At 45.8% G+C, this 71,413-nt stretch overlaps 2 protein-coding genes across 3 annotated transcripts; both read right to left on the reverse strand.

The window, feature by feature from the left end:
- Nucleotides 1–12,357: 12,357 nt before the first annotated feature.
- Nucleotides 12,358–31,487, reverse strand: RAE1 (ribonucleic acid export 1). Its single transcript, XM_068524402.1, has 12 exons — nt 31,314–31,487; nt 28,085–28,181; nt 27,406–27,510; nt 26,305–26,397; nt 22,270–22,356; nt 21,207–21,293; nt 20,690–20,761; nt 19,530–19,637; nt 17,098–17,204; nt 16,938–17,013; nt 16,157–16,351; nt 12,358–12,820 (listed from the first exon to the last, which is right to left on the reverse strand). The coding sequence occupies exons 2-12, from the start codon at nt 28,172–28,174 to the stop codon at nt 12,734–12,736; spliced, it is 1,107 nt and encodes a 368-aa protein (XP_068380503.1). The 5' UTR covers nt 28,175–28,181; nt 31,314–31,487; the 3' UTR covers nt 12,358–12,733.
- A 5,959-nt stretch (nt 31,488–37,446) lies between these two features.
- Nucleotides 37,447–49,999, reverse strand: SPO11 (SPO11 initiator of meiotic double strand breaks). 2 transcript variants are annotated; one of them, XM_068524567.1, is made up of 13 exons: nt 49,869–49,999; nt 47,983–48,096; nt 46,596–46,684; nt 46,108–46,174; nt 45,767–45,875; nt 45,339–45,422; nt 44,594–44,630; nt 44,195–44,304; nt 41,800–41,899; nt 41,346–41,383; nt 40,336–40,412; nt 38,051–38,162; nt 37,447–37,566 (listed from the first exon to the last, which is right to left on the reverse strand). In XM_068524567.1, exons 1-13 carry the CDS (start codon nt 49,997–49,999, stop codon nt 37,447–37,449), a joined length of 1,188 nt encoding a protein of 395 aa, XP_068380668.1. The 2 variants fall into 2 exon arrangements, with proteins under 2 accessions (XP_068380668.1, XP_068380669.1); XM_068524568.1 differs by lacking the exon at nt 47,983–48,096.
- Nucleotides 50,000–71,413: the final 21,414 nt, after the last annotated feature.

The raw sequence follows: 71,413 nt of genomic DNA on the forward strand, positions 1-71,413 counted from the left end.
CCCGGAAGAGGGCAGGGGGCGTCAGTGTCTTAAAAGGCGGATGCGCCCGCTATGGTTCTTTCACGTGTTCATTCTCCGGCCCTTAGGTTTCTGCGTCACCAATCTCTCCGCCCGTCGGGTGGCCCCACGTGCCCACGTGTCACCAACTTCTGCCTGAGAATCAGCTATTCACCCAACACATCCTTATTAATGATCCATTAGGTGCCAGGTTCTAGACCCGGAAGACTGCAAGTAGGAAACTAATGACGTACCCCCACCCCCAGTACACACACACACACACACACACACACACACACACACACACACACACACACGAGCTTACATTCTAGGAGGAATAGAGAGAAAATGAATGAATGAATATTAAATTTACATTTAAATTTTTCCAGGCGGGTCCTGAGATGGGAGCAAATTTTTCCAGGCGGGTCCTGAGATGGGAGCAAAGAAAAGTGACAGGTGTTCTTTAGAATCAGGTAAGGCCTCTGGGAATTGGTGAGAGCAAGCGGTGAGAGCCAGAGCCATTGGCGCACAGGGAACAGCACAGGGAACAGAATGCAAAAGCTTAGAGGCAGGAGATCCAGCCACCATCACTAACGGAATAACCTTTGAGTGCCGGGCACTTTTAGTGGCTAATCCTCCCACACCACTAATAATAATAAAGGTCAGTTGTTTTAGTGCCTGTTTTGAGCCCAGCCCTGAACTGGGTGACTTATATATATTAGGTGATTTAACCTCAAAACACCTTTTTTTCTCAAGTAGGTACTATTAGCCCAGTTTTAAGAGGGAGGGAACTGAAGCTCAGAGTGACTTCCCCAAGGCCACCCAGAGCAGTAAATGACCAATCCATGATCCCATTTTGTCCTCCCACAGCCTTTAGAGAAGGCCTTGTCTCCCTGCTTTGAGGGCTGGGCAGGTGAGACCTCAAGAGAGGTCGAGTGAAGTGAGAACCAAGTAGAAATCTGTTTGGCTTCCAGCCTTCTGCTCAAAGAAACAATGGTAGCTGGTACCAGCCCCTTATTGTTATTTCTGCTCTGAACATGGTTGGGATGTTCGGAGCTGTGGCAGCTGACTTACGACCATGAGGCAAAGTGCAAGAGACTCACAGACACCAGTCCTGATACCACTAAACCCAGGGGACATTTGGCAAATGTCTGGAGACATTTTTGGTGGTCACAACTTGAGGGAGGAACGCTACTGGCATCTAGAATGTGGGGGCCAGGGAAGCTGCTAAATATTCTATACTGCACAGGACAGCACCCATAACAAAGAATTATCCAGCCCCAAATGTCAGCAGTGCTGAAACTGAGAAAACTTGGGCTAAACCAAGGCCAACAACCAGGCTCCTTGTTGGGTAAGAAAAATAGATCCCAACATGTTTAAGCCACTGTAGTTGGGTTTTCCATGATGACAACCGGAAGCGTTCCCAAATGAAGCAGATGCAGTTTGATAATTTCTACTGAAGGGGCCAGCATGCCTGGACAGGGGTCATTTGTCCCTGCTTCCTTTGGTGTCCGTCACATGGTGGGTTGGGAGGTCAGCCCAGAGGTTGATCTTGGTCCCAATGCTTTGGGTCTTTGGGCCGATGCTCCTCTCTCTAAAGTTCCAAGCCCTTCATTACAAGGGGACAGAGCAGGACACGGGCGGGACATTGGTCAGTCCCCGGGTGGGTGGGCTCACTGCATGCACCTTGCACTCGGGCCCAGCCAGGAAGGGGACAGGGGGAGCATCGGTGTCTCAAGAAGAGGACAGCCAGGTTTGAATCATTGACTCATTCATCCTCTGTCCCCTTAGGTCTCTGCATCACCAACAGAAGGGAAGGTGGGTTGGGAAGCCAAATGGAAAGACACAGGAGTGACGATTTAGGCCAGGCTGCTCGGGGTGAGGGTCTGTCCGCTGCTGCCCAGCACACATGCTGCCTCTCCTCCCCTGAGGACACTTTCCCAGGCTCATAGCTCTGAATGTGGCAGGTGGATAAAGCCCCGTCCCCCTGCCCACTGCCTACCCTCGCCTGACACAGCTCACTCAGGAGATGGCTGAGTATGAAGTCCCACCTTACAGGCTTTGTCACTGTCTCCACGAGGGGAGCCTGGACTCAGGACCCTGCTCTGAGACTGTGCCTGGATGTGGGCATTTGCTATGGGTTGGATTGTGTCCCCCAAGAATATATTCAAGTCTCTGGTACCCGTGAATGTGACCTTATTTGGAAATAGGATTTTTGTACACACAAGGAGGAGGCCATGTGAAAACAGAGACAGAGGTTGGAGGGATGCGCCTTCAAGCCGAGGACCACCGTGATTGCTGGCAACCCCGGAAGCCAGCACCGAAAGGCATACAGGGGACAGTCTTCCCTCTTAGTGCCTTCACGGGGAGCACGGCCCTGCCGACACCTTGACTTTGGCCTTCTGGCCTCCAGAGCTGTGAGCGAGTAAATTTCTGCTGTCTGAAGTCTTCCAGTTCATGGTCAGATGCTGCAGCAGCCCCAGAAGACTAGCACGGCCGGAGGGGAGAGGAAGCCAGAGCCCTGAGCGGGTGGAATCACGGCTGTCAGACTCATGGTTTGGAACGGCCTTCAGAGCCACGTGAGGGTCCTGGGACTCCCTAGGGTCATTCCAGGACCGGGAAGCACCCCCTGTACCTCTCTGGGCTTCAGCTGCTCAGCTGGGAAAAGTGGGGGTCCAACTAAGGATCCTTTCACTTGAAACATCCCCAGTTTATGTCCGGTCCCATCCTTCCCTCCCAACCCCCGCTGGGAATGGAACCCGCGCCCACCTTCCCTGCTCCCCCTCCTGGCCGTCTCCTGAGTCTGGGCCCTTTCACTCAGCGAGTAGCCAGGCTGAGACCCCACCGTCCATCCCCACCTGCATCTCAGAGGCAGCATCTGGCTGCAGCCCCAGGAACGACACAGATCCTCTGTTCCCAGCCTGTCCTGGAAGGCAGCCGGCCTGGTGTTTGGATCTGCTGTCGCTGATCTGGATGCTCCCAGGGCCTGGGACTCGGACTCCATCCAGGCCTCTCCTCCAGCATCCCTCAAAAGCTCGTGTCCCTGCCCGACCCTGCTTTATACATCTGTTTGTTTCTGTGTGGACCGCCTCCCCACGAGAGGCCAGCTCCAGGAGGACGGGCTGCTGGCTGCTTTGTTCACTGCCGTGTACCCAGGGCCTCGCAAATGGAAAGCACTCAGTAAAGATGTGCTGAGTGAAGGAACAAATGCGTGAATGAACGCATTCCAGAAGACTGAGACTGGGAATGTGGAGGGATCCCCAAAGCCTGTTTATCTTAACGGAGATGCAGGCTACGCAGTGTTCCTGTGGAGTCAAGCCTGGGCAGCCCCCTCTGCATCCCAGACCTGGGCTGCAGCTGGGGCCTTGCAGGCCACCTGCACCCACCTCCACCCAAAACGGCGGAGGCCCGAAGAGCCTTGAAATAAAACACTGACACAGCGAACCAAAAGAGGAAGCGCGAGAGACTTTTGCGCACCAGCCGGGCATGGGTTGGGCTCTGCTGTTTCAGCTTCCGAGAGTAACCTGACCCCTGGGCTCCTCTCTGATCATCCCCGTCAGGTAGTGAAGTCCCTCCCCCTTCTTTTCGGGCAGAGGGCAGGCCACACTTGTGTCCTGCACGCATCACGTGCTTGCTAGCCAACGCCTCTCTGGGCCTCAGTTTTCTCAGCTGTAAAATGGGCATAATGACAATGACTTCCTCCTAGGGCTTTGGTGAGGCTGAAGTGAGATCATACACAGAGTGCTGAGCTCATCCTCATACTGAATGGGAGCTTGGTAAATGTGAACTCCTGCAGTTTTGGTTTTTTCACCAGGCACGCATCAGTTTCCAGGGAAACTGGCAGCCCTCCCACGTGTGCTGCTTTGGTGGCTCCCCAGTGCCCTGGGGCAGAGTCCCAGATCCCTTTGTTCAAGATGCCTTCCCTGCTCTCCATACCAGAGCCAAAGGGCCCAGCCTCCTCGAGTCATGTCCCTTCCCAGGGGCCCACAGCTCTGTGTAGGCCACGGAGTCCTGGGCAGTCTGCTGAGACTGAAGGACCCTCCTCAGACGGATGGTCTTAGACACTTAATAAAATGCCTAGGAAAACAATCATACTAAAACACAGCTATTAAAATAGTTAAAAGCAAGCATATGCTCCTTTACTAATGCATTAAGCAATAAATCCAGCAGGGGCGCTAGTGAGTCTGTAGTTTTGAAGGCCTGATGAGCAAGATGGCTGTGTCAGTATATCAGAGAAACGGTGCGGTACAGCCTCCGTGGTTGGGTCACAGCTGCTGCTGACGGTGGGGCCCCGTCCAAGTTCGTGGCTCCTTTGTGCCTCAGTCTGACTCTGGTTGCTGAAGATGAACACTTCCCCCTTCCATTTCATGGACCCCGAACTCTACATGTGGGATCTATGGGTCCCAGGTAAGGACCCCTTTGCATTAGCTCCCGTTGTTGCTGTCACAGAGTGCCCACACCTTATGGCTTAAAGCAGCAGACATCTATTCTCTTACAGTTCTGGAGGTCAGAGCCCAGAACGGGTCTCACGGGGCTTAAGTCAAGGTGTAGGCAGGGGTGGTCCTTCTGGCGGCTCCAGGAGGGAATCCGTTTGCTTGCCTTTTCCGGCTTCTAGAAGCCGCCTGCACCCCTAGCTCGTGGCCTCCTCCTCCACATTCAGAGTCGTGTCTCTCCCACAGCATCTCTCTGACGCTCTCTCCCTTCTACCCCCCTCTTCCACTTTAAAGACCCTTTCAACTCCACTGGGCCACTGGATAATCCAGCATAATCTCCCCATCTCATGGCCCAGGGCCTTGGTCACATCTGCAAAGTCCCTCTTACCAGGCGAGGTGGCATGGCAAGCGGGGGACGCCTTGGGGACTGATGATGGTGTGTCAGTGCACACCTTGGGACACCACCTCTGTCAGCCTTAGAAGAGTGGCCGCTGCTGGTGTGAAAATGTGGACTAAACACAGTCAGTCCCATCCCCCCGGGAAGGCTACGTGTGTCTTGGTTTTGGGTGCTCTCCAGGCCAGCAGGTGTGCTGGGAAGCCTGTCCTGCCAGCAGGAGCCCCCTTCCCCAGGATGGTGTGCGGCTAATCCCCAGCTGAGAGTGGTCCTCGAGAACCAACGCTGGGATGAGGGCCAGCCTGTCCCTGCAGTGGGAGGGAGGGCGCCCCCTGCTGGCAGGGGTCTTCCCAGTGAGCGCTGGTGGGAGACCCTGCCCTGGCAGATGCAGCCTGGCAGGTGACTCAAACCACCTGCTCTGGGAGCCCAGGAGTGTGTGTGAAGGTTCCTGTAGGTGCAACATGAACATGGGCTCTATTCCAAGGAGGACACCTTGTCACACAGCTGAAATTCACATGGCTACCTGGGAACACGTAGCTCAGGGTGCTGTGACAAAGCACCACCAAAATTTATTTCCTCACAGTTCCAGAGGCCAGAAGTCCAAGATCAAGGTGTGGGCAGGGTTGGTTTTTGCAAGGCCTCTCTCTCTGCAAGACGGCTTGCAGATGGCCATCTTCTCCCTATGTCATCACATGGTCTTTCCTCTGTGGTGTCTGCGTCCTAAACTCTTCTTTTAAGGACACCAGTCATATTGGATTCGGGCCCATTCTAGTGACCTCATTTAATCACCTCTTTAAAGACCCTTTCTCCAAATCCAGTCACATTCTGAGGTACTGGGGAGTTAGGACTTCAAGATACAATGGGGGGGCACAACTCAGCCCATGACAAATACCTTCTTTGCATCTGCAGGCGACTGAGTTGTTAACCAGAATCACGCTCGGGGCCTTCCGCACTGGTCAAGGGCCCTCACTGCAGAGTCCCACCGATGCGGCCAAGGAACAGGTTCATGTCACGTGAAGTCCGAGAGCCGAAGAGCCTCGGGGGCGTCCCTGGGCCCTGGCACCAGGAGACACGCACTGATCTGAGAACAGCGGGTACTTTCCACTCTCGGCTTCCACTGCACTTCTGTTTTAAGGGCCAACCCAGGAGTCAGAAAGATCTGTGAGGGAGTGGAAATGATGGCAGATATGGTGGCCGAGGAGGCGCCCAGGGTCAGGAGGAGCCGGGGTTCGACTCCACTGCAAGCAGTGAGTCCTGGCCGGAAGCCCGGGTCACAGGGAGCATTGGCCAGCCCCTCCCAGTCCCAGGCAGCCTTGTGAAATCTGGTGAGTGACCAACGCCCACAAACTCACCTGGAGCAGTGCTGACACTGTACCGAGGGGCTCCCGGCCACATCTAAATTCAAGACTCAAGAGCAGAGGGAGAGACCTTCACTGCTGACCAGTGACGGGGAAGAGAAACTGAAGGTGCGGGGGTGACCCAGCACTGCCAGTGGTCGTGATGACCCAAAGGGCGGTGCTGATCTGGATCCATGGGATGCTGGGGATTGACAGTTTCTTCTTAGTACTGCGTCCAGCTCCTCTCCCCATCACCGCCTCTGCCCCACACCTGGGGGGGAAAACCAAACGAATGCACACCAGTTGCTTTCTAGGGGCTGACTTACTATTTCAGCAAGTGCGTAACAGGTTTTTCTTATTTGCTTCGGAAATGGCCCTCACCTTAAAGAATATTTCTCAACATACATCAATGCAAAATTCACAATAGACTTACATACAAAAGGCTACAAAATTACCTACTCTCCTTCCATTTGCCTTTTGGTGACATAACACCTGTTGTGATTAAAAACTCTCAAAACTGCAGCCGCATGGTTTTGCCACCTTCTCCCACCTTCTGCTGGACAAGATCTGTGAAATCTGGGTAACCTCACTTAGCAGGACATCCTGCAGAGCTATGAAACAGTGGCAGTCTCTGGGTATCATCCCAGCACCTCTCAAGGAAATAGGACGCTTGTGTTGAAACTGCCTTTCCTAAACACTGCAGCCCCGAGAGATTTCCCACCAGGCAATGGGGACCCAATGACTGGGGCTATACAGCTTGTTCAAGGGCCTACAAAAGTGTCTGGGGGTGGGAGGAGAGAGGGGGAGAGGGGGGAGAGAGAGGGAGGGGGCAAGGGGGGGGGGGAGGGAGAGGAAATTGGCTTCAAAATATAAAAACAACAACCCAAAATTAACATTTCATTGTGTCTACAAATGTAATACTATCAAACGCTTTAGTGTTCCAAACATTTGTCAGAAAACATGTATGAGAAATTTCCTGGTATTCAAGGTGATCATTAAGAAATCATTGCCAAGTGTGAATTAAAGACTGCCAAATAATTTCAGAAGTAACATATGAAACAAAAATTTTCAGAAAATTTGCAGCAAGAATGTGTATTTAAGGAGGGATGTGGGTGTATTTTAACATATGATGTGATGAGTGGGGAAACCTACAAAAAGTCAGAGGGCCTGGGGCCCCAGTGTCCCAGGGAAATCTACTGCGAGCAGTAGATTTACATTTCTAGGAGCCACAGGTACAAAAGTATGATCAGGTGGAATTAATTTTATCATCCAGAATATTATTTCAACGTATAATTGATATAAGAAGTTAATGAGATATTTACATTCTTCTTTTTGTTTTTGAAATCTTCTGTGCCAAATTTTACATTTACATCTCAATTCTGACTAGTCACGCAGAGGCCTAGAGCATCCAGTTACTAAAACTCATTGTAAAATGGCCTGTTTGCCTCCAGTGCCCATCTGGGATGGAGATTTTCCGAATCTTTCCTTCCCAAACCAGGGCAGGGATGCTGAAGGGTGAGCAGGTGCTCAGAGCCCCCTGCACCCCACACAACAAGGCTTCAATGTCCCAGGAGGAAACCAATGGGGACATTAAATTTTAAGTAGAAAAGTCAGGAATCTGACCACTGAAAAACTGTCCCCTTCAGCATTTCCTAAGGAGGCCATCAATCTTCTAAAGATAAAAGTGTATTATTTTAAAGAATAGTCTTCTAGCAGGATAAATAATCTTTGACTCCACTTTCCAACTTTTTGACAAGCTTACTAACAGCAGCAAACGGAGAGTAAACATGCCATTTCTTTTAATCAGCTGAAGTCGGTGAAACTGAATACGGAACCTTGTCCCCAATACTGCCATTGGCGTCATTGGCGCCATCTGCCGGCCACAACTGAAACACAGCCTCCCCCTGCGACAATCCTCTTGTCGTTTTTGTTCCAGCAGTCTCCGTGGGATAGGAAACTTCCCACCGACGCCATCCCCCCTGAAGTTACAATAGCAGCAGCTGACATTGGAGCTTTTATTACATGCCAGCCACAGAAGCCCTTGGCATGCATTAGCTCTTTAAATACTCACACCCACCTTTTGCGGTAGCTACTTTTAATGTCTCCTATTTTACAGATGAGGTCACTGAGGCTCAGAGTTTAAGTCACATGCTCAAGGTCGCAGAGTTGGTAAGGGACAGAGCTGGGATGTGAAGACAGGCAATCCAACTCTGAGTGCATGTTCTTAACTATAACGTTGTACAGGCATTTCAAATGTCACATTAGAATTGATATAATTACCCCTCCCATTTTGGGGAGAATGCAAGGACATAACTTATGACTGGTACTCATACAGTACTACTTGAGGTTATTCTTGAACCACAAGAACTCACTCTAAACCATATAAAAAGCAACAGGGACAGAGAAAAATGCCCATCTCCGATATTATTAAAATATATCATACATACATGCATAGATTCATATATACACATGTAATGGTAGCACAACAATACTTACCATTACTGTATGCAACATACTGGAATGGGTTCTGTCATCTTTTGTGGCTCCATTTTAAAAAATGCTACAACTACAGTCATTATACCACCTATGAATGGGTCATGATTTAATTTGGAAAATGCTGGCTTAGATGTTCCTATATGCATTCAAGGTTCATTTCTTACAGAGCCCTTCCTTAAAAGGAAACTCAAATTTTGAATAAAAAAAAAGTATCCCTCCACTCTACCAAGTAGCCTAGAACACATGGAATAATGTCACCTTTGCAGAATTTTCCAGCGAGGTATGTTTGCACCTTGAAGACGACTCTCAGGTGTACGTTTTAACTTCCATTGTATTATTTCCTGTCTCATTTTCATTGCTTTATTTTCACTGTATTATTTTTTATGGTTACTTTCTACAATACCTTGGGCAAGAGATATTAGTTTTCCATATCCTGAAATTTTTTCTCTAAATTTATGGCAGCAACAAATTTATTTATTTATTTATTTATTTAAATGTTGAGTTTCTTTAGGAGTTTTTGTTTAAATTCCTCTACTTTTTTTAAAAAATTAATTTATTTATTATTTATGGGTGTGTTGGGTCGTTTCTGCGCGAGGGCTTTCTCTAGTTGTGGCAAGCGGGGGCCACTCTTCATCGCGGTGCGCGGGCCTCTCACTGTCGCGGCCTCTCTTGTTGCGGAGCACAGGCTCCAGACACGCAGGCTCAGTAATTGTGGCTCATGGGCCTAGTTGCTCCGCGGTATATGGGATCTTCCCAGACCAGGGCTCGAACCCGTGTCCCCTGCATTGGCAGGCAGATTCTCAACCACTGCGCCACCAGGGAAGCCCACAAATTTATTTTTGAAAGGTAACTATGTTTTCAAGAAGTGGATCGATTTAAAGACAAATCAGTAAATACCAGTGGAAGCGGTGGCTCAGCCTGCCTGGGAAGCTGCACTGACACCCGCCATCCAGCGCAGGGCCCCGCCCCTGAGGAGCTCCTCACCTGCTGGAACCGCGTTTCTCTGGAAGGACAGCAATCCCTCACTGCAGGGAGTCGGGCACACACATTGTCCCACCCAACCCCACCCCTGCATCCTCCCGTCCAGGACTGGTGACAGATGAAGCCGCCCGTAACGCAGCCTTGGGCAGGGAGGGTTCGTAAGGCCCCCCTGCCTGAGCGGGATTCTCGCAGGCAGGCTCAGACGCGGGCCTGCAGACCTGCGCTCACACACGGAGAACCACAGTTCCCTGCCATTTCCAGGACCTGCCCCTCTGAACCCGGGTCAGACCAAACCTAACAGGATCAGAGAGGTGCTCCTCCCTGTACTCAGGTTTGGGAAAACCCATAAGGACACCTTGTTTCTACAGCATCGTTTTTTTTTTGTTTTTTTTGTTTTTGGCTGCACCATGAGGCATGCAGGATCTCAGTTCCCCGACCAGGGATTGAACCCACACCCCCTGCAATGCAAGCGCGGAGTCTTAACCACTGGACAACCAGGGAGGTCCTGAGCAGCATCTTAGTATGATCATGTCCACAATTAACCAAGAAAGTTATGTTATAAATAGGGATGAGAAGAAGCTTTAATAAAACCAAGTGGAAGGGGCTTCCCTGGTGGCGCAGTGGTTGAGAGTCTGCCTGCCAATGCGGGGGACGCGGGTTCGGGCCCTGGTCTGGGAGGATCCCACATGCCGCGGAGCGGCTGGGCCCGTGAGCCACAACTGCTGAGCCTGAGCGTCTGGGGCCTCTGCTCCGCAACAAGGGGGGCCGCGATAGTGGGAGGCCCGCGCACCGCGATGGGGAGTGGCCCCCACTCGCCGCAACTGGAGAGGACCCTCACACAGAAACTAAGACCCAACACAGCCAAAAATAAAAATAATAAATAAATAAATTAAAAAAAAAAAAAAAAAACCAAGTGGAAAACTGAATGGAAGCAAAATGTTAACTGTAGAATCTAGGTGGTAGATACATGGTCACTATAAATCTCCAACTCCTCTGTATGTTTGAAAGTTTTCATTAAAACTGTTGGGAAAAAAAAATAAGTGAAAACAAAACTTGTCTTCTCCATGAGGTTTACATATTCCATCTGCAGCAAAAGCAGGAACTCTATTTTTAACTGGGTGTAAATTTTTAATGGCAGAATGACTTGACGCTTATTAAAGCACAGTCAAGATTACACTTGTATCTTTCCAAACTAGAAGATGCCATCAAACTTATGACTACCTACTGAGCACCTACTGCATGCAACATACAGTACTGGTGCCTGCAGGGATGAGGAGGTTGAAGATGCAGAGTTCCTCAGACTTCACATACCTTTTAGGAAACATGAGAACAAGTATCTTAAGAAGTTTAATGACTTCAACAAATATTTACAGGTTCATCATTAGAAAAAATACAGCAGACTTTTATGTTCTGGGTTCTAGGCCGACAGAGGACTGAGCCCGTCTCCCAGCAAGGAGCTTACTTTACTCCTGGTTTCTGGCAGCCCCAAGTCCAACCCTGGACTTAAGCAAATGTTTTAAATTTGCCAATTAGAAAAACTATTCCCCTCGGTGATGTGACAAGGGCCAGTCTTGGAAAAGAACACTCTAAAAGGCTCATGACTTAAGACTCACTATTTTGTGGTCATTTTCAACCATAGCCAGTCACTAGCTTGTAAAAAAAGAGTAACAAAACTGCGGCCAAACTAAAAGTGATCCATCTATTCTCACCTCCAACGAACATCGGCTTCTGAAATAGCCTGAGCTTGGCTAGAGCTTGGCTCTACTCATGGCAATCTTTCCTACTCGCCGTATCTGCCGATACACACAGATCGCAGAGCTGCAGGGCTGATTCATAAAGGGAAGGAAAAAGTTAGCTGTAAACAGTTAACTTGAATATTAAGACTTTTCTAGTGCACCTGCCTTTCCCTCTCTCTCAAAAAAATAAAAGAAAAAAATAACCAACCCAAAACAAAACTTTTCAGACCAAAAGAACCGGAGAGTTAATGGTCTGAATTCATCTGTGATCTGACTACCAAAGAATTTAAACCACTGAGTGCTGGCAATGTCTTTCAGTAGGAAACTTTATTTTGTCTTTTAAGAGTAGGCAAACATGTCTTACAGGATTATCAATGCCAGAGCTCCACACTCAGGAAGTTAATTTACACACCAGCCCCAAAGAGTAAAGCAGAAAAAGCATTTGGGATTGCAGGGTAAAAACACAACAGACTCTCATTTCAGATACTTACCAATCAGGAATTTTGAATTACATGAAATAAAAAAGCAACACCCCAAACCTATGGCTACTGGGGGCACCAGCTCCGAGTACTTCCCATGCAGGGGACTTGGGTTCTAACCTGAAGGCCACACATGCGTCACCCACTTGGGCTTTGCCCACAAAGGCCTGTCACTCAGAACAGGAACACCCCTGTTCCAGTCACCAGGACACCTGCCCTGCAGAACTGAAAAGCACTGGAATGTCCAAGACAGGAATGAAGGAAGCAAAAGAAAAACACATTCAAACTCTGCCCACCAATGCTTGGAGAGACTGCTGCTAGACAATCCACACAGCAGAAATACTCCCAGCTCAGGATTTCCTCTCCCCTAAGGGGCAAAATTTCTGCATTTCCCACAGGGCATCTGCAATCACAAATCAAAACCTAATGATGATGCCGAGCAGGGCCACCACTTCAGAGCTTACGGGGTGGGCAAGGGGAGAGACGGACAAAGGGAGCTTAGTAGACAATCTTCAAAATATTTTATTACAAAATACAGTACAAGGCTCGTAGAATGTTTCCCAATGTTCTCTAATACATACACTGCTGAACGAAGCACTGCAAAATACCTGGCAGTTGCCCACATGAATCTAAGAACTTCTATAATAATTTTAATCCCCTTAGAGCTACAGACGAAACCTGTAACCGGCAGTGGAATGGAGAGACGGACAGTCACCGTGGCCGCCAGGCTCCTGACTGCTGAACAATGACATCGTTTTCTCCAGGGGTTGAAATCCATATCCATGGCTGACAACCCACCGAAAGCTGGGACCCAAATTCGTACAGAGATGAGGCAGAGTGGAGAGAAGACAACTCTGGACAACCCACAAGTCTCCAGCCACTACTTCTTATTCCTGGGCTTTAGCTCTTCGGCTGCGTTACGTAGGAAAATGTAATTTTTCTTTTGGGGGTTATAAAATTCATGTCCCTAAAGGGGAAAAAAAAACAGTACCTTAAAAATTGATTAAAAATCAGGTTAGCATTTTGTGGGCACTTTTAACATGCCAAGTCCTGTGCTCCATGCATGATGCGTAATCTCTCTGGAGGAATAAAACAAGTAAATGGAGAGAAATAAAAGTCAAACGTTAAAGAAAAACTTTAATCCTCAGAGTAAAGGTTAAGGACTCAGTGGAAATGTCTTCAATGTGCCCCTTAGAAGGATGATCTTCTATATATTTATCTTTTCAGCACTGAGACTTCTGTCCACCTTCCACTGCTTTAATGCCAAGATGACTCCCCCTCAGTGAGCACAGGCTGGGGAGGGAGGGTGGCGGAGGATGGGCTGGAGGTTTCTCAGCACAGGAGACTTCTGGTCTGTGACGTCACAGGGAGCGGGGCAAGCCCCAGGATGCGCCACCCCAGACGCAGAGGGAGGCGAAGTGCAGGTGTCAGCGTGTCTGCTTGCGCCAGTGCTGAGGAGGAAGGGGGGCTGTGTGACACTGGGGGAGTCGGAAGCACCCAGCTCAGGCCAGGCTAGAAAGGGCTGTGAACAAGCCGAGGCCTGTGAAAACTGTCCCACAGGGAAAAGGAATGGCAGCCACAAAGCTAAGTGACAATGACAATGACAGGACTTATGTTTCAGGAAGACAGCAGAGTGGTGTGGGTAAGACAGATGAGTGGAAACCCGAGGTAACCAAAAGGCCTGGAACAGGGAGGTGGGAAGCGCCTCTGGGTGCGTTCTGCCGCCTGCAGTGCAATGATATGCTTTATTCTCACTCCTTGACAGTTACGCCAAGATAGTTCTAGAAGTTCTGCTCACCCAATGACCATTAAGTCTCATCGTAATACACAAAGTGCAGCTTTTCGGAACAGTTACGCTCAAGCAACAAGCTAATAATATTAATCATATGTGGGGATAACTGTCCTTCAACTAAGAACAATGGAAAATTCGTAAGCAACTTTTTTTTAAGTTAAAAGATTATAATTTAAGTGTTCCACGGTTAAGTTGACATTAATTGCTCAGATGAATTAATTCTGAGTAGCATTCAAAGCGATGAGCTTTGATTTTACACTGTTTTCAATTTACAACTATTTTTTCAACGCCTGAAACATGCAGAGCCATGAGTGTGATGTGAGTTAAACATGGAGTTTTAATGTGGCTGCAGGCTGAGCAGCTGAAGAAGAGGAGATCCATCGAAGAGGCCCACGGGGAAACTGAGGCCTCAGGCCACAATCTGGCTCCAACCCCAGCCAGGCAGAACCAAAAAAAGCACACTCTTTGCAAAACTGAGTGCGTGGCTTCCACAGGTGAACGGATGAACAAACAGTGGATACGTCGAGACACCATGGAATACTACTCAGCAGTAAAAAACAAACTAGTGACACATTCAACAGCAAAAAAGAGTACACAGTATATGAGGCCACCTATATAAAATTCTAGAAAATGCAAATTCACCTATAATGACAGAAAGCAGATCAATGTGTGCGTGAAGGAAAGGATTACAATGATACACACAGAAACTTTTGGGGGAGATAAAAATGTATGTTATCTTGACTGTGGTGAAGGTTTCCTGGGTATATACACAGATACTGAAACTGATCAAACTAAACTTTAAATGTGTGCAATTTACTGCCTTTCAATTACAACTCAGTAAAGTTGCTGGAAAAAGGCAGCTACGCGGCTCACATAAGCAAAGGCTCAGAGAGACTGCGCCTCCCACAGGCCTGAGCAGGCATCACAACAATGCGCTGAGCGGGCAAGATGTACCGCAGGTGAAGTGGACAGAGCTCCGTGACTGCCCAGCTCTTCTGAGAAAGAGAGAGAACCAAAGGCGACTCCGAGACTGACACCCCACTGACTAGGAGGTGTTTGCCTCAAAGAGGAACGAACACAGGAGAAGCCGCAAGCAGGAGGGTAAAGCGGGGGGCGGGGGGGGGGGGGGGGGAAATCCACCGGATTTTGATCTCCTAGGTTAAGGTGCTTAGGGGGTAGCCAGGGGCGGACATCCTGTTGGGACTGGGACACCGGAAGAAGTGGGGAGCGAGGTCAGGAGCCAAGTTAGACATGGAAGAGTCACCAGCTTAGGCTGGAAGAGCTGCTGCTTCGTGAATGCAGACACGCCTGGAGGACCCGAAGGAGAACCACAGAAAAAGGCCTGCATACAAGAGGTGGGCAGAAGAGCAGAAGCCACCAGAGATGGCGAGCAGCAGTCAGGAGAAGGAATACAACAGACCAGAGAAAGGTCAGAGAAACCAAGGGGAGGGGTTTGTGAAGGGAAGAGGAAGGGATGGACCGGTGCCCAGCACAGACAGCAAGGAAGCTTCTGTACTGGACAAGAACAAAGGCAGCAAGAACCTGACTACAGTCCAGGAAACTGAGGAGACACAGGTGGGGGAACAAAGAGGGCACGGGGTCACCACTCTGGACAAGTTTAACAGAAGGGAAACTAGGCTTCTTAACACTTGTTTTAGAAGAGGCGAAGTGTGTGCTTACAGATGGGGGAACGAGACAGGGGACAGGCAGAGAAGAACGGGGGGGGGAGGGGGGGGGAGGGGGGGGAGAGAGGGGGGGGAGAGAGGGGGGGGAGAGAGAGAGAGAGAGAGAGGGAGAGGGGGAGGGGGAGAGGGGGAGAGGGGGAGAGGGAGAGAGGGAGAGAGGGAGAGAGGGAGAGGGGGAGAGGGGGAGAGGGGGAGAGAGGGAGAGAGGGAGAGGGGGAGAGGGGGAGAGAGGGGGAGGGGGAGAGAGGGAGAGGGGGAGAGGGGGAGAGGGAGAGGGGGAGAGGGAGAGGGGGAGAGGGAGAGGGGGAGAGGGAGAGGGAGAGGGGGCCAGGACCAGTGAAGACAGACACGTGTGGAGGTGAGCAAGAAAGATACCACGGCTCTGGAACCCAAGTACCCAGGTCTGCTCTCTTCACCATCACGCTGGGATGACTCCAAAACACAGCCAGGACCCTGTCAGTCCCTAACTTCCCTCCTCCCCACACAGCAAACAAGCAAAGAGCCAATGCCTCTGGTGGAAGCCCCACGGCCTTGCTGAGCCCTCTTCACTCTCGCCCAACAACCCCTGGCATCACCGGATGACTCGGACCCCCCCGAGTGGCGGCCGCTGGGTTTATGCTGACCAAGCTCTTGACGTGGGCACGTTCTCAGGGAAAGCATGACAGGGAGGCCCTGCTGTTTCCCTTTGCAGTGAGGTGACGGTGACATGCCATTTGCAGACACACAGCGTGTCTGGGGAGGCTTCGCGACTCAAACCCAGGCCTTCTGACTCCAGAGCCTGGCTCTGCTGCCTGACGGGGCCCAGCGCAGGTTTGGGAATTCTCACCTTTGACCAGTCGTAGCTGGAAGCATATGCAAATATGTTTCCGTTGTGATTGAAGCAGCAAGCCGATATCGGCTGATCTAACTGTTCCGAAGTTTTTAGTTTTGTTCTGGCATCTTTGTCCCAAAAGCTGAATCTACCATCAGATCCCACAGTTGCAAGGGTGCCATGAACAGGATGGAACGCAATTCCATTTACCTACAAATGATGGATATGTACAATGAGAAGCAGAGGCAGAGGAGGGAGGAGAAATCAGGTTTTCGCCAATGCAGACTTCCTGGTTCAGTCAGGACACAAAATGGAACAGACGGTCAGTTCAGTAGAGCTGGCGGCCCGCTGATCACAGGATAAACTAGCCCCACTTCCTGAACCAATCAGCAGCCCAGGACTGAATCTCGCCTCTTGTTCAAAACACAAGTCAGCAGAGGTTAATAAGTATGTAAGCTAGTGACACCAAGGAGCGAACCTCAGGAAAATGCCTTTTTCTTTTTCAGCAAACGGCAATTTCCCGGTTTTAGCTAAGTGTATCAACTGTCTACCAGCACTCACAGAGGTGGAAGTCGCTCCCCAAAACTCCTAAGCCTGCATTCAGAAACAGAGAGAACGAAGACGGTCAACATGTTCATAAAAACAGAAAACTGAAACCTCTCACGTAAGCCATTTATCTCTGCACGCGAACACACACAATGACAGTGATCTTTTCTGATCCCATAATGACTCAGCTACCCACCTCCAAGTCTAGTTTCTAGACACATTCTCAGGGTTACAGTTTCTAAAAACGTACCGCGTAAATGTCCTGAGGAGCTGAAGTGTTGGTTCCGTTAGATCGATGACATTTAAAGGTGAAGTTATCTTTGGCACTGAAAAACAAAGGCCCAACTTAGTTTTCCTTTTTCAAAAAAAGCTTCAAGTGAAAATCTTCAAGCTGATCAGGCCTCACTTACGGATTTGGGGGGTTGATGTAGTGAATGGCAACTCTCCCCTCAATGCTTCCCAGGGCAAAACCTGTCGGCTTGTTCTGTTTGTCTTTAAAAATAGCCACACATCGATGCTACAGTTGGGGGGGAAAAAGTATATCATCACAATGTAAGCTGTTAACATTCCATAACTAATGTGACTGTAAACAGCTTTTAGGGTTTTGAAAGAACCAGAAACAGTATTTCTCAAATACGGTAAAGAAGATAACTTCTATTCCTCCAGTAAGCATTATTTTCTTTTTACCCAGCCACGTGATTTTATGAATAAACCTCGGACCAAGTGCTTCCATCCAGGCACTGTTCTCCCTCTGCCACCCTAAAGGCCCTGCTGTCACTGCAGCAGGGCACATGGCCCTCAGAGCCCCGCCAGGTCCTATTCTGCCACCCTGAAGGCCCTGCTGTCGCTGCAGCGGGGCACGCGGCCCTCAGAGCCCCCTCCAGGTCCTATTCTGGCGCTGGCCCCCTGGTAGGTCGGGAGAACATGTCACTTTGATTCACAGCCCACCACTGACTAGGCGAGTGCCCTCCAGCAAGTCACCCAACGTTCCAGAGCCTCTGCATCCCCAACTGGAAAAGGGAAGTAGTGTCTGCCTGTGGAGCACGGGGGACCAAGGGTCAAGCATACAGTGGACGCGGCCAGAACTTTCTAAACCGTGCATAAGCTATGCAAAAGCCAGACACTGCCCTTGATCCAACACTGAGTTTGAGGGCCCAAAGGAGGGTTTCCTGGACTTCACAGAAGATCCCACAGCAACAGCCCACGGCCCAGCCTCCGGGGGCAAAGGAGCACAGATCCACATTCTTATTGTCATTCAAGAAGAGCTGCATTAAATGTGGACAGAGGGAAGGAGAGAAATGAACAGATCTGAAACCACATGCAGGGTAGAAGTGAGCTTGGTGGTTGATGAGATGGGAGAGGAGGAAAGGAGGGAGAGTGAATCAAGGACGACTCCTGATTTCTGGCTTAGACAACTAAGGGGCGGAGGCCCCATTTAGTGAGATGCAGAGCACAAGGGGAAGAGCAGGCTGGGGTGGTGGGAAGGGGCAGGTAAAGACTGCTCACTCGGCAAACACAGAATGCCTTCTATTCAGGCCTGGCTCCAGGTGCCAGGAATGAGGCAGCAATGAACACAAAATCCCTGCTCTCACTGAGTCTATGCTCTGGTCGAAAAAACAAGATGAGTAAAATCTACACGTACGTATATATAAGACACACACACATATCTCTATATATACATAGCCTGGGGAGAATGAGCAGGGAGGATCCTGAGAAGAGGTAACATGATCTGCAGAAAGTGGTCCTGGGTTTGGCACGGGTTTGGCTCTTGGGCTGAGACATGAGGAGGACGCAAAGGAGCTGTCAGACTGTGGGTGTCCTTGTCAGGAGCACAGAGGCAAGGCCTGCTGGGGATCCAAGTCTCCAGCCCACAAGGCGTACCTAAGCAACAGCAACGGCCGGCAGATGTAGAGAAGGCAGTGGCCAAGGGCAGACGCCTGGGGAACCTCAACATGCAGCAAGAACCATCAAGGAAGACAAAGCAGCAACCAGAGAGGCAGGACCTAAGAGGCTGGCATTACAGAAACCAAGGACAGAGTTTTAAGAATATGTAATAAGAACAGCAGCGAATGCTGCTGCCACGGTAAGATGAGGGTTGATGAGTATCCCACTGGAGCTACTGATTAGAAAGCCATCAGTGGCCATGCCGGAAACAGTTTCAGTAGAGTAATGGGGGCAGAAGTCTCAAAGAGGGTGAGAGATGAGTGGGAGGTAAGGGAACCAAGAAAGCTCACGTAAGACACTTACTTGACTTCAAAGGGAAAAAGGGACCGAGGTGGCAGAGGATGTGGGGGTCAGAAGAGGCTTGTTTCCTAGGATTGGACTTGAGCCTGGTTCAGTGCCAATGAAGTACAAGAAGAGGGGAGATGAGACACAGGAGAGAGGCAGGTGGCTGACAGCCTAAGGCTCCTGAGAAGGCTCACCTAACAGCTGGGAAAAGGCAGGGAAGATGCAGGTGTAGCCAGAGTTCTAGATGCAGCAGGAGGACGATGGGGAAGTTCCCAACCATCAGCTTCTATGTTCTCGGAGGGAGTGTCCAGGGGTCTGAAGAGAGTGAAGGAGATCTAAGAATCTGTGGCAGGCAAAGACCAAGCTAAAGATGGAAGCTGTGGATTCACGATGGAACCAATCCACCGAGGTGTGCACCCATTCAGCAGCATGCAGCGAACCCGGGGGATGTTTGCAGAAGATGGTATTTACTCACTAAATATTTGTGTTTATATCCTTAAATTCACCCCCCTCTGAATGTCTGAAAGTACAACGATTTCCATATGTGGCCACATGGCCAGATTGCCTGCGACAAGTGCTAAATACGAGCTTCTTGATTTGACTTGTGACTCACCTGATGTTTCAGCGGAGATTCTATCCTCCTGAATTCAGAAGGTTGATTCTCTAACTGATAGACAATCAGTCCCCGCTCTGCAGTCGCCACCACAGCCATAGGGTATATCTGGAAAACACAGGAAAGCAGAGACGTGCTTAAAGTGGACTGTGCTCTTTTTCATACCAAAGTATTAGATCAATTTTTTTTAGAGTCACAAAAGTAAGTCTGAATTTTTTTTCAAGTTTAACAGTTCAATGATATTATCACATTTCAAGGTAACCTAGAGAAATCGTATTTGAAAGTAGAACATTCATATCTTTTTAAAAGACTCGTTTTTTAAAACTACAAAATATACATTTAGAAAATGTACTGAGAAATAGAGAAGAAATGAACATCACCTCTGTCGCCCCATCAAATGATAACTGCTGTTAGCATTATGGTATGCTAACCCCCGTGTTTTTTCCTGAACATTATACAGGTGTGTATATGTATGTTTCTATATAATGCTGATCCTTTACTCAAAGCGTGTTTAGTGAGCACCACCCCACACATTTTCCAGAGAACACTAGCAGTGGCCACATATCTAACATTCCCTCAAATGAACCCACCACAGGGTTCACTTAACCATGTCTGTCTTGTTGGGCCACTGGGTCACTTCCCATGTTTTTACTATATTATAGAGAACAAAAAAATTTGCATCTTTACTTTTCTCATGATAAATTCCTAAAAGTGGAATTACTGGGGCAGTTGGTATAAAACTTCAACTTATTGCTAAACCAACAGAGAAAGTTCTTTAGTTTCTATCCCGCTCACTCAGAGACAGTCACCAGAGCTCTGGCACCACACCACCAAGCTACTGCCAGTTCTCCTCCAGCCACACAGCGCATGGCATTCTGGGGACAGCGTGGCATGTGGCTATCTGCCTATGTTCATACAAGTGACTAAAAAAATGTGACATCCAGGTTTCTGTAATTCTGGAACATATGCAGCACAAAAATCTACAGATTTAAGACGACTGAGGCAATCCAAACTACATCCCACGTCTATTATTAAAGTTTGAAGGGTTTCTACATTACCCTCTGATTGCAAGATATCATAAGGTAAGAAGTGCCTTTTTTCTTCTTTTTTTTTTTTTTTTTTTAAAGGAAATAATTATTACTAAGTTAAAAATTCCTTACCATGTCAGCACAGTAACACCTTTCAGGGAGTTGTAAAACCATCATAGGATTTGATGATCGTGTATCCCAAAACTAAAAGACAAAAAAAACCCAAAAAACAAACCCATAAAAACCCAGTAAGTGACCATTCAGAGCTAAAGTCCAAACAGTGCAAGAATAAATATCGGGCTTCCCTGGTGGCGCAGTGGTTAAGAATCCGCCTGCCAATGCAGGGGACACGGGTTCAATCCCTGGTCCAGGAAGATTCCACATGCTGCAGAGCAACTAAGCCCATGGGCCACAACTACTGAGCCTGAGCTCCAGAGCCCGCGAGCCACAACTACTGAGCTCGTGTGCCACAACTAATGAAGCCCGTGGTCCGCCACAAAAGAAGCCACCGCAATGAAGAGTAGCCCCCGTGCAGCAACGAAGGCCCAATGCAGCCAAACATAAAACTAATTAATTAATTTTTAAAAATAATAATAAAATAAATGCCAATCTTGGTCAGGCCATGCAGTCCCTCAACAGTATATTATACCTTCAAAGTCTTATCCCAGCTCCCGGTCATCACACAGCTGTAGTTTGGTGCTTTGATCCAATGTATGGTTTTAACAGGAGCATCGTGCTTTCAAGATAAAACCAAAATACACCAAGGTGAATGTAATAATATGCTACACAGCTTTGGTTCTGGAAATTCAAAGAAAAGGAACCTTAAATACTGAGGTCATACCAAACAAAAACCAAAGGATAGTTCAGCCCTTCCCCATGACCAAAACATTCAATGTAACATCAAGAGCATGTATCTACCTTCCATTCTAACGAAATTTAATTTGATTTTAACCATAATTAACTAGCATGTGAGAGTGAAAGGGGGAGATATTCAGAAATAACTCATAGGGAACTCCACCACGGTTGTATCACTTAGATGACACGCATTGAGAGACTGAGGAGGTGCTTCTAGCACACAGTGCTGCGATCTCACGGTACAAAACACCTTCCTGAAAATGTCTCGGTGTCAAGAGGCTCTTCCTCGCCAGGCCAGACCCTCCGGTTCCAGGTTCTCTCGTCTTCCTCATTTCTGCTTTTCTTAGCAGTCTTCACACAGAACCTGCCTGCTGTCCCGAGCAGACTGTAAAAGCTCCTGGCATGTGGAAGGGTCCCTCTTACTCACTGCTGCATCTCTACTCCTAAGGACAGTGCCTGGAGTATCACAAGCATTCATTCAATACAGACTTGTCGAATGAATATGTGACCAAATGCAGTTGGTACAAGGCAAGCCACACATGGGTGTCAGAATGTTGAGAACCAGCTGTACCATTTACAGATTTTAATGTCACTAGCTCCTTATTATGCCCTCCTCATCCACACACTACGGAAGACCCATGACAGAACAATTTATGAAATACTAGTTAAAACGAGAATGTGTACAAAATTGGTGCCATTTTTGTGCTACAGAGGTTTCTGGTATATTTAAATCTAATTGATTTGGAATGGTCAAACTGCATCTTTCCTATCATAGAGAATTATTGTAATTAAGGAATCATCGCAACCCTGGGCACCAGCCTTGCCCAGCCTTCCTGCAGAGGGTAAGTTTTTACTACCTGTGCTATCTGTATCGCCTGGTTACTGTTGAGGTCCCACATTTTGGCAGTTTTATCACATGATGCCGTAAATACTTTGCTCCCATCCTAAAATAAAATAGAAAAAAATCTGACATTCTAAGAAAAATAAAACCTCTATATGAACATCTAGATATTAGACTGAACATACCGAGGCAGGTTTTATTTTGCAATTTTAATTTTTCCAATTATTTGGGGGCCAGAGTATTGCAAGCTACAATATCATATACAAAACACATTTTCTGCTCTTTTTAATTGTTAATTTTTTCTAAGAGATAATATGTAAAAAGGTCAAAAAAACCTGAACAGCATTTAGAATTATAGAGTGAAAACGAAGTCTCCCCTGACCCCAGCTCGCCGCTCAGAGGCAGCCGTGGCCACTGGCATGTCCTCCGGGAACAGCCTTTGTACATCCTGTATCGATGTGTGTTACCTACCAGGAGCCACTTCAAAATTTTTTTCTTATTTTCATCAATTTCAAGCCTTCACAAAAGTTGCAAGAATAATACAATGAATACTCATAAACCTATCACCTAGATTCACCAACTGTAAACACTTTGCCACATTTACTGTATCTCTTTCTACCCGCCCCATTCCCGCTCTATACCACACGTACAATCATTATTACTTTTCAGCTCAGTATCTCATAGCATTCTAAAGTGCATGCAATAAAACTACACTAATTTATGATAGTCACCGGTCCAATGTAAACTACAGAATAGCTTAAAAAATTGGCAGTCACTGTATAGTGGTTTTAAAATACATACAGAACTCATAAAGTCGGTCAGTCAACGTGAAGCACAAGGTAATTTAAAAACAAAAAGTACTGAGTTGAAAATTCTAGACCAGCTGTCAACAAATTTTTTCTCTTAAAGGGCCATACAGTAAATATTTCAGTCTTTGCAGGGCAAGAGGTCTCTGTTGCAACTCCTTAACTCTGCTGTTGTAGCTTGAAAGCAGCCATACACATTATGTAAATGAATGATGTGGCTGTGTTTCAAGAACAGTTCATTCACAAAAATTGGTAATGGGTCAGATTTGGCCCACGGGCCATAATTTGCTGACCCCTGCCCTACAGTACTTCATTTCTGGTTCCACAGCTCAAAGATTTACCACTATCTTCCCCTAGCAAAAACTTCTTCCCATTTGAAGTCGCCAGTTCCCCACGCGAAAGAAGAGAGAAAACCTTCTTCTCTATTAATGAAGCTATGAGGGCAACTGCACAAATCCTTGGAAAGATGCTAACGAATGGAGTGGGATGCCCCGAGGCTGAGTGGAACGCTGGCCCCTCAATCTCATAAAATGCCAATCCTACCAGCTGCAGGATGCCAGGCCCCAGTGGACACACTGAGACAGAGGCCAGTCTATCAGACGGCTGGGGCACAGAAACGAGATTCCCAAGCGCTCTCGACTCAGCTCCTCTCAGGTCCACCTGCTGTGGCCAGACCGACCGTCCTCAGACTGCCAGAGAATCACCCTCAGCAAGTTTGGCTTTTACGCCTCAAGCGTTAACCGTGGCTCTTCTGTGCTGCTGTGCCTTTCCACAGCTGCCTTCCTCTCCCAGGCTAGCTCCTATTCCTGTAAGCCCCTGTGAGGGAGGCTGTTAAGTGCATGGGCTCTGGAGCCAGGAAGGTCCAGGTCTGGGCTCAGCCTTTCACCCCCTGTATTCCCTCAAACAAGTCTCTTAACCACTTCCCACAGGTGCCCCGCTAGTCTTTACGTGGCTGAATCTAGCTGTCACTGATTTCCACTACCTGCAATCCTTCTCTGTTTCTCTACGTCTGTCTTAACAGATCATGAGTTCCATAAGCACAGGATTCGCCTACCTCGCCTACTCTGACTTCCACTATATCCCAAGTGCTTAGCATACAATAGGTGCCTGACAATTACTGGAACGAAATAATGTTATTACCTGTTGTAAATACTATTATTATCCTCATCTTATAAGTGAAAAATCAGACTCAGAGAGATTAAATAACTTGGCAAAGTCAAAAAGTGGAGATAGAGCCGAAATTTGAACCCAGGCCTGGAATGGATGAGACAATGCTCTAAAGCTATATAAGCAGATGGTTTACTTTTAAGATTCAGCTCAATTCTTGCCTCTTCTGTGGAGCATTCACAGCCCCCTTCCCAAACTTTAGAGCTGCCTTCTGGGTTCTGCCCACCCAGCACAGTGCATCCTGCCTCTCTCAGAACTCAGCTCACTGAATTGGAACTCTTCATGTCTATGTTTCAATGCCTCCACTAGATGGCGCACAACTCTAATGGAGATGGAGAACGGAAACAGGCGGTACACATCTCTGTAAAAGCCAACAGCTACTCGGTAACATCTGAGCAACAGAATTCCGGTGTCAGTTAATTCTATTTCTTACCATACTTGATAAGAAACTTACAATTCTGATCTGTTACCTGATCAGTAAAGAAAGACAGGCAAAATAAATTAGAAATATTTAAAATCTATTCAAGTTGCTATTTTTCTACAGGTAAATTAAAACTATTATTAGTCTCATAATAACCCAATCAGACATGTCAGAAATACATTTTACAGATAACAAAAATGCTTTAGAGAAGGCTGTCAGAGCTAATGATTAAAATGGGAGCAACTCTGGCTCCTTAACCATCTCAAAATATTTATAAATAGTAGAATCATTTCCTATTTGAAAGCTAAGTAAGATCACATAAATGTATGGTGTGAGTAGTTTGATATTTCTCATAAAGTTAAACCTATATTACATATGACCCAGCAAGCCCACTATTAGATATTAATGCAAGAGGAATGAAAACTTATAGTCACAGAAAATCCAATATACAAATGTTTATAGCAGCATTATTCGTAATGACCAAAAATGGGAAACAACCCAAATGTCCTTCAGCTCGTGGATGGTGAACAAAGAGTGATACATCCATACCACGGATTACTATTCAGCAATAAGGAAGACAAACTACTGCCAGATACAACAACCTGGATGGACCTCAAATGCAGTGTGCTCAAAACAGCCCGATTCAAAGGGCTTCTGTTTATGACATTCTGATAAAGGCAGAACCCCAGGGACAGAAAACACATCAGTGTTTTCCAGGGACTGGGGGCTGAGGAGGATTTGACTACAAAGGGCAGCAGGATATCCTTGGGCTGATGGATCTCTTCTATATTTTGACCACAACTCTATGCATTTCTCAAAACTCACAGAATCATACACTAGAAAGGTTCAATTTTACTGTTTGCATATCGCATCTAATGAAAAAATTTTGCATGAGCCTGAGGAGGGACCTTGAGGCTTAGCTTCCTCAGCACAGCTGCCCCAGACTCTCAGTCAGGCCCCTTTGTTTTCTCACTTCTGCAGGGTTCAGCCATCAACAGAAGGGAGGAGAGAAAGGCCGGGCTGTCAATCCTGGGCTCCTCCTTTAGGGAGGGGTGGGTCCTCCACAGCTGTGGCTCTTGCTGTGCGTGACTTCACCATCCCTGCTGGTTTCTTTGTAAATGGTACCTTCATTAAACTCCCCAATCACCCACCCACTCCCCCAAAAAGAAAAATAAAGAAGAGCTCAGAGCTGAATAAACTTGAACACATTTACTTACATTGCTGATGTTCAGGATTTGGGAGGAAAAAGACTTCCAAAAAAATGAAATATTTCAGAAGTTTAATAATGGAAGAGGATTAATTTTTCCCCTAGGACTTATTTTCTGGGACAGTAATTTCTAGTTTTAAAACAACATAAGCTCATGGAACATGCAGAGGTAGGAAAGGCTTTAAAAATTTGTCTAATCTCTTGCTCAAGGAAATATGTCAATAAATTAATGGATTTTTTTAATGTAAGAAAAGCTTTCAGAGAGTTTAAAGTTAACATGACTAAAGTTAACTGACTACATTATGAGTATCAATAAATTACTATATTTAAATTCAGAAACAGCACTTCTACAATGTGTATACATACTTGCTATTTGTGTTTCAGGTTATATAAAAACATACATACATTTATATACACTCTGAAAACATGAAAAAACTGAATGAAACTTACATCACTCCAGCAGACATCTAGCACAGGCCCAGTGTGCATCTGCTGGGCTTTTGGAATAGTCTGTCCACTGTCTTGAACTTCCCAGCATCGAACCTATAGTAATAAAACAAATTAACGCAAACAGCCAATTAATGATACATTATATGCATTTTAAGCCCTTTGCCCCAAGCCATAATCAGATAAACACAAATTTACATTATAGACATTTTTTTCCTATCAAATTAACAAAAATAAAATGAATAATACTTGGCGCCAGCAAGGATAAGCTGAAACTTGTACTACTGGTAGGTGTGTAAATTGGTACAGCTCTTCTGGAGGATATTTATCTGAAATCCTTAAGTCTGTACCCTGTGTCTCAACTATTTCGGGACTTGAGGATTTCCCATGATGTACTTTACATGCGTTATCTGAATTAATCTCTACAACAGCTAAAGCTCTGTGAACTTAACTGTCATCTCCATCTCATGAAACAGGACACAAGGCTTAACGAAGATAACTGGCCCAGGTCCCATATCCAAGAGAGTGGCAAAGCCACAATGTGTTTATCTGATCAGGAGTGTGGTTGAATGTTTCAAGATTACTCCAGCAGGCCACTTGCACTCCTTTGTGAAGTGCCTCTAAGCACCCTTCGCCTATTTTTCTACCAGAGTTTTTATCTTTCTTTTCGTATGCTATGATTTCTTTTTGGTAAGTATAGTGTCCGTGCAGGATTTATGCTATATCTAAAGGTGAAGAAACTTTAACATATGCCTGAAGAACATTTGCAGGATGCCTAGAAGGGAAATTTGTGTATACCGTCATGGACAACTTTTATTTTCAATGAATACTACAGATCTGGGAATATACTTCAAGATACTGAACTAGAGTAGGAATTTTTGAATGACGCATATGGTCCTGCTTTCTTAACAAAAATCGGCACAAGAAGTGATGCCTGCCATTCAGACGGGTTCACACTCTAAACTCGGTGCTTAAAAAAAGCCACGAATAAGCCTGAACTCTCTGCTTCATTCACTTGGAGCAAAAAAAAAAAAAAAAAAAAAAGCTAACTGTGCCCATACAAAGAGATATGACAGAGAGAACACGCGTTTAAGGAGCACTTACATCGTTAGCCCACGATCCTGCAATAAGAAAGTTCCCCGGCAAGGTTGGTGGGCTAAAAGATAGACAACCAATGCTATCATCAGGAGAGGATGTGACTTCAATATCCTGGGGTGGAAAAAGTCCATGTTAAAATGTATACATCGTCACAATTCAATTCAAAATTGCCTCCTTTCTCACCAGCACCTCATGGTGGCCTTCCCTCGTGTCAAGAGCTAAGTGAATCAGACCTTTCTTACTCTGATAGAAGCGGGGTGTAACTAAGCCAGTGAAAGCACGGGCGCTGCCGGACTGCAGGCAGCGCTCTCAAGGCAGGCCACAGCCGCACTCCCCAGATGACGGCCCACCCGCTCACTCTTGCCCTGAAGTGCTGCATCACAGCACCACCGGCCTCCCTCCGCCACAGAAATTCTGAGTCAACAGCTGTGGGCTGGGCCCTAGGAACCTGCAATTTTAACAGGCACCTCGAGGGATTCCAGTGATCAGGAATGTCAGGGGGAACAGGACACTCGTCCAGGGGACATGCAGTTTCTCTGCTCCAGTATTTGAGAAAGCAGCCTGGACAAAATTTCAGAGTCTTCACCCCCAAAGGAGGCTCCCAAGCCATCTGGGTTTCTCTCGCTGTCACCAGCGTGGGGCCCCCTGCAGCGTCTCTACAAACCCATGCAGCCTCAGGTGGTACCTTCATAGGGTTGTGATTATCTGCGGCGGCGCTGCCGAACATGCTGGCTCCCCCCGTGCCGAACCCGGAGGCTGCTCCAAACAAGCTCATCTGGGCCCTAAAAATAATGGGAAAAGCTAAGGACAGGGCCTCTCCTAAGTAATACACATCGCTGAGAGGCAAGATACAGACAACTAAGTTATGGAAGGGAAACAGAGCGTAAATAAATAAACGGCTTGATCTCAGCCTTCTCTCTTCTGAAGAGATCTAAATATGCGATAAGCAGAGTGCTTTTTAAAAATAAACTTTCTATTTTAGAATAGTTTTTAACGGAAAATTCTTAAGACAGAAGAGTTCCCTGGGCTTCCCTGGTGGCGCGGTGGTTAAGAAGCCGCCTGCCGATGCAGGGGACACGGGTTCGAGCCCTGGTCCGGGAAGATCCCACATGCCGCGGAGCAACTAGGCCCGTGCGCCACAACTACTGAGCCTGCGCTCTAGAGCCCGCGAGCCACAACTACTGAAGCCCGCGCTCTAGAGCCCGCGTGCTGCAACTACTGAGCCCGCATGCCACAACTACTGAGCCCGCGCTCTAGAGCCCGCGAGCCACAACTACAACTACTGAAGCCCGTGTGCCTAGAGCCTGTGCTCCACAAGAGAAGCCACCACAATGAGAAGCCCGCGCACCGCAACGAAGAGTAGCCCCCTCTCGCCGCAACTAGAGCAAGCCCGCGTGCAGCAACAAAGGCCCAACGCAGCCAAAAATAAATAAAATAAATAAATAAATTTAAAAAAAAAAAAGAAGAGTTCCCATACACCCCACATCCAGTTTCCTTCTTAACTTTGTCACAATTAATTCAGAAACACTGACACGTTACAGCAGAGTATTTTTCAGTCACCAGGTAAAAAATAAATTCGCTCATTTCTTTTTACACAGTTAGAGACATGCTGCTGAGCACCAGGAACACAACTGGAAACCAGCAGAAGGCCCCATTCCTCCAGCTTCCCACTTAGTGACAATTCACTGTCTTCATACTAATGTCCGCACTCTGGAATAGATCAATATCTCTGCATGAAGTTACTTAGAAAAGCAACCAACCCTGGCAGCGATCCTAAGAGTTTAAAAAAGTAATCCATTTTGGTCTGCTTAAGTAGCAAAAGGTTTGGCATTACGTTTTGGGCATCTGCCCAGCAAGAATCCCCCCACTTTGAGTTTTCTCCTGGGCACCACAGTCTAGCAGGCCCACCTGGGTTCGAGCCATGCCTCCACCACTCACCAGAGCTGGGACCCTGATCTCACCAAGCCTCATTTTCCCTACTCTGCAAACACAGAGAATATTAACACCTTCTCCAGAGTTGCTCTGAGGATCAAATCAGATTATCTATGTAGAAAGTGCAGTGTCTCGTGCATAGTGGGTCATAAACAACTTTCCCTTTTTTCCTTCCAAGGAGAAAGTCTATGTATTATAACTCTGATTCCTCACATACATTGATGCCACATTTTCAATTCTGTCATTGGTTAGTAAATTTTTACACCCAGAAGCCTACCGTATCAGCAACCTCTCCCAAAGGAGGCTAGCAGCTGAGTGACAAAAGTGACTAGCCCAATAACATACAGCTCATGGGACAGGAGATAACAAGAGTAGCATCTCTTAAGCAGACAACACAGAATGGGAAAACTGTGAGGAATTCTGGGGAGACATTTGAGTTTCCCGAGCTTTATGAAAAATCATCAAGTGTAGACCTACTAGGTCTATGAACGCATTAATATCTCAGAAAGCAGCCCTGTGCGAGGCCGTGGTGCTTGCTGACCACCTCTGCCTCAAATGTTTGAGATGTATTTGAACCACCAGTTAACTGCACAAGCAAACAAAGGAATGACAAGGCTTCTGCAGTCAAGTCCAGGAACTAAATATATGATTTGGGGCACATTATTTAGCCTTGATTTTTTCGTCTGTAAAAACAGACCCTGATATCCACTTCACAGAGTTACAAAAACCAAGTGAAGTTGTACACACAGTGCCTGAAACGCCTGTCCCTTCCTCTCTTCAACCGTCAAGTTTGGGAGAGAGCATTTCTGCCATTAGGGATGAACTACGGGAGAACAAGGGCCATCGAGCGTTAATCAGCCTACATGGGCCACATGTTGTGCAGGACACCGAGGACCCTCTAAACGTTCGGAAGACAAGTGTACGTCTCCAGCCTACCGAAGCGCGCGCTCCTTGCCTCCTTGCTGCACCCCAGCTCTGATGGCTTCCTCTCTGCCCCTGAACAAAGCAAGCTCCTCCCAGCCCTGGAGCATTCCTAACAGCTGTTCCTCCAGCCTGGGATGATCCGCCCTCCCCCAAACCCCCAGCTGTCTCAGTTTGAATCTTCAGGTCCCACTTCAAAAGGGGCCTCCTGCGAACTTTTGAGGGTGATGGAAACGGTCTAAAACCGCACGGTGATGATGTTTACACGACTTAAACTTCCCCAAATCATCAAAATGTACACTTTAAACGGATTATCGTGTGTAAGTGACATCCAGTGAAGCTGTTAAAAGCATCTTCGTAAAGGAAGGCCCCTCCCAGAGGCTTCCCTGCCTTCCTAATGTTAACACGTTGGAGCCTCCATCGCATCTCCGTCTTCTTCACAGCACCTGTCCCCATCTGGAACTTGGTGGCAATCAGTCGCCTCCCCAGGAGTGCGCCAGCTCCACCACGGCAAAGAGCCGCCTGAACGCTCCCCTGAAACACACCTGGCCCTCAGCACAGCGCCTGGCACTTCACAGATACTTGCCTGGGCACAGTGTGTGCACGTGGATACAGGACTACTTGATGGAGGGAACAGAAACAAAAGAACCAGTTCAGAGAGCCATAAATGCAACAAAGGAGATGAAACCGGTTACCGTGGGGGAGACTAAAGGGGGATGGCCTTCCGCAGAAGAACGGTCCGGGAAGGTCAACGACGTGGCTTGTGTCTTATGAGAAGCCAGACGTGTGACGAGGAAGGGCAGAGGTGACAGAGGCCGCCATCCACTCTGTGACCCTTCCCGGTGCCTCGGTTTCCCCACGAGAAAAACGAGGGGGTTAGACCGGAGGTGACCCGTAAGGCCCCTTGCAGCTCTGACGTCCCTCCCAGGGGCCACTAATGGAGTTCGCCAACAGTCCTGCTCGTGCCCCAGCACCTCGCGGCGGGCCGCACTCGCCCGGGAGGACCCGGCCTCTGCGGCGCCATGGCGGCTGGGAACGGGGGGAAGCGGCACGGGGCCTACCTGAGAGTCGCGCCGCGGAGGGAAGCCGGCGACGGGGAGCGGGAGGAGCTCGGGAGCCTGCGACCCCGCTCGGGCGCGGAGGAGGCGGTAGCGAGGTGGCGGGAACAGGAATCCCGGGAGCCTGAGGTTCTTCTCACGCCGGTCGAGGAAACGACCCTAATTACCGCGGAGACACTGCGCATGCGTCTCCGAACCACTTCCTGTGTTGTCCGGAAGGCAGGGAAAAGAAGGAAAAGGCTGCTCCTCCCTTAAGGGAGTTGCACATGCGCAAAAGCGCTATTGACGCCAAGAAGAAGTCCTCGTGCCAGCAGTTTGCGGATTGGTCGAAAGTTGGTGTAGCCGACGTAGCGGCAGAGCGACCGCTCTGATAAATCCGCGGCCCCGGCTGGCGAAGGTTAGTTACAATTTTCTCCTGTGAATGACAAGTCTAGCAAAATTACGATTGCCGCCAGTTCTCAAGGCCATCCTTCGAGAAGCTGATGGGACGCTGCCTGGTTTCCTGCCCTGGCCTCCCTATTTGCGACTGGGGTATCTTGAGCCATCTGGTCTCTTTGGACTTGTTTCCAGCTGTGAAATGGGGATAATGATGCCTAACTTCCAGGGCTATTCTTAATTAGGTTCAAGTAAAGTAACACACATGAAGGCCTTTTGCTAAGTGTAAGGTTCCATAGGAATATTAAGGGGCTGTTATGACGCACATGTGCCAACTCCGAATATTTCAGGTGGTTGCTTTTTCCCCCTTTAAGAATGTCTGAAGGAAAAAAAGAGGAAGGGATCTCCTGAGGTTGTGGTACATACACTGACCCTTCTCCTTTACTACTCACCGTGGGCTGCGTACCAAAAGCCTTGACATCTTCAGGGAGCCTGAGGATCCGCGGGACCTGGTTATAAAATGCAGTTTCAGAAGGTCCAGTGTGGGCCTGAGAACCCACATTTCTAGCAAACTCCCTGCTGAGGTTGCCAGGCCATGGACCGCAGTTGAGCACCGAGGATCTAGATGAGGTGTTTAGAATCACTTGGGGAAACTTTTTAAAAACTCTGATGCCTCACCCTCAGAGATTCTGATTTAGTTGTTCTGGGGTGGAACGAGGGAATTAATATTTTTTAAAAGCTCTCCGAGTGATTCTAAGATGCAGGCAAGGTTCAGAACCTCTCGTCTAAATAATGATGATAATAGTAATAGCTCCTTTAAGCACTGGATACTCCATCTCCTGTAATTTCTTTACCAAATGGATCAATCATCTCATAGCATCTCTCAACTCTCAAAGCCCTCTCAAAGCTCTCTCAGTGCTTATCATATTCTGTCTCATAAGATTGTGGGTGTATTTGCCTTGTCTAGCTTCCTAGATTTTAAACGTTGTGTCTTAAGGCCATGTATATAGCACCAAGCACAGTCTTACATATTTTGGTGTTTAATATTTGTCGAATTATATTTTCCATGCCCAAGGAATCTTCCAGAAGCCTCTGTTATGTACAATACTGGTTATTCAGCATGCTTAAAAAAAATCTTTCTGTTGTTTAGGGGTATGTAATCGACAAGCTGGTTTTGCATATACCATCAGTGGAACAATGGTAGCAGCACGTGTACCCAAATATAACAGTAACACTCCTTGACTCTTTCTAAAGAGTGTTATTCAAACCCACACTTGTTCTCACAATGACACTATAGGTTAGGTATTATCACTATTATCCCCATTTTACAGTTGATGAAATGAAGGCCAGGTTGTAACTTCTCCCAGCTACAAAGGCAGTGAGTAGAAGTGGAATTGGGATGCAAGCAGTCTGCCCCTCAAAATATGACTTTAGAGATGGCTGTCTGTGGCTTCACCTCACTTTTTCCCTCAGAAACAAAAAGGGGGATCAAAACAATCTGTATCCATGGGTATGATTATTGAGCCAAAAGTCTAGGTGAAAAATTTTAAAAATAAAAAGTAAAATTAAATTTTGGTCATGTGAATAACATTAGTATACCCTTCTGCAGTTTTTTACACAAGGGAGTATTTATGAATGACTACACAGTTTATATTCCATTTCTGGGTAAATAGAAACTGAATGCTTGTAATTTTAGTATCAGTTCCTTTTCATTTGAAGTGATCTTTAATTCTGTTATTTTAATTAAAAAGTCCTAATATGTTGTCTTAAGGTTTTGTAAATAGCTTGGTTGCAACGAAGCACACATTAAGTGTAGCTTTACAAGGAATTGCGGGCATCCAAAGATGATTATACAAAACGGGTTCCTGTCTAGAAGTGCTCAGTCTCACACAGAAATCCTCATGGTTTCCCCAACCTCTTGTTGTGTCCCAGACTCTTCCATCCCATTCCTGAAAAGAAGGACTTGAATATATATATATTTTTTAATAGATCTTTATTGGAGTATAATTGCTTCACAATACTGTGTTAGTTTCTGTTGTAGAACAAAGTGAATCAGCCATATGCATACATGCATATATCCCCATATCCCTTCCCTCTTGGGAAGAATATATTTTAAAGAAATGTCCACCCAAAACAGTGGAAGGATTTGAGAGAACATAGAGCTTCTGCCAGCAGAGGGAGACCTTGGCTTGTTTTTACAAGATTTTCTTGGGATACATAACCTTTAAATGGTGAACAGAAGTCCAAACAAAAGTAATGTTTCTCAATAGTTTACTACAAAAACATCCCGTTGAAAATACTGTTTAGTACACATGTACTTGTGGCTTAGCTTTGACAGCATCTATTCTTTTCAGCACCACTGAACAGGTATCTACATCAAACAGGTCAACTGAGACATTCATTAAGGGAAGTTATAGATAGAAATCCTGGAGTGTTTTTTGCCTATTTTGTAGAAAGTGCAATATGGGTTTCTTTTTTCATGAAATCATGACTTCTGAAATCAATTAGCATCATCAATGATGACGGTTAAATTTCCCAGAAACCTGGAGATATCACGAGAGCTTTTATTTTACGAGGGTGATTATGAGCCCTTAAGGAAAAAACCAAGATTCTCTGAACATCTTTTGGTTGCACCAGTTTTTATTCACTTTAATTATAAACAGACTCCAATCCAAATGTTCTTTCTTGATTAAAATTATGGAAATATTAAAAATAAATACAGATGGTAGAGACTGGAGCCTACCCGGGCTCTTTGGTGGGGCTAATGGCGGACTCTGGGAGGGCTCACGCCAAGGAGTGCTTCCCAGAACTTCTGCTGCCAGTGTCCTTGTCCTCACGGTGAGACACAGCCACCCCCTGCCTCTGCAGGAGACCCTCCAACACTAGCAGATGCTAAAGAGATTCAGGGACTTCCCTGGTGGCACAGTGGTTAAGAATCTGCCTGCCAAGGCAGGGGACACAGGTTCGAGCCCTGGTCCAGGAAGATCCCACATGCCACGGAGCAGCTAAGCCCGCGAGCCACAACTACTGAGCCCACGCGCCTAGAGCCCGTGCTCCGCAACAAGAGAAGCCACCGCAGTGAAAAGCCCGAGCACCGCAACGAAGAGTAGCCCCCGCTTGTTGCAACTAGAGAAAGCCCGCGCGCAGCAATGAAGACCCAATGTAGCCGAAAGAAAGATTCAGAGGAAGGGAGAGATCTATATAGGTTAAAGCTCATGATGAGAGACTTCTTAGAAAGCTCCTTCAAGAAATGGCTCAAAATGTGACACAGAACAGTGCTACTCCAAGTGTAGTTAATGGAGGCGGTGTACTCCTCAAATTGTTAGCTGTCCGTGATAAATTCAGAAAATAAGATTAAGCATTTAGAAACTTTTATAGTTGACTATTTTATGTGTTGAATCTAATAATATAAAAGTGAGCTATAAAAAATAAATAAATAATAAATACACATGGTTAGAGGGGATGTCTGTTGTCAGTTGCCATTTTAAACAGCTGCCTATTTTACAGTAATACTTTTTAGAAACAAATCTTAAGAATGAGAATTCTAGCTGGGTCCCGAATAGCTTGCTAACATTAACTTTTCAGCTGCATCTAATAAAGATAGGGAGCAAAGCCAAACTGCAGTGCATTTTGCTCTCCTCCCATTTTCACTTCCCAAATAAATGAAAATTATTTTAAGTAAATTTCCAAATATAAACTTGAAATGAATTTAATTATCCAAACTGAATGTATCTGCAAGCCTTTTTCAAATTTATTTTCAAATTTTAATGGCTATTATAGATTTTTTATTCCTTCCCATTTTGACAGTATATCCTAATCCAGACATTTTGTGGCTTAACCATATATTTCTAAGTTAGTATTTTTCTCCTTTACAAAACTTGTCAAAATTCAATGATTATTAGCTGTTAAGGGAGGGAGTATGGCATAAATTCAAAGAAAAACTTGAGATTTATAAAATGTTTTTAGAATTTTCAATAGTCTCGCAAGTAAGTCAAATTAACAGTTACCAGAATGTTCTCAAAATGAAATACCTGGTTCTGATGTGACTACAGAATATAACATAACAAGCTTGACATCACAGGCTTGATATCAGGGAGCCTTGATTTGACACCTCGCCAACAACAGAAATTGTAGACCCTTCCTGAGTGGTGTGCCTTCCCGGCCAAACGTGAAGCACTTTACATGTACCAGTATCGTGATTACAGCATGAACTCTGGAGTCAGACTCTCTGGGATTAGGTCCCAGCTCCACTGCTTGATAGTTATGTGACCTTGGCAAAGTTACTTAACCTCTCTGCATGTTTGTTTCTTCATCTGTAAAATGCGGATGATAAGAAAGGTACCTAGCTCATAGGGTTTCTGTGAAAATGAAATGAATGTTCGTAAAGCACCTAGAAAAATACCTGGCACATGATAAGTGCTATACAAGTATTTTCTTCCATTATTATATTTGACCTTATTTACCTCTTGAGCAGGGCGGGCTTCATGGCTGTGCTACCTGTGCAGTCACACTGGGCCCCAGGCCGAGAAGGGCCCCATGCTCGGTTTAATTCTCGGCTGCTGTCATCTTGAAATTCTTAATAACTCTTGAACAAGGGACCCTACACTTACCTTTTGCGCTGGGCCCCAAATATTCGGCACCCGGCCCTGCTCTTGAGGTAGAGAGTGTTACTGTCCCCATTCTGCTACATCTGGCTGGGTGGCTTTGGACAAGCAACATCCTCAGTGTTCTCACCTGTAAACTGTAAGTGTAACTACTGACCTGACAAGGCTCTTCTCAGGAGAATTAAATAAGATAACGTGCAAGCAGTGACTGGCACATACAAGTTCTCAGAAACATCTATTATTATTATTAACATTTATCTCAGTAAAAAACTAACCCAACATTTCTTTACTTCTCCTATAAATACATAATCTTGCTTACAATTATAATAAACTTTCCAGTGCAGTTAAAACTTTATTGAAAGTACAGAATAAAATCATAAAACTCATCTCTGGAAAAATTAAGATAAGTTTATGAGAGGAAAAGATCACATCTTTACTGTTCTAGAAAGGCCTTATTAAAACTTGAGGTTTCTGTTAATCTTAAAACCAGTTCTTTGTTCTCTAAACCTAGACTAGAGAAGAATTCAGGTGACTTGAATTTGGGTAAGAACTGATACAACCCTGGGGAAATTTTTCAAATAAGTATATTATTAGAAAAAAGTATGCTCAAAATCAAAACAAAGCACTGAAGACTACATCAATCCAAATATTTATTCATAATAAACATTACTAATTTCACAGTAAATGAATGAGGTATGACCCTTATACTATGAAGACAAAGGAAAATATAACTAAGAAGAAACTGCTGGACACTATCATTCATTTGCAACCTCTCAAAGTTAGGTTATTATTATTTTTGTTACTAATAAGATACTCCATGCCTTAACATTACTTGTATTGTAGAAAGTAAATAAAATATTTCTGCAGACTTTGATGACATGTGTAAACATTTTTTTTCAAACAAAATTTAAAAGTCAAAATAACATACATTCTTTTATGATTTACGTTAGAACATAGGACAGAAATTAGTCTCTACAGAGAAGGATAAAATAAAGCCTTCTGAAGAAAATTAGAGTGCAGCATTTTTTTTGACAAAAAATACAATTAACGGAAATTATTTTATTAAGACCATATGTTCTTTCCACAACAGCACCCACTGCTGAAAACAAAACTAATGAAAAGCCTTTTGCAATCACAAGATATATTCTGATATATTTTTATATCCATCCTCCAAATTTTAATTTGTTGGGTAAGTACACTCTGGAAAGATAATCTGATGATAGGAAGGTCAAAGCTTGAATTTCTGCCTTCATTTTAGAGTCTGCCATTATTTCCATCTGTCAATAAAAGTAAAATATCATCATACCAGAGTCCTTTGCTACAGTTCTGTCAACTCAAACTGATAAATCTAGATTTGTTTTATTCTCCAAAGCCATCGGCAATAACATTTAGGTCAGCCAGAATATTCTGGAGCTGCTACAGCTAAAAATATTAGTATGGATTCCTTCAATAATTAGGAATGGTCTGGGATCTTTATAATTTCCTTCTCTCCTTTTTTCCCCCATGAACTATGATACAGCCATAGACAATGGGTATATAACTATGATGAGGATAAACTAGATCAGCTCCACCCAGCTGATCTTATCTATTAGCATTCACAATTCAATGTTTCTACAACCATTTACTGCTGAACAACACACACGTTAGTTGTTGGTTATATAAAAATTCAAGAAGGATAGTTCCAAAATATTACGTAAATAGCCACTGCTAAAGTAAAAGGCAATAAAACATACAACATTTGAATTTTAAAAAGAAACGTACTTCTTTTCTCCAAAATGGTTGGCAAGTAATATAAGGTCTCTTCAGGATACTGTCAAGTTTCATTTGGTCCTGTTTTGTCAGTGGAATTAAAGTACCTTTAGGTATATTTAATCTGGAAAAAAATAGATGAAAAAAATCAGTAAGCAAAGTGCTCCTGTAACTTTAAGGTCACATATATTTCATTTTTATTTATCATACTATTTCAAGAGACTCAGAAATAACAGATGAGAAAATTAGTACAGATCCACTTTTAAATACGGAATTTGGGGGATCTGGCATGTCTTAGACCAGCAAATGTTCAAGATCATAGCGGAAGTCTGTTTTAAGTTGTTGTTTTCTTTCATGCCACACTCACAGGACGATGACAGGAAGACAGACATTGGTTATAAAACAAATGCCGAGAACACTAACATCGTGTGTATCAACACCAAGGCAGCCCCCAGAGCACCGCAGTTTCGACGCGGTGAGCGCCACTATGTGTGGCCAGCAGGAAGATCCACTGTGGCATTTTAGGTTCCACTGAGTACTTAATTCTCTGTAATTCATTGAGAATTTTCTGGGCCGAAGAAGTTAGTCTATCAATTTTCACTTATGCATTCATGCATGCACACAGACATGCACACATCTATTTAGTTTTACACTTTTAAAAAGATTGTAATTTTATCTTGGTATGTGTTTTAAAAATAGAACATGAGAGGTCCAGGATTTATGTTGTGAACTGCTTTTTGAAGTCACAAATCCTGGATTTCTCAGGAGAGCTCCAGTTTCAAACAGTCTTTTTCAATGTCCCCATAATTATGACCATTTGCCAGTGGCAGCTCCTGAATAGGATGACAATTTGATTGAAAGGGAGGCCTAGAGGATTTCCCTTGAAGCCATGTTTGTGTTGCTATCACACTTTTTTCTTTGATTGTACATTTATTTAGAGTGGCTTTTGAGGGCACTGATGGAATTTATGAGATGCAGCTAGAGTTTCTTCAAGTTTTCCACCTCAATAATCAGATCCTCTGTCCTCAAGTTGTGTTAGAAATGATATTCCTACAAATAGATGACCCCCAAGGGATTTTGACCATGACATATACACTAAACTGACAAAACTTTGATTCACTAGAGCGTAAACATTCAAAAAACGAAAACTGAATGTTTTCTCTGGTGCCCTCATTTTGTAAGAAGCAGTGATTACCCAAAACCTGTTCATGTTCCATATTTATAAAATAAGCACCTGTTACCACGGTTTGCTCACTGCTTAAAGAAATCCAATAAATGTTTAATTTCATTCTCACTGGCTAATTAAAACAATAAAATATTTTAAAATATCACATTAGCAGAGATGAATAAAGTGATAATGTCTCATGCTGAAGGACAGATGGGTTCTTACTCTCCAGGGAAAACAAAATAATTAACCTATCCAGAGGGCAGTCAAAGCCTTAAAAATGTGCATACCCTTTGACCCAGCAATTCTGGGAGTTCGGCCTATGGGACTAATTAAGAATACCGGTCAAAAGATTTAGTTACAAGATGGCCCATCAAAGCACTATCCATTGGAACAGAGACGTGGAAACCACCCAAACGTCCAACTGCAAGGAGCTGACTGAATAAACACACTCAGAATTGGAACTCAGCAGAAGAAGACATTCAAATGAGGTCTTAGGAATGTATTTATTGATAAGGAAAAGCGATCACATTGTGTAATGTGAGAAAAGCAGACTACAAAATAGAGTATGACTCCATTCTTTTGGAAGAAGTTGTGGCAATGCACAGCAAATAATCAACGAGGGTAAAGCTGTTCATCTGTAGGTGACTTTTATCTTGTTACTTAATGATATTTTTTCTATAATGAACATATATATATTAAAAATGACAAAAGTTAGATTTCCCAACTTTAATCTTAAAATGAGATTTTTAAATGAAGTTAAAAATTTAAATCTATGATAAAGTTAATTCATATGGCAAATGGTGTTGTCAATGATTACCATTTAACTAGATTCAATGCCTTCATACTTTCTAAGTATAAAAAAAATTACTAAACACTTTAACCATAAAGGTAAAACAAAAAATGTCTTCTAGCTAGCTAAAGGTTCAATTACCCAAATATATTTAAGTATTTTAGTAGTTGAAACAGAAACGTGGATAAATGTAATTCATAATTATATAATCCCGAGTCATTGTGAACACGGTTAGTAAAAACCATTAAGTGCTTTCCCAGGTAGTGATTTTTTAGGCTGTTTATTACATATTACAATGAATCATCATTTTAAATATCCTACTTCTGCTAAACACCTAACCTTTTGATATCAGAAGGGAGGAGACCAAGCCATCTAATAGCTGGAACTGTGAGATTATGGGCTTCAAAAGACATAGCCTAAAATAAAGAGCAGAAGTATATTAGCAAAGGTATGCAGAGAACTAGCATACTTGTTTTTGCAGCAAATTTTTTAACTTATTAGGAAGGACCAGTACTGAAGACTTCACACCCCCAGAGACCACAGAAGTAAGAAAAAATCACCAGGGGCTTAGCTAAACTTGACTTTCAGTGGAGGTTTTAAAACTGCTCTGTAGCATTTCTGTATTGGTTTTTTATAAAGTAAAACTACAAATGACCCGTCTGACCTGCATTTACTGTTGTTCGTGATTCCATACCTTAACACCTTGCTCCACCATCCTTTTCATCTGCTATAAACATATACGTCAGGACACTCAAGGTGTACACCACTGGTTCCCAAACTTCACCATGTGTCAGAACCACTTGGAACGCCCACCCTTGGAAATCCAGACTCAGGAGGTCTGGATGGGGATTGAGATGTGCATTTCTAACAAGTTTCCGGGTGATGCTGACGTCCAGGACGACATTTTTGACAACCATTGATGTGTGGTAGTTGCCGTCTCCAGTGGTGAAGTTTGGTGATCTTTTCCTTTCTCCTTATGGTTGGAATTGGAATTCAACCAATGGTTGGAAGTCGGAATTCAAGGCTATATATAATTTTCAGGGTATAATCAATGATCAATGTTGCTATGCTGAGGGCCCACAGTTACTTCAGCAGGCCAGGAAAGTGGAGGATAATTAATGCCTCTTGCCCACAGGTAATCCCACTCTGTCATCGGCAGTCACGCTGGTCATGCTGGAAGCTGGAATCACAGGTCTCAAATAGACTGGCCCTAGACTAGGACAGTAGCTTCCCCGGTACATTTTGGGGGCCCTTAGCTTACTAGGGGCTGATAAGTAAATGCAGAAATCACTTCAGTGAATATAAAATATCTCAATAGTGAAAAAGGAAAAATATTTTTCTATACTTACCATAGATCCATACTTATAGATACACATTATTTCTATGCCTGTTAAAAGAAAGTTAACTTTAAAATTAGTCTTCTTGCATATTATAGGCTAGATAATTGTACCTAACATCTGCAATTTTTATTTTTGTGGACATTACCAATGGAAAATTTATGGTTCAGTTTAATATGGTAAAAACAGCGATAAGTTGCCCCAAATGATTACAGTCATTCATTTTAATCTAATAATCATATTCTTTCAATTTTTTTTTTTTGGCCACGCTGCACGGCATGTGGGATCTTAGTTCCCCGACGAGGGATTGAACCTGTGCCCACGGAAGTGGAAGTGCAGAGCCTTAACCACTGGATGGTCAGGGAAGTCCCAGAATATTTTATGGAAGTGTTCTATGAGCAGAAAAACATAACTACAGATATGATTTATTATGACTATTGTTTCAAATAGTCCAACAATAAATTACCATGAGGATCAGCATCTACAAGAGTGAAAATAGGAATGTGAAATGTATCCCACAGCTTCTTGACTAAAAGTCTTGTGTTCAGATCAGGTACTCCCTTTCCCTAAAAGCAAGTATTGAAATCATTTAGTAGAATGAAACTGATCAAACTATATTCTTATTTTGTTAGTAACTTAAAAGTTAGATCCCCTCACCTTAAATTTCAAGTGATGGAAGACTGGTTTTGACTGTGAAAAAATGTACACTATATACAACAGGGTGAAAAAGCCCACATAACTTCATACCTTTGACAATTATCCCAGTCCTAGAAAATAATCCTAAGGAAATATTTCAGCAGAAACAGAAGAAAAATCTGACATACATAAAGATGTCCACTGCAGGGTTATTTAACAGGACAGAAACTATGATAAATAGCCAAAATATCTCACAACAGGGACATGGAGAGGCAGCAGAGCACGGTGGTGATATGCAGCAGCTTTGGGGCCAGACAGCCTGGGCTGGCATCTGGCTCTGCCACTTCTTGGCAGCATGAACCTGAAAGAGTCACGAAGACTCTCTGAAGTTTGGGGCTTCTTAACACCTTATAAAATTACTATAGGAATTAAATTATTTAATGATTTATAAAGCATTTAAAAGAGTACCTGGCTTACATTCAGAATTTAATAACCCTAAGCAGTGGAAGAGTATTATGAAGCCATTAAAACAATAATTATGTAGAAAAGTAATTTAAAGAGCTTTACAATAGTGTTAAGAGAAAAAAGCAGAAAACCAAATGAAACCTGGAGCAGAGAAGGAAGCAAGCAGAGAGAAGAATGGGCTTTCCATGCGACCGCTCTGAGTTTGAACTCCCTCTCCGCCAATCATGAGCGGGTAAAGTTGGGTTGGTTTCTTAGTGTCTTAGGCCGTGGTTTTATTTATAAAATGGGATAAATATGCCTGCCACACAGTTATGGGGCTACAGCAATGTGCAGCTGAACTACCCGAATCCCAGCCCTAGTTCTGACCAGCCTTAAGATTGCGGTGAAATACCTTCCTGGGTCCCATTGTCCTACTGTTAAAACGGGGATGATAATAATACCTACCTCACAAGGTTGGAGAGACTTTACACGTTGCTATGTGAAAAACAGCACTAAAATGGGAACCCTTATCGTATCCAGTGCCCGGCAGAGCTCCTGGCACATCATGAGCACTTAGTGAACGCTAGTGTATTTTAATTTTTTCCTTTGGGAACGACTACACACGTGTGTGGTAGAGGAGACCACAGAGGAGTACCAAAGGCTCCTTCCTAGCCTGGCCCTCGGTTCTCAGCTCCCCTCTGTAGAAACAGCTACTACAGGTCAGCTGCTTGTGGGTGTTTCACCACAGCAATGACAGCAATTATCAGTGGACACCATGATAGCACCAACGCGTAGGTAGGCAAGGACTAGGAGGCAGCCTACAAGGGGAAAGGCAAGGTAGAAAAAGAAATGTGACAGAGAGCCGAGCTTTACTTGCGCCTCCGATGCGCCAGTACCAGCCGTGATTCAAACGCCAACAGCTGAACAGAGGCGGGGGCCCGGGCAGCTTCCTCTGTCGGTAGTGGCTTGGCTTCCTATCAGCCCAGCAAGCACGCACTCTCACCAGGGAGGTGTGAAAGCTGAGGAGGACTGGACCAAAGCGTGAGCCACAGGACACCCACACTGACAGATCACTTCAGGGGTTCAGGTAGCGCCTTTATTACTTATGAGCTCTCAGTCTGCATTTGCCATCTCAACCGTTCTCCCCTCACTTCAAACTGGGCAGAGGCCACTAGGATTTCCTGCTATCATCCCAAATTCGTATTTCTAAAACTACATTCAACATCTTTCTGCCGCAAAGAACTGGGCCTTCCCACCAGTTGTCCTGTAGTATCGCTGGTGACATCATGGTAAAGTTCCACACACCAGAGTCATTTTGACTCCTTCCTCTCATCCCGTGGTCACCACGTCCTTTTGGATTTGCCTTGGAAATGCCCTTTGCTTAAGTCCTTTCTCCTTAATCATTCCCCTGGCATCCTTCCACCCAGGCAACCACCTGAGAGCCTCTGGACAGGCTCCCCGAATCCAGTTACGTCCCTCTCTGTCTAACTGATTACGCTGCCACACTAATCCCTGTCATTTCCATTCTCACCGATCCACTTTTGTAAGCACCTGACATTTACACTATATCAGGATGCCTCCTGGGAGGCGTTATTTGATTTCAGTCAGATTTGAGGATGGTTAAATAAACACCTTGGAAATTCCTGTTCTATAATCCCAAAGGATGCATCATATTGATAACAGAATGCTGTCCAAGCTTATGGATGATGTTATAAACCCCTCTTACCAATCACCAATGTAGTATGTTAGTCTTGGAATAGTGGTAAAGGTAGATAATATACCGTAACCATGATGCACGGAGACATTTTGGTGCAAAAATTGTCATCTAGGAGCCGCTGAAATGTCGCATCTTTTTCTACAATTAATAGAAATTTTGCATCTGTAATTAAATCTGTGAAGTTAAGGCTGATAAATTGAAGGCATGAGTATTTCAATTTAACCACTAACTAAGTAACGGTTATATCTGAAGGTAAACAGATATCTATTCACACACAGTATTTAGATATGTCTCTCCTACTAGATGGTGAGCTCCTAAAAGGATCTTAAAAAAGGGACCATGGTGTGCTCATCTTGACCACTACAGCGTTTGGCTTGTTGGTTACACATTATGAAGGCTTGATTTATCAAAGTCATGGATGAATGAACATTCTAGACGTTTAAATAGTTTTCCCAAAGGATACTCCGAATTCCTTGAATATTAGATGGCACAGCAACAGCCTAACAAAACAAGACAGTTTTTATTTTAAATAAATAGCAAGCTTAACGACATTTAAAAATTTATCATAAAAATCCTATATTTTCATTAAAAAAATACACCTGTTATCAGAGGTCTATGCCTCAGTAAGAAAACAGTAGGACACAGATTTACTTTTCAGTAAGAAAACAGACATATGACCTAAACTACTTCCCAGAAGGTGAGAATTTCTTGGAAATTTTATAGATATATGGCTTAAAAAGCAGAAACTGATGAAGGAAAGACTTCCTTATGCAGGATCTCATAGGTGTCATTCTCCTCTTTCCAAAATGGTGAGCTGGCCCTTTCCAAACTTCTGTGCTAGCTCAGTACTGTGGGCTTTCTACGTACCAAGCCTAACAAATAGTTTAGTAACAAACATTAATTTCAGAACCAGAAAATTTTATGAAGATTACATAAATAACCATGCTAAAAGGGTCAGGTCACGCTCTACCTGAAAACAACAGTGCATTTTAAAAAGGAATGTGTATGTTTGTTTCTTTCAATATGACATTTGGCAACTGGCATATTTTGAAACTAATGTACAACCCTGTACAGCATATACATATTCATCGATTTTATTTTAAAATCTTAAGCTCCAAACTACATAACAAGGCAGTAAATAAAACACATTTCAAAAACAAACGATCTGAAATGGAGTTAAAACACGTGAAAACATTAATGATGCTTACTGTTGCACATGCACAATTCACCTTGGTGCCATCTTCCTCGATATACCTTAAATTGCCAGCAATTAAACCTTTTGATGTAGATAACTGAAAAAATAATAGACATATCTGAAACCTTTTTCTTGAGTTTACTTTATGCTTCTAAGTCCCTTCTCATGTTCACCTGCTAAATTATATGTATTTTGGCTCAGACTGGAATTTAAGAAATAAAGGAGAAAATATGTAAGAGCATTTAGAAATGAAAAATATTTGATAATTCATCTGTTTTGGTTCATTTATCCAAGGGAATACAATGAGAATAGATTATTTAAATTCATAGTGAGAAAAACATAGTATCAAAAATATGGAAAGAAGGCACAGATTACATTTATTCTTCTATTACAATTTTTATATGTTTTGTCTTAAAATGTTTTGTATGAAATGCTACTTACTATATGCAGACTTCTCCTCGGCACTTTTAACATACAGGAAATATCATTGATAATATTGTCCACAACAGTCTGGTTACCAAAGAGTTGGCTGTCGGTGTAATATATGTCTCTATGAAAATTTTAAAAATATATATTTTAATTAACCATATTCTCTTTGAATATGATAAGTATTGGAGTATTAATTGAAGAAAGCTTTAACTGGATGAAGGCAACATATAAGCAAAGTAGTTTACTACCCATAGCCTAGTTTTATGTAACTTTTCAAAACATATAATGAAAGTTAATGCCACTAAATCTCACACTGCATTTTAAAGAGTAATTTATTAGAACAACGTACTTACCGTTTGGTTGCGTAAGTGTTGCTCTGTACTAATTTATAAATCATGGACAATATTTTAAGAATTAGCGCTGGAAAATAAGATGCAATAAACAAGTTACTCATCATTTTTCTTATGAATTCAAAACATACTGCTATCAAGGATTTTAACTGTCCTCAGTTACTTTCCACAATATTACAAAAATTATCTTCCCAAAATAGAAGTGTTAAGTACAGAATAATAATTGCCTGAAGAATCAGATAAAATTAATTGCTCTATGTACAGCAAAATTGAGAGAATACTTTGCCACTGACTCATGCATCTTGAAAATTTCTTTTGAAATAATACTTTACTTCCATGGTTATTAACAATGCAAAATTCTACAAATGTATTTCAAGTACAGGGTGGCCTATTAAAGAACAAGTAAAATTATTTAGCTAGGAAAAACTATAACCCAGAAGGTAACCAAAATTATTTATTTTACTACAGAAAGCTAAGAAAGATTAATTTACCAAAATTTTTAACTGATTTTGGTGAATCACTTTTGATTTTTCTTGTGGTACAATGAGATACCATGTGAAGACCCACAGAATCTTCAAACCTGTCATTTTGTTTAAAGCAAGGGAATAGAATAAAAAAGAATTAACTTCTGAACACCAAACAATATACACTTAATGTCCTCTTCTGAACATCATTTAAATCCCCATTTCTTCTCAATGTAAGCACTGATATATTATGATAACCTCGTTTATAAGCTTAGATAATTCCAGGTGGTAATTAGGCAATTAGCTTTGCAACATACAGAGGCACTAAAAGCAAGTGTATAAAATACATGAATTAAATACCTTTAATTATGATGCGTGTGTGTGTATTTCTTTCTTTCCCAGGAAGATATTTAGGGTATGTGAACTATTACCAAATATTTCACAATTTTATTAGCATTTTGCTCATTTTCTTGATTGGTTTATTTAATTGATTGGTTTATTTAATAATTTTACTCAATTTAATAATAAGTTTTGAAATGTTTTGTTTAATTTACCCCCAAAGTTACAGTAAATGAAACAACAATTTAGACTAGGTTGTTAAATTGAACTGCCAAGCCTGTCCTAAAGGTGGCAGAAGGCACCAGGCAAATAGGCTAGGTGACAGCTGCTTCAAGATCCATCTTACAAAATATGATTCAAAAGTTTACAGTTACATTAATTATATTGATCATAAAAGAATACTTAGTGCCTAAAGAGCCTTAAAATTACTTTAATTCTGTTTCTGTAACTCTTATTGAAGACTATTCTTGTAGTGTTTTTCATTATTAAGTGGAAAGTGTCTACAGGTTGATGATCTGAAAGAAACAAACTATGTAACTAGGTTCCAGGACTTTGATAAAGCTGTTTGCTGATTTTACCCTCTTGGACACAGGACTTAGCAGGGGGAGATTTGCTAGGGGAAAGAGCCATCAAAATGTGCTCTATGTTCAGGATACATTTATTTTGGTCTCAGTATCAGGACTGGTTGTAGCTCCCCTGAGCAAGTGGTTTGCTTTTGCAGTGTAGATGAGAATTCCACTGGTGCTATTTCCCCCTTTTGAGTGCTAGAAAGCTTAGATCCAAGTCTGGAGCCTATTTTTAGCAGGACTGTGAGACTTTATCATAGGCATTTTGAATTCTAACCCCTTTTGGTGCTCCATTTTTTGTTCCTAGCATTGTTTTCCCTTTGCCTTATCTTTCACACCTACTTCTAGTCTATAAAACCTGCCTGTATGGTATGTATTTTGTAAACTTCCTTAGATCTTTTTGGCAGGGTAAAGGCAATAAAAAGAATTAAATCCAACTACAACTCGAACTCAAACTCAAATAATGACATAGATACTGCATTTAAAAGTAAAAAATGCAAAATGCCCACTTTATATTCTCCCAGCTTGACCTGTTGTCTATTGTGAATGCAGGTGCTTCATTTCTTGCCAAGCTTGTGATTATGTCTTGGATAACATTTTCTATAGATGCAAGAACCTCAGAACTGAAACAATAAATACACCATGATTCAATCTTAATTCTAAATTAGACCTTTAAAGTATGTAACATTTCCCCAGATCAATATTAAAGTAATTTTTAGTTTCATTGGTTGTTTTTTAAGACTAGGTGATATATGTCAATGATATTCTCTCCCACTAAATTTTTACAACAGTAATGCATTAAAACAACAACTGTATTTATAGTGGTGAATTACAGAGAAATTTCATTTGCTTGTAATTTTACTTCTCAATTACCAATTGAAGTAATATCTCCCTTTTAATGACTAGACAATATAATCTATAAATATATTTTTATCTACTCTTCATATCAGCCTACTTTAAATACAAACTCATTGACTTGAAATACTATTGATAAATCTTTTAATTAAAATGGATGTAATACTTGCTTTGAATTAATTTCCCCAAAATGCAAAGCGAAAATATTTCAAAAGAAAAACTTCGTGCCATAAATCAGCCCTTTTGAATTTTAGTGACACAAAAAGAAAAAAGTTTAATCACTACCATAGAAGGACTTGGCAACTACTACGCCACAGAAAATTATTAAGACTTAGCCCAGTTTTCTGTCAGCTGACTTTTAATTTCACAAGCCATCAGCTTCAAAAAATGTTATTCTGTTATAAACACCGTAAGAACATTGCCTAGGAAGGGAACTCATATTAAATCTAGAAAATGCACAAAATGTAGTGTTCTAATTTCCACAGAAACATCAAGAGTTTTCATTGAAAATGCATGTATCAGAAAATAAATTTTAAAACATTCCATATTTTCTAATAGCGGGATGCAAAACCTGATTCAAATATCTCATTTTTCCAGCCTGGAAAAAAAAAGTTACAATAACATTATGACCAACTTTAAAACAACCAGATTTCCATCTGAAATGTAAAAAGGGACTTCCACCCCTTTCTTTCCTTTACTCCCAGTTCTCCCTTAAACTAAATCCTTTTGTAAAACATTTTTTGTGGGTTTTTCCGGCTTTTTGGTTTTTTGGTAGTTGGTTTGGGCTTAAAAGTAAAAGGCAGTAATTTGTTTAAGTGAAAAAGTTTGCAGATAAACGGGAAAAGCAGATCAAGGAAGCAGAACAACAGAGCATTTTAAGTAAAAGTGGTGAATAATGTAAACATAATTTCTGTAGTTAACTCCAAGCTGGGCAGCTGGAGAATCTCGTAACTGATTTTATCAGCACCGCACTCTGAGCTAACCTCTAACTGCTTTAATCGATTTAAAGAAGTGTACATTCTCTTCACTTCGAAGTCAAAAACCCCATTGCCTCACTAGAAACCACTTAAAATGTGTTGACTTCCTTGTTCATTTTGATAAAACACACTTATTGAGAACTCACAACATTGATTTTCCCCCTTCCAAAAAAAAAAAAAAAAAAAGCCTGAAAACTTCTAAATTTTTACACTTTTGGTTTTTTTTAAACAAACACAAGGCCAAACTGTGCCCTAAACTCCCCCAAACTGTTAGGATTTCAAGAAACTCGTGAACCCAGCTGTGGGGATGCTCCTGGAACATTCTAGAAGACATGGGGGGGGGGGAGGGTGGTCTGTCACCAGGCTTTCTGAGTTCAAAATAAGTTAACAGCAGAGAAAGGGGGTCGCTAAACAAGGGCCTTTCTCGGGGTTCAGGGCTGGTGGGCCCAACAGGAGACGGGAAGGGGGTCCAGCATTTCCCCACGGAACACCTCAAGCCCGGCTGCGCCGAGGAAGTTTTTCGCTAAGTCCCGGCGTCTGCGCCCCAGAAGGAGCCCTCATACCTAGAGGCCAGGTGCGTCCCCCCGCCAGCGGGCTCCCCGCCGCCTTTCCTCAGGGCGGCCAGCAGGGAAGCCCTGTGCTGGTCCAAAACCTGGAAGAACGAGGCCTCAGGACCCCTGGGTGCAAAGGCCATGAGGACCGCCCGGCAATGAAAGTGTCCAAGAGCAGGAACTTGACTTGGGCTGATATCGCCCTTCCCCGCACCCACAGAGCACTTCCGGGAAAGGACGCAGCTCCTTTCCCGCACTTTCTGGAGAGGGCTGACCGCGCATGTGCACTCCTCACCCCCCCCCCCCCGCCCCAGGCGGAGCTGGACCAACGCATGCGCATAGCATCTCCATTGAGTGAGGCGTGCATGCGCCGGGGCTCTCTCAGGTGCAATCCTACCTGGGAGGCAAAGTGAGGGACCGTTGTCTGGGCGCCGTCTGGCAAGTATGGGGACCAGCATAAGGGACCAGAAGGGTATGCTTGGAATGTGGGACCTAGATTTGGGACCTTGAAATTGTTTTATGTCTTTTTTTTTGGGGGGGGGGCTATTTATGGACAGTAGTACCAGCGGTTTTTCACTGAAACAAATAGTTATGGCTATCCAACTGTGTGTCAGATACAGCTCTAGGCACTGGGTTCAGCTCAGGATCAAGGCAAACAAAATTCCTGCCCTTGCTAACATTTATGAAGTAGTTGAGGGCTTAAAAGCCCATTTCACTCAGCCTCTCTCTTTTAATTCCCATAACCATGCCAAGAGTTTCCTAATATGATCATGGGGATTTTGCAGGAGAGGAGAAAGTGAGGCCCACAAGCTCAGGCAGGCCTGGGTTAACATCCCAACTCCATCACTTTGTTGGCTTGCCAGATTTAGCAAATTATAATACAGGACCCTCCGTTACAATTGAATTTCAGATAAACAGTGAATACTTTTTTTAAGGATAACCAGGTTCCATGCAATCTTTGGGACATACTTTTACTAAAAAATTATTTCATTGTTCGTCTGAAATTCGAATTTAACTGGTCGTCCAGTATTTTAATCTAGCAACCCTGCCCTTGCAGGTTTGGTGAGCTGAGCCTTTACCCCTGCTCTCTTCTAGAGCAGAAGATAGGAATTCTGAAGCCCAGGGGAAGGAGTCCTGCCTCTGGGGGACAATTCTTTGAGAGAGAGGACAGCGGGGAGAGGCCCTGGAGCAAGGTGGCTCTGAAGCCTGTGGGAACAGGTCCTTTATGGATGGGGTCCTGGGGGCTTTGCCCCAGAAGAGCCACCTGACATCAGGCCCTCTCCAGAGAGCTGTTTTGTTCCCTCAGTTCCTGGTGATTTGATAGTGTTGAAACAAAACCTGCTTTCCCATCATAAATAACAAACTCCCTCTGTTCATAATGATGAGTGTCTGTGCCGAGCCCGGTGCTGAGGGCCTTCGTTATTATCAACACTAATACTTCCTCACCGCCTACCCTGCACTAGGCACTTGTAGTTATTGAGGTCACGTCTGTGAGCAAGGCGGACAGAGTCCTTGCCTTTAGGGGACTCACAGTCTAGGGGAAGGGGGGAATTGAGGAGAAACAGGTGAACACTTAAATAATTAAATTGGCAGGGTGACTTAAATCAACAACCCTAAGCTGTAAAAATTATTCTCCCCATTTCACAGGTGAAGAAACTGAGGCTTGGAGAGGCTGAGCAGTTTGGGCAAGATTGCATTGTGGTCGGCGACGGAGCTGGCAGGTAAACCTTGACTCCCCAGTGGAGCTCTTACCGCTAGATTATGAGGCACCACTGAGGGTCTGCCCGGGAATGCATCATAATTTTGCGGGGGTTTCTTTGGTGGTGGAATTACCCCTCCGGCCTCAGCTTTTACATCTTTCAGATGAAGGCATTGCAGCAGGTGGGTTCTCCATGAGAAACAAACAATAAAAGGCCTTTGAAGGGAGAGGCTGAGTCAATGACACCATTGGGGCTTGTCTGCTGGGAGGCACCTCTCTCCTGGGACAGAAACCGTCTGACCACTGATCACTGTCTCTCAGGAGGGCAGACCCTTCTGTATCACGTAGCGCTACGCTCAGCCAGGAGCCAGCGGCCTCACTAGACCTGACATGAAATGAAAGGTCCTGAGCTGGGCGGGGGCCCTGGGAGGGGATCAAAACAGTGAAGGGAACAAACCCATAATAAAGCTGGCCTTCCTGTGGGGAGAAACCGCAAGGTGCAGACTTGAAAGGGCCTCGCTGGGGTTCCCACTGCGCAGACCAAAGGGGCAGGCCTTAGCCCTCCTCCCAGGCAGCTGCAGCCTTGCCCTCAGGTCTCCACCTCCACTCAGGTAACTCGCATGCACGCCGTGCACCTCCTTCACATCAAAGTGAAGCCCAGCCCCGGGCTGAGAGGAAACCAGAAAAACAGATATTCCACCCCTAGCAACAGATTGCAGAGGAAACTTGCAGACGCCACTTTGCAGGGCAGTCCCAGTACCAAGTTCTTTCTTCCTACTGGCCGGCTGTGCTCAGCAGTAGGGGGGGACGCTCCAAATTGTGTTCAAACGGCATTCCGTTGGGAAAATGAAAAGCTTTTCCCCAAACCTTACTAGTGGGTCTTTCCTCCAAGCTCAGCCTGTCACTTAGAAACTTGTTTGAGGGCCAGAGCCTCCATCCATGAGGGTTGGAAAGAGCGTCGCTGAAATTAGGTGCAGTTATCGTTTCCATGTCTAACGCACCAAAAAAGGGAAAGGAGGTGGGGAAGGATGAGGAGGCCCTTCCAGCAAACCAGGCGGGAGAGGGTGCTGTGCTTGTTAGATTTTATTTTAAGTGGTTTTTTTTTTTTAAGCAAATGTGAATGAATTTTAACATATTGTAGAATTCTTGAGAGGAAAAGAGTAGAGAAAATGCTCTCATAATTTCTTTACTCCTTGGGGCTTTATAAGGTGTTTTACTTTTGTATGTGTTTTTTTAACTTTTAAAAAATTATAAGAATGACACATGCTTCCATAAAATATTTTCGTAATTCAGAAGGTATGAAGTAAAAATGAAAGAAACCCTCTCCCAGCTGCGGCCACTCACTGCCCCACCTCCATTTGTCCTGCTTGGGACTCTGTGATCCTTCTGAGCCTGGAATTAGTCCTTCTTGCCCTGAGGGCCTTTGCACTTGCTCTTCCCTTAACAGCTTGGAATGCTTTGTCCTTTTTTCTCTCCCACGTCTCAGCCCTCCCTCCCTAAATCCAACCTGACTAATTCTCCTATGTCCTTCAGATCTGGTCAGGACCTCTCCCTGCACTGCCCCTAAGTCTTGAGCCCTGTTTTCCCCTTGTCTCAACATGCCCTCCTTTCTCTTCCCAGGAGAGCAGGGGCTGTGCTCAGGCAGTGGCCCCAGTTCCCCTGTGCCTGGCACATGGAAGGTACTTACTCAGTTGTGTTTGTTGAATGAATGAATGACTCCCTGTGGGATTATCTCTCTGTAATCTCTTTGTAGTATTTCATCCCAGTCATCTTTCTGCAGATGCCTGAATAAGCATACTTTTTTAATATGAATAGACCCTACTCTGCATTCTTCTGGTATTGCTGCCACTGGTCATAATAGTCACTGCAGTTTTCTGACGGTCATACACTCGGCCAAGTGCTCCACATGCAAAATCTCACTTACTCCCTCCCATTTTACAGGAGAGAAAGTTGAGGCTCCAAGAAGTATACTTACTGGGTTTCCTAGAGATGCAAATGACAAACCACGGACAGGAATAGTTTCTCTACTCTCAGCCACTATATGATATTGCCTCCAAGTCAAGGTAATTTAGTACTGATGAATGAATTCACCCATTTTCCATAGCCAGGAATTATATACCTGGATGTATGATGTAAAACAGAGCAATAAAGAAAGTTAAACTGAATTTTAGTAAGAGCACCAAAATATTTGTAAGCTTGTAGGTCATCTGATTGATGAAGTCATGTTTGTTTGTTTTTAGGGAGAGGGTATGTAATCCACTACCACAGACCCAACAGCAGCTGCCATGATTGGTCAATCACGGCCAAACGGCCAAACTTTTTCCATCTACATCCTCTCCTTCCCCCACCTCGTTCCAGATTTTTTAGAAGCAAATCCCAGGCATCATTTCTTCCACAAGTATTTGAACAAATATCTCTAAAAAATAAGGATTCTTTAAAAAATAACCATGATCCCATTATCATACCAAAACTTGCATTCACAATCATCCTTTAATAGCACTGAATATCCCATCACTGTTGAAATTTCCCCAGTCGTTTCATGAATTGTTTTCACACTTTGTTCTTGTCAAAATGCAAACAAGGTGCATCCATACGTGGCTGTTGGTTGATGTGTCTCTTAAGACTCCGTAATTCCACAGGATTCCCTCTTTTCCTTCCTTGCCGTTTATTTGTTGGAGACAGCTAGTCATTTGTCCCAGAGAGCTTTGTGCAATTGAGAGTTTGTGGGTTGCATCTCTGTGGTGTCATTTAACATGTTTTTCTATCCCTGGTAGTTCCTGTAAATTGGTGGTAAGACTTGGGGACTTGACTGTTTCTGGTTTGATTTTTTTTTTTAATAAAAATATTTAATAGGTGGTTGGAAATATTTAGGGCCTCCAGTCTAACCTCCCAGGGCCACTATGGCGGGGGCTTCCAGGTCCAGACATTCCAAGCAAGCCTGAGCCTCTCATTAACAGAAGGAGAAGCCAAGCTCAGGAGGCTTAGTTGTGTGCAGCAAAATCCTTGCAAAGTTCAAAATCCCTTCACAGAAGACCACCCCGGAGGAGGAAATCTGGGGAGAGCTTTAGAAGCTGCAGTTCCTTCCGGTGCATAGCCATATCCTGTGGATTTGCCAGGAAGGTTCCTCAAGCCGGCTCTCTCTCTGCCTCCTGGTGCTCAGGGTGGCCCCAGCCCAGGCTGACTCATGCCCTCTGCCTTGTATTTCCTTCCTCCTCACACCCCAAGTGGACTGCTCATCGCTCTCCTCCACCCACCCCGTTGTCGAGACTGCCGAAGCCGTGACCTTGAGACGCCCCACCACTGCTTTCCATTCCCATTCCAATGTCTAGTCCCTGCTTTATTTGGAAAATCAGCTGACACTAAGCAGAGACTTGCTTTCATTTAAGAAGACTTTAAAAATTTTAAAGGAATCTTCGTCCTCCTCTTCTGCTGTTTCTTTTCCTTCTTGTATTGTGTGTTTTCCGTTTTAAAGACCTCTTGGCAACCGGTTTTGAAAGAAAGAGACCTTTTACAAAAGACCAGAAGGCATGTTCCATGCCCACAGCCACGGTGATAAAACTGATAAAACTCCTCAGGTGTTTCCCCCTCCAATCGCCAGTCTTGACCGTGCCCAGGCACGCGCCAGGAGGGCTTCCCGATTTACCTGTTGACAGGCTCATGATTCATCCAGCACTCAGAGACAAGCGGCTGCCGGGTACCCAGGCTCTTCTTGGCACCAGAGATTCAACGAACAAGATCACCAGGCGTCCGCACACACGTTGCTGGTGTTTTGGTGGGGAGAACAGATTATAAGGAAAAAACTAAATACATATCATAAATTCAATAATGGTGTGTTACAGGGAAAACAAATCCGAGTATTAGGGGAGTGAGTGACTGGGTAGAAAACAGCAAAGAAGGTGGACAGAGAAAACCTGAATAATGAGGAAGAAGGACGGAGGGAAGAACACATGCGAAGAGCCAGAGGAGGGCCGCTCTTGGAGAGTTAGAAGATCAGAGAGCAGGCCCCCGTTGCTGTGGGGTGTGGGTACCGGAAGGTGGTAGGCGAGGAGGTGGGCAAGGCCAGACCATCAGGAGCTTCTCAGCCACAGTGAGGAATTGGGACTTTCTTCTAAGGCAGCAGTTCCGACCTGGGCAATTTGTCCCTGTGAGCATCTGGCAATGTTGGGAGATATTTTTGGCTGTCAAACTTGGGGAGAAGGTGCTATTGACATCTAGCAGGGAGAGGCCAAGGATGCTGTGAAGCCCCCTACAAGGCACAGGGCAGCCCCCCCGGCAGAGAGTGAGCCAGTCCCAAAGGTTAACCGTGCCGTGGTTGAGAAACCCTGGTGCACAGGCAGCAGGAGGCCCCTGGGGGGCTGGGAAAGGAATTGCACTTGCTCAGGAGGGATGTGCTCCTGGACCAGGGTGTTGGCCTTGAAGCTGGAGAGAAGGCAGATATTTCGGGATTCTTTTTAGTAAAGTAAGCCATGGTCAAACATGTCTTGGAAATGCTGTATGCTACATCAAGATATGCAGTCCAGCATGAATCTCAGAGCAAAGCTCGTTGGGTTCAGTTCTGGACATTGTCACTTGCTGCCTGTGTAATCTTGGGCAAGATTCTCAACCTCTCTGGGTCTCAGTTTCTTCATGCGTGAAACGAGGGTAATAATAGTAACTACCTCATAGGGTTAGCATAAGAACTAAATTAGTTAATATGTGTAAATGAGTTAGTGTATGTCTGGCCCATTGTGAAAACTCAATAAGCATTATCTATTATTAGGACATGTTCCTCTTAGGAGTGTCCCTGTGCATATCTACGAATTGAAGGCTCTGAGAGGTCCTGCATTAAAAACCTTACTGAGCTTGTTCAACCTGCATTTGCCAAGCTTATTTTTTCATAACCTTTCCCTGTGAACGCTCAGAAAACCAGAGCCCCTTAGAACATATTTTGAAAACAGTTTTATTGAGATATAATTCACACATCATAAAATTCACCTTCTTTTTTCTTTTCTTATAAATTTATTTATTTTATTTATTATCTTATTTTTGGCTGCGTTGGGTCTTCGTTGCTGCACGCGGGCTTTCTCTATTTGTGGCGAGCGGGGGCTGCTCTTCGTTGCGGTGCGCTGGCTTCTCATTATGGTGGCCTCTCGTTGCAGAGCACGGGCTCTAGGTGCGTGGGCTTCAGTAGTTGTAGCACGTGGGCTCAGTTGTTGTGGCTCACGGGCTCTAGAGCGCAGGCTCAGTAGTTGTGGCGCATGGGGCTTAGTTGCTCCGCAGCATGTGGGATCTTCCCGGACCAGGGATCGAACCCGTGTCCCCTGCACTGGCAGGGGGATTCTTAACCACGGCGCCACCAGGGAAGCCCCCAAATTCACCCTCTTAAAGGATACAATTCAATGGTTTGTATAGTATATTCCCAGAGTGTGCAACCATCATCACAATCTAATTTTGGAATATTTTTGTCCCTCTCAAAAGAAACCCTGCCCCTGCTAGCAGTCATTTCTCATTCTCCCCTCCCCCAGCCCCTACAACCACTAATCTACTTGCTGTCTTTACAGATCTTCCTGTTCTGGACAATTCATGTAAATGGAATCATACACGGTGTGCCCTTTTGTGACTGACCGCTTTCAGTCAACATAATGTTTTCAAGGTTCACCCACATTGTGGCATGTATCCTTGCTTCATCCCTTTTTATGGCCAAAAAGTATTCCACTGTATGGACATACCACATTTTATTTATTCACTTATTAGTTGAGGGACTTACATCATTTCCACTTTTATGACTAATGCTGCCGTGAACATTCCTGTGGATGAACATTGTGTGGGTGTGTATTTTCCTTTCTTTTGGGTGTGTACCTGGGAGTGAAACGGCTGGGTCGTGTGGTAGCTCTGTTTAGCATTTGGCAGAAGAGAGTGCTCTTTGCGGTGTGTTGAAGCTGTCATTTTGTCTTCTCTGCTGTTTTCCTTCCTTCTCCTGCCCCTCCTCCCCTTCCCACCCTATCCACCATCTAGGGGGTGGGTTAGAACTTTGCCACTCCCCAGCCGTGTGTGGCCTTGAGCAAGTAACTTACACTGCTCTGAGCCTCCATTTTCTCATCTGTAAAATGGAGATACAGGTGAAATGAGGTTGTTTATGTAACGTTCTTACTCTCACGTCTGGCCATCAATTGCAGCCGTATTCTTGCCAGCAGCATCTGTGAGTGTGCCGGTAAGATTGTATCGGTATAAGCATTATATGTTGGTAGCTGTGATTGCAAGCAGTGTCATTACCAGGCGTCCTGTGCTTGCCTCCCAGGAGGAATAGGACAGGTTCCTCCTCTTCACTTCCACTAGATTCTGCCAAATGAATCTCTAAGGGATTACATTGCCCTGCAGTCTCAGTGGAAGCCCCTGTCACACACATCCTTGCCAACCCTTGATCATGTCAGTGTTCTTTACTTTTTGCCTATCTGAGGGTAGCAAGCCGTGCCACCTTAGGATTTTGATGTGGGTGCCAGGCACCTTACCTGGACTCTTTCATTTAGCACCTACAGACACCCTGTGAGGCAGGTACGAAAATTCTCCCTGTGTCGCAGATGAAGGGGGGACCGGCCCTTATGACATGGAGGCAGGCAGTCTGGCTCTGCTGCCTGGGCTCTCGGCTGTAGCTTCGCTCTGCTTCCCGTGGAGCCAGGACTGGCAGACGAACGTGAGAATGACCTTGGGGTGACTACTTAAGACCATTAAGAAATTCAAGTAACATTTATTGAGCATCTACTCTGTGCCAGATGCCGCAAACAAAGTCAAGTCCCTGTCCCCAGGGCTTAGAGTCCAGCGGGGGAGACAGAGCAAATAAATCTGTAAGAGCACTTCAGCTCTAGGGAGAAAAACGAAGCAGGGTTAAGAGGCTGCAGGGTGACGGGGTTGATGACTCTGATGGGAGGTTGAGAAGGCTTCTGAAGGAGGTGGCGTCTGTACAGGGACCTGAATGAAATGAGGGGCAGGCCACGTGGCCACCTGCAGGGAGAGCTTTCCTGGAGGAGGGAACAGCAAGTGCGAGTCTTTTGGGGGGGGGGGCTTGGTTGGGATGTTTGAGGAACAAGGAAGCTGTGGTCAGCAGAATTCTAAAGGCAGCCCCCCAAGATTCCAGCCTGTGGTCATTCGACCAAACACGAATCCAGCTACTGCTGTAAAGGGACTTTGCATTGGTAATTAAAGTCGCAAGTCAGTTAACCTTGAGATGCAGAGATGAGCCAGGTGGGTCAGGTCTAATCAGTTGAGCCCTTTAAGAGCAGAGAGCTCTCTCTGGCTCTGGCAGGGAAGTCAAGGGGGACTGAAGCACAGGAAAGATGCCATGTGCTGTTGCTTGCTGAAGGTGGAGGGAGGCACATGCAAGGTGGCCTCTAGGACCTGAGAGCTGCCCCCAGCTGAAAACTGTGAAGGAGGTGGGGACTGCAGTCCTACAACCACAGGAATGGAGTTCTGACAGTTACCGGCAGGAGCTCAGAGGAGAACCCTCAGCTCCAGACAAGAGCACAGGTGGCCAACACCTTGACTTCTGCCTGGGTGAAGGGCCCAGTCAGCCCTGCTGGACTTCCAGCCTCCAGAACCGTGAGCTAATAAGTTGGTGTTATTCTAAGCTGCTAACTTTGGGGGTGATTTGTTACACAGCAGAGAAAATGGATACAGAGGCCGTGTGGCTGGAATGGAGGACGGGCGTGGGGCGAAAGAGGAGATGGGGCCCGAGAGGTAACGACGGGCCAGATGCCACAGGGCTGTGTAGGTGGTGGTGAGGACTTTGTCATCTGTGCTGAGGGACACAGAGAACCACCACAAGCATGTAGCTCTCAGCCCTCCTCGTCCACTGCTCCCACACTTGTCTCCTCTCATTTTTCATCCTGCCCGGTGTTCCTTCCACCACCACACCCCAGTTCCTGGTGTCCATCTACCGATGTGTGCATGTGAATCAGTTGGGGCGCTATTGATTGGGAGTGACAGGAAAGCAACACAAACTACCTAACCCCCAAGTCCAGGGATTTCAGGCTTAGCTGGATGCAGGAGCTCAAATGTTATTGAATACTTTCAGAAATCTGCATCTTTCCATCCCTCCACTTTGCTTTCTTCTGCTGTCTTCATTCTCAGGCAGGCTCTTCCCACATGATGGCTGATATGGTGAGCAGCAGCTGTGAGCTCACATCCTGCCACGTTATCCCAAACAGAGCGATCCCATCTTTCCTGCATGGTTCCCCTAAGAGCCCTGGGATGATAGCATTGGCTCAGCTTGGGTCACATGACCGCTGCAGAGCCAGTCACAAAGGCCGGAGGTGGGGTGGGTACAAGAAATTCAGAGTCAGACCTCTGCCATGTACCTGTTCTAGGACGTGGAGCACAGGGGAGGGGAGGGGAGCACGGGGCTGTAGGCCTGAACTGAGAAAGGGAGGGATAGTCCTTTGGGGTCTTTTAGGTGCTTGCTGGGGTGCTGTGAGCAGCAGAAGAGGGTCTGGATACTGGGGGGCAAAGCCAGCAGATGTCCACTAGAGCAGCCAGCTCCGTCCATGCCTCTGGGTGCCGTGGGCACTGTGGGTGCCTGCAGCAAGTATGCAACTTCCGCATGGAGATTCCAGAACCTCACACGTGCTCTGCTCAGATCACAGGGCGCTCATTCCTCCCCTCATTATCTCTGCATCCTGTTAGGTCTTGGCACAGGTACTGGGAGTCGTGGGAATACCACAGAACCCTGCCTCTGCCCTGGTTGCTCACTGGAGAAATAACCAGAGAAAGAAACTCAACTGAACAGAGGCTTGGACCAACGGAGCAGCCCTGGGAGGCTCATGCCATAGAGAGTCACTGTCACAAACAGACAGGCGCTGAGAGGAGCAGCTCAGAAAGTCTGTCCAAGCCCCAAACAAATGAGGACCCACAGCCAAATGTGAGGCCAGCTGGAAGGTCCCTAGCCAGGAAGGAGGAGAGCCCCTGGGATAGGGGAGGGTCCAACAGGATGCTCCAGCCCATTGCCTGCTGGAGGGTCAGGATGGGCACCAAGGGCTGCATCTTCTCCTTGTGACTTTTTTTTTTCCTTAATGTACTTATTTTATTCATTTTTGGCTGCATTGGGTCTTCGTTGCTGCGCGCAGGCTTCCTCTAGTTGCAGTGAGCGGGGGCTACTCTCCGTTGCGGTACGCGGGCTTCTCATTGCGGCGGCTTCTCTTGTGGAGCACAGGCTCTAGGCGTGCAGGCTTCAGTAGTTGTGGCACACGGGCTCAGTAGTTGTGGCTTGTGGGCTCTAGAGCGCAAGCTCAGTAGTTGTGGCACACAGGCTTAGTTGCTCTGCGGCATGTGGGATCTTCCCGGACCAGGGCTCAAACCCGTGTCCCCTGCATTAGTAGGCGGATTCTTAACCACTGCGCCACCAGGGAAGCCCTCCTTGTGACTTTTGAAAGGCAGGATTGGAAACAGGTCCGGGAGGACAGGTGTGCTGGTTGGTTTGGAGAGCCTCCCCTCCCCAGACACCAATAATCGTTGTGCTTGGCCTTCCAGTGACCACAAGGACATCATCAGGCCCCCTCTCCCCTGCCACGCGGACCCTGCTGGGGCTGGTCCAGCCACACCAGCCTCTGTGCTGTTCCTGAAATCCACAAGTCCACTCCTGTCTCCGGACCTTTGCACCTGCTGTTCCCACTGCCTGCGGCACTCCCCACACATCACACATCGTCCTGCGGCTTGCTTCTAGGCTTCTGCTCCTAGGCTTCTGCTCAAGTGCCCCCTTAAGGACTTTTAGATCAGGCTCAGTTTGCTGAGTAACAAACAGTAACAAACAGGCCCCAGTTCTCCAAGTTCAGGCACGGCCAATGCTCATCTCTCACACACACTGCATGTCTGGTGTCATCCCCTGGGGGCTCTGGTGGTCACTCAGAGGCCCAGGCTGACTGAGGCTCTGTCTCTACTTATATTTTCACGGTCACAGTGGCCACGGGGCGGGAGTGTGGAGAATCACACAGTGGCTCTGCAGTCCCACCGGGTAGTGACACCTGTCACTTCCATTCACGTTTCATGGCCAAAGCCAGTCACAAGTGTCCAGAAGGAGAACCAAAAACTTTCGGTGAGCAGCGCAGTGTTACCCCTTTTCTTAATCACCCTACATCTGCTCACCCCACCCTGCTTTAATGCCCTTCCCTGCACTGCTCCCTGCCTGACATTATATTATATTTAGTTGTTTGCGTCTTCCCCTAGAATCTGAGCTCCGTGAGGGCAGGGTTTGTCTGGTTTTGTTCACTGCTGTACCTGCAGCACTTAGAACACTGCCTGGTATGCAAACGGTTCTCAAATAAATTTTATTTAGGTGGGTCAGTAGTAATACAAATTGTTAATGTCTACGGTGCTTACCATGTGCCTGGCACTGTTCACGCATTAACTCATGCGGGCCTCATTTCAGTCCTATGCGGGATGTAGGTCTATTATGACTGCCAGTGTCCGTACAAGAAACTGAAGCTCAGAGAGGTTGAGACACTTGCCGAAGGTCACACAGCCAGCTGGTGGGCAGAGCCAGCCTCTTGATCTGAGACGCCCTGCTGGGCCCAGCTGCTTATGGCCAGGGAGCAGGACCACCACATCCAGGCATAGCAACCGAGTGTCCAGCACGTGCGGGGACGGGGGCGGGGAGCACGTGCGGAGGGTAGAGCGACAATGGCTAAAAAGAAATAAAAGGATCGCAGATTAGTGGGTACCAGGGAGGCACATCTTATTTCCTGCTCAAAAAAACCACAAGAGCACGTGTTCAAATCCCCACTGAGCAGAGGGGGAAACTGAGGCGGTGCTAGGACTTTCCAGGGTGCTGCTACTCTTGAAGGGACAGTGGGACTTTGGCCCCAGTCACCCAGACGTGGAGGCTGGAGACCTAACCTCACCGCTGTCCTGCTTCCCAGCCGACCTGTGCAACCAGGGCATCGAGAAAAATGTGCTTATTTCCATCTGCAGCCCCTCAGCAGTCAGCTGGACCAGCTTTCCTCACCCGACTTTCCGAAGCCCCGTGATAGAGATATAATGCAGGACGTTGCCTTATTGCTTTGCAGGGGGCAGTTCTATCTTTCCAGCTCAGAAAAGTAGAGTAATTTTCATGTTTTCTTCCCACACGTGCTTGTACTCTGCCCCCGTCGGTGCCTCACCTCACTTTGGCCTCCATCTCCCACCCCCCACCCCTTCCTCACCCTCTGTCACACCCGTGTGGCCGCGTGGTTGCGATAATCATACGCGAGAAGTGTGTGCAGCGTGTCAGTCCCTAGCCTCACCACTTACTAGCCCTCTGACTCTGAGCATGTTTCTTAGCCTCTCTGAGCCTCAGTTTCCTCATCTGTCACGTGGGGGTAACCATCATACCTGTCTCAGAGGGTTGCGAGGATAAAATGCATTCACGCTATTAGGACACACACAGTAAGTGCTCAATAAATGGAAGCAATCGTTACTTCCAAGGCCTCTGGTGGTATCAAATTTCTCTGCTAACACATTCGGTGTCTATAAAAATCGGCAGTGTCTTTCATTGCCTCACTGTTTGGAAATGCAAAAAACTTGCAAGCACTCAGATATTCTCCAGTGCAAGATTGAGGCAATGCTTTCCATACACACAGTGGAAAACTCTCTAAGCTGATAACGGGAACAGAGCGCATACTGCCTGGCTACCCGTTGGGTGAAAAGGCCAGCTGTGTCACATTATCCTGCTTTAGTACATTATATTTTGGGGGACTTCATCTTCTATATTATATATGTCTGAAATGTTTGAACCGTTTTATAAGGTAGGGATTATTTTGTCTTTAGGAAAAAGGCAAAGAGACATGGGTCTCATGTAATCCCAGTCAGCAAGGATCTTTGTATTTCTGTGACTTTGTCTCCCTCCTTCCCAGACTTGGCTTCAAAGAGTTTTGGGTTCTTAAAGCAGAAATCCTTGTTCCTGGTGTTTTTTGGAACTTGATTGGCTGCTGAATATAGAGTAAATGGGTCTTGTAGGTTTGATTACAGTCTGCTGTGAGGGCATCGCTCATTTCTCTTCACTTGCCCTGTGCCGGTGCTCAGCCCACCTGTCTTTAAACAAAGTTTGGTGCTGCCTTATTTGGTGGCTTTAGTGGGAGTTGTCCCCTAGCCCTCACTGTGGAGGTAGCAGCAGATGAGGCCGTACCCTTTCTACCTCGTGCACCTCTTTCTTCTACCTGCCTTGAAAACCATACCCACGTGCTTGAAAACTGTTTTCTTAGCCCTGCATGTGGAGGCGGTGCTGGTGGCTGGACAGCCCTTGAACTCCACTATCCCAGGGCCACTCGGCATCCCTGCCCGGTCCTGTCACTCAGGTTCATTCGCCAATGCCAGCCGTTCTATCGAGCAAATGGGTTTCATTAAGAGACACTACCAGCCGTCCAGACCTTCTCAGGTAACTCATTAGCATGTTGTCTAGACAAGGTAAATTCTGGAAAGAGAATAGCAGGGGGGCAGGCAGAGGGGAGCAGTCACCAAATCTGTGGTTGGGGAGCCTCTCAGGTGATTGTCCCAAAATCACAGGGCATCCAATGACCAGTGGCTTCTCTTTCTACCGCATTTGATGGGGAGTTGGTTTGGCGTCTCTTTCAAAGGACTGGTTCATGGCTCCGCAGTCAGGACCAGGAGCAAGGACCTCCCTGAGAGTAGCCCAACTTCCCAGCTGCAGGCACAGTTCACCTTGGTTTTTGTAGTGGCTAATAGCATATGATCTGTGGCCAGAGTTCCCGGGTTCACACTTGAGTTCTGCCAGTTATTAGCTGTGTGACCTTGGGCAAATTATCAGTCTCTCTGGACCTCACTTTCTCTGTCTTTAAGAGGAGGATGGTAAAGTATCTGCCTCATAGGTTGTTAGGAGGATTAAATGAATTAACACATTTCACTCATTCATTCATTAATACAAACATTTATAAGTAAAGAGCATAGAATGGGGCCTAGCACATAGTGCTCAGTAAAAATTAACTGTCATTATTACTACTACCGTTATTATTATTATCATCATCTTACAGTTGTGACGAAAATGTAGGTCAGTATAAGCACATGTTCAAAGCTCTGGTCACATCTTTTGTGTGTCCATTTCCATCAGTTTGATCAAAAGTCTGTCTGTGTTGGCTAAAGGTTATATTCTGACCCCCTTCAAGATCCTGGAGTTTGTTAACTGTAACATCAGCTTTGCCTCTATAGAACTTGGCAATCTCACCTGTTTATTTCGCTCCAGCCATCACCTGCAGTCTCCCACATGCTCCCTCATCCTCATGCAGAATGCCACCTCCCCCCTCTGGTCGGAGTTGTCCATTCCTGGAGACAATCTCCCCTGTAAGTAAGTCTTCCTCACTCCCCTGCCCACCCCGTCTCTTGCTACTTCTTGTTCCTACAGCTCCCAATTCTGGGAGCACTCACATAGAATCTTATACGCAGACCCGGCCGCCTACTCGGTCTCTCATCTGTAAGTGGGACATCGGATCCGATCATCTCTAAGATCCTTTTCACTCCAGTGTGGGTTTTTGAAATATAACTAAGAAAATATTGATGAAACCTTTACAGGGAAAATTATAAAACATTATTTAAGGTCATGAAAGAAGACCAGAATAAATGGAGACCTATGCCATATTTGTGGATGTAAGACTCAGTATTATAAAAAGAGGAATGTGTCCAAATTAACCTAGATCCCATGAAATTCCAATAATTCTTTTTGGAATTTGCATTCTCAGTGGACTTAACAAATCCATTCTAAAACTTGTATGGAGAAACAAAGGGCAAGAATAATTTAGATAAATTGGAAGAAGAAGTTGGGCCGATTTAACTTACCGGACATAAGACTTGTTACAAAGCTCTAGTTATTGAGAGAAGCTGATGTTGAAACAGTGATGGATAAATAGATGAGTGAAAGACTCGTTCCATGACTTGTTCCATGAGTGGAGACTTGTGCCATGACTCAGGTGACCTTGAAGATAGGGGAAAGGATGGGCTACTTTAAAAAATAGTGCTATGACAACCATTCTTCCATGTTAAAATTTTTTTTTTTTGATTTCTACTGTGTATCATACTCAAAATTCACTTCAAAGTGGTTTAAAGACCTATGTGTGGGAATTCCCTGCGGTCCAGCGGTTAAGACTTCCAATGCAGGGGGTGCGGGTTTGATCCCTGGTCAGGGAGCTAAGCTCCCACATGCCTTGGGGCTAAAAAACCAAAACATAAAACAGAAGCAATATTGTGAGAGATTCAATGAAGACTTTAAAAGTGGTCCACATCAAAAAAAAAAAAAAGACCTATGTATGAAAAACAAAACTTCAAAAAAGAAAGCACATGACTTTGGGTAGGGAAGGATTTCTTAAATGCTGTAGGTCGGAAAGGTCAGGAGGACTAGTGGCCAGGCTGTGGGTCTGGAGTCACCACCAGCCAGCAGTGTGATGTCAGACACCCAGCTTCATCTTTCTGCACCTCGACTCTCCTCGTCAAGGATGGGTGAACATTTGAGAAGACACTATCTACTGTCTCCCTCCCCCAAGTCCTTCTCCTTGCTGGCAAAGCCCACCTCCCACCACGGGAGATGAACAGTCGGGCTAATTCCTTGCTAGTGAATGGTGGGGCTAAGTGGAGGGCTCTGCCCCGGTCCTGGCAGACGACTCCCGACGGCCTGCGTGCCTTCAGTTTAGGGCAAAGGCTTCCCTTCCTAATAGAGACGGACAGGACAAATGCCACTCGTCAGAGTGTTGTCACATCTGCGTGTGACACCTGGAGCTGCAGCAGCATTCCGTGACCATGAGGGAAGAAGCCAGTCTGCAGTTGATGGGGGAGCAAGAAGATGGAAAGAGCCTGGTCCTTGGAGAGTTCACGGGGACACCAATCCCACCTGGTACAGCCTGCCAGCAGACATTGAGTGCTGGGAGAAAACGCACTTTCCCCCTTGTTCTATCCGCTTTTAATCGGCTGACCTGTGACCTGCTATCAGAAGTGTTCTGAGGGGGCTTCCCTGGTGGCGCAGTGGTTGAGAATCTGCCTGCCGATGCAGGGGACACGGGTTCGAGCCCTGGTCTGGGAGGATCCCACATGCCGTGGAGCGGCTGGGCCCGTGAGCCACAACTGCTGAGCCTGCGCGTCTGGAGCCTGTGCTCCGCAACAAGAGAGGCCGCGACGGTGAGAGGCCCGCGCACCGCGATGAAGGGTGGCCCCCACTTGCCGCAGCTAGAGAGAGCCCTAGCACAGAAACGAAGACCCAACATAGCAATCAATCAATCAATCAATCAATCAATAAATCTTAAAAAAAAAAAAAAAAAAAGAAGTGTTCTGACTGATGCAACAATGGTCCCAGTGTCATAGGTTTGCTGGGAAAATTAGTGAGGTAATGATGTTTGTAAAACACTTAGCACGGTCCCTGGTGCCTGAGAGCACTGGACAAAGGGCAGCCCTACAGTCACTGGAACACAGAAGCCCTTCACTGTGGCAACCGCAGTTAAGCTAACAGGGCCTCAGAGGCACTCATGGAGCACATACAATGTTGAAAACTCTGGTGAGTGTTTGATGAGCACGATCTCACTGAGTCCTCCTAAAGATCATTTGCGGTTGGTGCTATTATTTTTTATTTTTTCAAAAATTATTTATTTATTTATGGCTGCGTTGGGTCTACATTGCTGTGGGCGGGCTTTCTTTAGTTGCAGCGAGCGGGGGCTACTCTTTGTTGCCGTGCGTGGGCTTCTCATTGCAGTGGCTTCTCCTGTCACGGACCATGGGCTCTAGGCGCGTGGGCTTAGTAGTTGTGGCACACGGGCTCAGTAGTTGTGGCTCGTGGGCTCTAGAGCACAGGCTCAGTAGCTGTGGTGCACGGGCTTAGTTGCTCCTCAGCATGTGGGATCTTCCCGGACCAGGGCTCGAACCCGTGTCCCCTGCATTGGCAGGCGGACTCCCAACCACTGCGCCACCAGGGAAGTCCTGGTGCTATTATTATGTTCATTTTACAGATCAGGAAACTGAAGCTCAGAGAGGCCTCAGGGCCTCAAATGAGGCTGAGGCTCCCAGCAAGAAAGTGGTGGAGCTGGGCCTTGAATCCAGGCCTGTCTCCCAAACCCTGGAGCTTGTCCACAGTGCTGGACTGGTTGTCCTGGGACAGGAGCCCCGCTGGTTCCCGTCCCAGGGGGAAGCACTTTTGTGCGATCAGCAAGCGCTGCAGAATGAAGTGCCCCTCAGCTCCTGCAGATCCCAGCTCAGGGCCTCCGGTCCTTTCTCTTCCCCTGCCTGTGTTATGGCTGGTCCTGACGTGCTCCCCAGAGAGGCAGGGAAGAGCCAAAAGCGCCTGGCTCAGACGCCTCCTAATAGAATTAGAATGTTCTTGTCAAGATGGATTTCTTCTGCGGATGGCCAAACAAGCCACGTACTCAGCTGCCAGAGGCAAAGGACAAACACGATGTGTCACCACCGCTGACACTTTGTCTGCCGGGCTGGGCCTGCGCAGAAGGGCCTGTTATTTGCACTCCAAATCCAACTTGACTGGGGGAGTTTTGATAATTTTGATAACTTTGGGCTTTCCTCCCATGTTTCTGTCATTTCTCCCCTTCTTCTGAGGCCACTCTCCGTGTCAACTTGCAAGAGCTCCACTGCTGGGACATGGCATGACATGGTGGCCCCTACCCTCTTTGGGGGTCTGATCAGCCCAAGACAGGGACAGCAAGGCGCTGATCTGGGGTAGGGGCCCCCGGTGGTCTTCCTTGACCATCTTAACATCACCTCCTTCATGGAATTCCACAGACCGTGGGGAACCCTGGGTCAGAAACTGCTGTTTCTGTTGGCTTTAAATTCCGTCCCTGGCTCTCTTCAAGGATTTCTTGGCCGGCTTCAACCTGGACCCTGCACAGCGGATTCCCTCCGGAGCACAGGACTGGATGCTAATGAGGTCACCACCGAGCTCCCGGGGGGCTTCAGAGGCGAGAGCAGCTGGGAGGCTGAAGCCTGCAGATCACAGCCTCTTCGGGATACCGCTTGTGCGGCCCGAGACTTGGCGTCGGAGGACAGTTGCACGCAGACCTGAGTTCTCTTTCTCCTTGTCCAGTGTTCTGCAAATCTACCCACCCCGTTTTGCATGATCTGCACCCAGGAAAGCCGGCCATACTGTCCTGCGCCTGTGGATCCCCATCTGCACTGGCCTCTCACTTGTCCAGCTGCTGCAACTCAGGGTTTAGCATCTACATTTTATTTACCCCGTTGAAATTCCATTCCGGTGCTCTTGGTTCTTATGTACTGGTCACAGATGAAGGACATCCTATTTGAGACTGTGCTGAGCTTTTGGCCACTCACTCAAAAGAAGGCAAAATACAGGATTCGGGAGGCCCCTTCCCAGGTCAGCTAAGCCGGCAGGGGCGGGGCGTATGTGGATGCCATCTGCTGGGGGCTGCCTGGTCCTGTCTTCACACTGTGCGGTCGGCTCTGAAAGCCGGGGCGGGCAGGGGTGTGTGTGTAAGGAGTCCACCCCCAGGTCGACCTCATCAACCATCCCTCTCTGTTGCCATTTCAAAACCCCTGGTGTCACTTTCACTGCTATGTGGTGGCATTTACTTTGACCAAAGCATGACAGAGTCACAAATACATCTCCTCTGGGACTTTTCTCACTGCCCCTCTGGTTCTAAAATTCCACATTTTCAAACAAACTCTAAATTGTTTCCCTTTCAGCTCCTGTCCGTCTCTTTCCCTTTGGGCTGCTTCTCGTCACCTCTGACATTATACTATATCTGATACGCTAGCTGACTGTAAGGCCACTGCCTGTCCTCTCCCACTGGGATGGAAGCATCCGGAGGTTAGGGGCCTCGCACGTCTCCATTCCCTGTGTCTAGAATAGTACCCTGGGCATGGCACGAGCGTAACCAGTATTTCATGACCAATTGCGTGAATCCATTCACTAAATATTGACTAGTGGATGTCGTACAATGTGTGTGGAGTCCTGTGGGGGGCATGAATGACAATCAGATGTACAGTTTATGGGCAGCTGGGTGCAGATGCTGTGCCGTGTGTGTGTTTCACATCCATCATCGTGTTGAACCAGGGAGCGGTGGGGCTGGTGGTCAGAAAGCTGGGCTCCACTGTCCAAATGCCTGGGTTCAGTTCTGGCCCCAGCACTTGCTAGGTCTGTGACCTCAGGCAAGTTGTTCAGGCCCCCGCTGCGTCAGTTTCCTCATGCGTAAATCCCTCTTATCTGGGGATGCCACTAGTACCTGTCTCGTTGGGATGTTGCCCAGATTAGATGAAGTCATGCCTGTAACACTTAGATGCCCTGCGCGGGATACAGGCTCAGCAAAGGCAGCCGCCACTCATCCTTACCGCAGCCCTACTAAGCAGGAACTACTAGGATCCCCATTTAGCAGAACAGGAAACTAAGCCAGCTTGTTAGCAGACAAAGCCAAACGAGACCCACCCTGCCCCTCAGGGGTTTGCAGTGTAGGGTAGAGGAGGAGACAACGGTACAAAAAACTGCTGTGCATTGCACTGCGCTTAAAAAAGTCAAATGCAGACAGTGTACTTCATTTTCAGCACTCAGTTCCCAATCCTTACAGAGGGACTGGCTCCAAAGCCTACACCCAGCTCACAGAACGATATTCCATGACTTCCAGAATGCCTTGGACTGATCTGTGTCATTTCGAGAGAATCCCAGTTATGCAAGGACGCTCGGGGTGTGACCTCAGCCTCATGTGACGGTAAGCGTCTTACACAAGTAGCAGGATGTTTGAAGAGCGCTCTGTGAATGGAAAAGTCTCCAGTAATAATATCACAGCCCAGGAGCATCCCCAGTGATGGTTTAGGGTGGGCATACTGTTCCAATTCGTTCACAGGCTAAATTCAGTCATGGCTTTCCTAGCATCTCTAGCTAATGTCCATTCATACATAGACTGTTCCATTTCTGCCGTAAGAGTGCTGAGCCTGGGGATTGAGAGGACCGACAGCAGAGTTCCCGCGTGCTTCTTATTCCTTAAGTGGGAGTGAAACGCTCCATGCAAGGCGAGGCTCTTTGCTACAGCCTCACCTAAGAGAAGCTCCAGGCCCTGCATAGCAGGCTGGAACCTGCCTTAGACTAAGGCCCGAGAGGGGTAGTCATTACCCGGCCCTGGGCTTTGAATCTTGCCGATGGTGCGATTTATATTCTTAAAACCTGGCTGAGCAGGCAGGCATTTCACTGGGGTGGGCCTCGTTTGAAGAGTTAAGTCATCAGCTAACAGTGTCTGCAGATGATTTCATGGAGACCACCCGGGAGATGGCCAGGGGCTCGGTCTCCTCTTTAGTCCTCAAGGTCACCGATGGCAATGGGCATTAATGGGCCAAGGACTGGGGAGAGGAGGTAAAGTTGAATAATAGCCGTCAGTGTGGATGAGTACTTCCTATGGGCCATACGGTGCGCACGGCGTTATTTATAAGACTCATGAATAGGAAGTAGTATCCCCGTTTTACAGAAAAGCAAACCAAGTCTCGGAGAGGTTAAGTAATCTCAGCAGAGATTACTTGATGCTTGATCTCTGATGTCTGGGGTGGATGATTCCAAACTCCACACTCAGCCCTCATTGGTCCTTAATTCATCCTCTTAGGAAAGCAGGAAAGAAGACAGTCTCCGAGAAGGGGAAGAGGGAGAAGAAATGAGGGGACAGGAGGGTCAGGGGAAGAAAGGGTTTCAGGCGTAAAGGAGGGAGGTTGGGTGGCCTTGATGATTTGCCCCAAGCCTCCCAGAGGAGCCCGAGCCTGTTGGGCAGGAGTGTCAGCTGGCAGCCGGCTACGGAGCTCCCAGGGCAGATGACGGAGGTGTGGCACTGAAGCAACTTCAAAAGCCATTCTGTGTGTTCTGCCTTGGCATCAGCAGGACTCTCTAGGTTGCAAGTGACAGAAAACCTAATCAAACCAGCTTAAC

Source organism: Eschrichtius robustus, chromosome 16, assembly GCF_028021215.1.
Source record: "Eschrichtius robustus isolate mEscRob2 chromosome 16, mEscRob2.pri, whole genome shotgun sequence".
In the NCBI taxonomy this organism is placed as follows: domain Eukaryota; kingdom Metazoa; phylum Chordata; class Mammalia; order Artiodactyla; family Eschrichtiidae; genus Eschrichtius; species Eschrichtius robustus.

Bases quoted from the DNA above. Each gene is read 5' to 3' on its own strand.
- SPO11 (XM_068524567.1), bottom strand. From the start codon at position 49,999: ATGGCCTTTGCACCCAGGGGTCCTGAGGCCTCGTTCTTCCAGGTTTTG. The intron at 46,685-47,982 runs GTGGGCATTTTG...ACAAAATGACAG, and splicing joins TCAAGCTGGGAGAATATAAA to GTTTGAAGATTCTGTGGGTC. The intron at 46,175-46,595 runs GTAAATTAATCT...CTTATTTTCCAG, and splicing joins AAAATCAGTTAAAAATTTTG to CGCTAATTCTTAAAATATTG.
- RAE1 (XM_068524402.1), bottom strand. From the start codon at position 28,174: ATGAGCTTGTTTGGAGCAGCCTCCGGGTTCGGCACGGGGGGAGCCAGC. The intron at 26,398-27,405 runs GTAAGTGCTCCT...TTATTACTATAG, and splicing joins CAGGATCGTGGGCTAACGAT to GTTCGATGCTGGGAAGTTCA. The intron at 19,638-20,689 runs GTAAGGAATTTT...TGTGTTTTCCAG, and splicing joins GGTGTTACTGTGCTGACATG to ATATACCCTATGGCTGTGGT.